This window comes from Mirounga leonina, unplaced genomic scaffold (assembly GCF_011800145.1).
Source record: "Mirounga leonina isolate KUSES-001 unplaced genomic scaffold, KU_Mleo_1.0 Mir_154, whole genome shotgun sequence".
In the NCBI taxonomy this organism is placed as follows: domain Eukaryota; kingdom Metazoa; phylum Chordata; class Mammalia; order Carnivora; family Phocidae; genus Mirounga; species Mirounga leonina.
In genome coordinates, this window is record NW_023270389.1 from 12598588 (window position 1) to 12670676 (window position 72089).

The following is a 72089-nucleotide window of genomic DNA, read 5'->3' on the forward strand; positions in this document are numbered from 1 at the left end:
GTGAAAGTCATCTGTGTGACATTTTTGGTTTATATTTCTGGACCACTTCCAACCTGACAATGGTGTGCCTTTTATCACAAAACAATTAAAAAATGGGCTGATGATTAAGAATTTAATGGGCTTTTCACATTCCCTGCAATTCACTGGGATCTGGTATTATGGAGCTTTGGGGCATTCTCCTCCAGAACTGACTCAAAAATGTCTGGCTCTACTTCTGTCACTTTCTTCCAGTCCGTACACCCTAGTAAGGCAGTTTGGTTGATGAATGCAATCGTCTTCAGAAAGGGATCATCTCTTCTCAGCTGTTTTCTGAATTAGAGTCAGAATGAAAGTGTTGGGAGATTGTACAGAATGGTTTTGAAAATTCAGGATTCCTCCTGATCATTTTTTTTTTTAAAGATTTTTTTATTTATTTGCTAGAGAGAGAGAGAGCATAGGCGAGAGAGAGTGAGAGAGAGAGTACAAGCAGGGGGAGCTGCAGGCAGAGGGAGAAGCAGGCTCCCTGCTGAGCAAGGAGCCCAATGCGGGACTTGATCCCAGGACCCTGGGATCATGACCTGAGGTGAAGGCAGCCACTTAACCGACTGAGCCACCCAGATGTCCCCTTCCTGATCATTCCTGAGTATGATTCTTCTTTTTCCTAATGACAATGACAGGCTGGCTTGGTTGGTACACCTTCTGGGAGGCTGCTTAGCCAAAAGGAGGCAAGGGATTCAAATTTATTTTGGTTCACAGATAGGAATTTATTTTTTCATTGATATGGCCTTAGATCAAAAAGATAATCACTAACTCTTTGAGTACAAGCACTTGCCAAGCCTTGCTACAGCAGTCCATGTGGGACAAAGTTAGGGGGGAATGGCACAATGGGTCTCCGTAAATTTTATAAAAATGCCCTTGTCTCTCTTGTACCCAACCCTTCCACATGAAAGGCCTGGGTATGAGTAAGGAACAAATGGCAAGTGGTGGAGTTACAGCCACTGGAAAGGGACATAGTTACATGTAAGTGGAGGGAAAACAGCAATTCTGGAAACTGAGAATACCTGACCCCAGATGCTTCTGAGGAAAAAAGAAATGAGCACTGTCTTTCAGAACCACCCCTGGAGCTTTCCTGAAGATGGAGAACACCTTGGTGTGGCTTTCCCAAACTGTTACAGCACCTTAAATTTAACTGACTGCTGGGCCTGCCATGCCTCAACAGAGGACTCAAAATCTGATTGCCATTCTTCTTAACATTACTAAGAAGTCTATGGAAACAGAAAAGGATGGCCCCGGTTCCAAATCCTTCCCTTACAAAAACGAAAAAACACCTATCAACACACCTTTCAGATATATTCCCCACACCCGTTCTCATAGCTGTCACTTGTTCATTCTATGGCATGGACAAATGCCACCAAGCTGATGATGTGCACAAACAACAGAGAGTGGCTGCCCCTGGGCATTCTTTGCAAAAGCAAGAACTAGACTCCATTACTGAACAGAACTTGAAACTGTAAGTCTTATCAGCTAGACAGGAATTCACATTGGATACACTGTCACCTGTGTCCTTGACTGATATAGGTCCCATTTTAGGAGGGCTAACAATTGTAAAGCAGGTGCTGACTTATCTCTCTGGAAAACACGGTGACTTTCATCTATCGTAAGACATTTTCAAGTGTTTTTGGGAATAACACAAGTAGCTCATAGAGATCTCACATGTCTGTAAAGATCGCTCCAAAATGAAGTTACCCTTCTTATTCATGAAAGCTTTCTAGAGAGGATAACTGATTTGTTATTTATGTATAGCCTAAGGGCTCCGATCTCTACAATGGGAATCATCCAATAAAAAAGGTTGGTAAGAAATTTGTGCCTGTCTTTAGCTAAAATGATCAAAGATCACTCCTCTTGTTTCTGGAAACATTCAGGCCAATTCAAATCATGGCTATGGTGTTGTGGAGGACACACTGTCCTAGATGATATCCTTGTAGACCAAGATGGAGTCTGTGTAATTCCTCATATATCCTGTGATACCTGGATTAATGCTAATGACCAAGTGGGAAGGGCAATATAGAAACTTGAGAAGGACAGCTGACCCCCTAAGGTGAATCTTTAATGGTGCATGGGATTTGTTCAGTTGGATGGGACCAGAACCTTGGGGACACAACTGAGGTCAGTGCTCCAGGGTGGCCTCATGCAGGTTTGTAGAGTCCTGTTCATAGCAGTCTTCATTCAATGTTGTATGGAACAAATTTGGTTGCAGCTAAATGGCAGAATTTAACAAATATGATAGAGATATCACACACATCTTACCCTCACTGTAGGAATATGCTAAGGCTACTTCAGAAGAGTTTACATGTGTACACCCACAGAAACATATTTTTAAAGGGCAAACTGGGAAGTAAAATTAAAATACATACAACAGCATATTTCTCTGTAAATACAATTCTAACTTTTCATGTGTTAAAATTACTCCAAGTCAAAGTCTTATGAACCGACTTTATGTATCATATAATCTGAATTTTCTTGAAATATCTGCATGCTTTTGGTATTGAAATGTTTGCATGGCTTTGGTAATTCTGTCTTCTTATAAATCAAGAAATCCCTTTTATATGATAAAGACTTTTTGCTTAAATACATCCTGGCTAAATGATATACAGACATTCTCTTTTACATATCAAAGTACCACACATTATCAATAGCCAAATTGTCATTCTGCTTTATATTTTGTTCTCAGCTCATTTTGTTATACATCAATTAAAATACTCAACTTCCTATAAAGAATACATTTAAGCTCCTTACTACTGATGATGATCTTTCTTATTCAGATTTCAGCTGAGAAAAAATACTAGCAATCAACATTTTGCTTCACTTACAGATCATGAAAGTAATAAAGCACACCATAAAAATTCAAACAAAAGAGTAAAAAGTGCAAGTCTCCCTTCATTTGTATCCTAGATTTATCTTTCCTCCCTTGCAAAATTCCGGTCTCCCTAACATAAACATATAATAATTTATTGTGATACTGATGTACATTTTCTTCTTCTTGCCACTTTTTTTCTCCCATGTAAGAAAGTACCACAGCTATTTCAATTCCCTTGCCTTCAGAAATGTTTCTGTGGGTAAAGCAACAGAGAGATTTGGGATGGGACATGAAAGGAATGACTGAATGGTTTCTTTAGGAGGATACCTTAAGCCCTGGTGTTTCCAGCCTTGGCATATATTTTCCAAAAACCTGGCTTTAAGAGACCACATGCATATACCTCAAGATTAGTGAGTGAGAACTGGAGCCTGGAGGATCTCCTCTGAACATGCTGCTCACGATAACACAGCGGATATCGTACTAGCCCAATGGGGAGGCATGAGAATTGGATTGAACGTTATAGCCACATAAAATTTTAGATATATCCTCCATGCATGGATGTATTTGTGGAGATGGATTTAGAACCATACTAACAAATACTAGTAACACCTTAAATTTGTTTAACATATTTTATTACAGTCTTTTACACGTTATATAGCTTGATCTTCAAACAACAATTTCACAGAAGAGTATACCGTGGCAGGGGCTGGGCTTATGCCAGAATACATGATTACTCAGTGACAGGACAAGTGTTTAAAAAAAAAAAAAATCTGGATTCCTTTCCTTACACTATATTTGGGATGTATACACTTGAAATGTATAGACCTGATACCCTCCTTTATGCCATACATATGTGGTACTCTTAGGGTAAATTGCAGCCATAAGGGTTTTATACATGAGTGATACTGTGTATATTCAAGCCAAGGCATTTAAAAGTTTAAGGAGTTGAAGGTCAATAAAAGCTTGGGATAATTAAAACCCTGCCCAGTCTTCTGCAAAGGGATTTTGGATTTTATTAAATTTTATCAGTCTTTCTCTCTCCTACCCTTCCTCTTCACATTTAGATTTGATAACTTTAAATACAAGACAAATAAAGGGACTTCTGCTTATGACCAAGATGACCGAGATGGAGATACAAGGACCAGACTTACTCTTCAACCTGAAACAGCTCAACAGCTGAAACGTGTGCGCTTTCAGATACTGACACCAGCAGTACAGGGCAGTTCCTTAAGAATAACAAATGCTCAGCTTCTGTGTGAAAAGTTTCCGGGCTGCAGTGTGAGGAGGGAGACCCAGAGGGAGCCAGGAGAGCCAGGAGCTTAGAGTTCACGGAGCAGAGTATGAGAGAGCCACAGATCTGCAGAGATCCTCCCCCCCCCCCCAACTCCAGCACTAACCATCAGAGAGAGGTGTCTGAGGGGAGGCTGACCCACGAGGAACAGAGGAAACAATCACTGGGGCTCACAGAGGGCTGGGACGATTGTGTTACACTAGCCAGACTGTGAACCTCACAGTCCAGCAAGTGTCTGCTGGAGTACCCACAAGGCGCTGCTTGAGGAGTGGGGCAAAATCAGTCCTGGAGAAACAGGGCTCTGGAACCTCCTAAGAAAGCTTAAAAGGAAGGCTGAAAGGCTCAAACTGTTTCTAAGTACCTTCCAGGTAATTTAATTGTGTTCAGTGACAAAGCTCCTATTTATAGAAATGCAAATAGCCCAGTGCTTAATGAGGTAGAACTCAGAGTGCTTGGGATCTAACAAAAAATCATGAGGCCTACGAAGGAGGCAAGAAAGTATCATCCTTAGTAGAAAGAGAAATGAATCAATAGAAACTAACAAATGACAGAGATGACGGACCGAATAAAGAAGAATATTATAGTTGCTATTTAACTATATCCCATATATTCAAGGAGGAGAATAAGCATATTAAATATAAAAGGCAACAAATAAAAATAGAACTTCTAGAGATGTGCAGTATCTGAGATAAAAAATAAAGTGGGTAGGATTAATGACAAATAATGCAGAAGATCAATGAACTTGATAAGCAATAGAAACTATCCAAAATGAAATGCAGAGCGGAAGAATGAAAAAAAAAAAAGGAAAAAAAAAGGAATAAGCACCAGTAAGCCTAAAGTCCCCCCAAAAAGAGAAGAGGAAGAGGCAAACAAATATTTGAAAATGCAGTGGCCAAAATGTCTCTAAATTTGATAAAAACTATAAACCCACAATCTAAAAAGCAGAAACTCAACAAACACCTGGCACAAGAAAACAACACCAAAGCATATCATAATATCAAACTGCTTAAAACTAAAGATAGAGAAAATTGTAAACGCAGTCAGAGGAAGAAAAAAAAATATTAGAAAAGCAGCAGAAAGAAATGCAAACTAGAATAGTGTAAGATCTTAAAAGTAATGAAAGGAAAAAAAATACCCTGTCAACCTAGAATTCTATGTATCTTTAAAAAATGAAGACAAAATAACACTTTTTCAGACATACGGAAGTTGAAAGAATTTAATAGCGGCAGACCTGCACTATCATAAATGTTAAAGTATTTCAGGCAGAAGGAAAATGATATCATATGGAAATCTGAAACTACATTAAGGAATGAAGAGCACTGGAAAAACTGGATATAAAAGAATTAAAAAAATTAAACTTCACAGGATAATTTAGTGTAGCTTCCAGCCATTGAGGTAATATAGAAAATGAATTTATTCTTTCATCTGAAACAACAAAAAAGGCAAAATCCTGGAAACTAAGTTTTTCAAAGTACTGGACATCAGGCAATAAAGGTCAGTGGTCTCTGACAGAAGGGGAAGGAAACAAGGTGAGCCTTATGACTGCCCCAGCTTATTGCCATTTCGAGAACTCCCAGGCCACAGAGCTGAGAGGAGCACTTCATGCAGAGCTTGGAGAACTCCTGTGTTGGGAAGCAGAGCTAAGAATCTGAGTAGATTGGGATGGCTAGAGTTTGTAGGATGGCGTACCAGAGAAGAGCGAGCTGCACAGAAAGAGAACTCCAGACACCTAGACACAGTTTACCTGGATTATTCAGCAGAGTACTTATGACACACATGTGCAAGCAGACTATCCGAAACCAGAGAAAGAACCACCCAAAAAGATGAGAAGGAACCACAAAGATAAGAAACATGAACCCCCAGACCAATATCTATCACAATCAAATTACTCAAAATCAGTGATAAACTCTTAAAAACATCAAGAGTAAAACAAAAACAAAAACAAAAACACAACGAAACATTAGATAACAGAAAAACAAAGATAATAACAACAGATATACTGTGTGAAATAAAGTTAGCAAGAAGAGAGTGGAACACCATGTTTAAAATACTGAAGAAAAAAATGTTAATCCAGAATTTCATACTCCGTGAAAAGTACCTTTTCAAAACAAATGTAAAACACAGGCTTCCTAAGACATACAAGCTGAAAGAATTCATTAACAGCACATTTACAGTGGAATTATTTAGTTAGACGATGTCCCTCAGGCAGAATGAAAAGGATACCAGAAACACGTATCAGCACAAAAATAACTGAAGAGCACAGGAGGTGGTAACTACACAGGTAGATATATAAGATGTTTTCCTCATTATTTAAGTTGATTTAAAGGAAAACGGACTTTAAATAAGATAGTTGTAATATGTTGTCAGATTTATGGTACATGCTATTTATAGCATATTTACAAGTGGGAAAAAAAGCATTAAGACCAGGAAGGGAAAAACGGAAGGTCCTTATACTAAGTGTGAGGTGGTATAATGAACTTGAAGGTAGAATGTGATGAGCTAAAAGGGTACAGTATACAGAAATCTCCAGGCCCACATGGTTTCACTAGAGAATTCCAACAGACATTTAAAGAAAAAATTAATACCAATTTTATACAATTTCTCCCAGGAAACAGAAGAGGAGAAAACACTTCCCAATTCATTTTATGGGGTCAAAAAAACTACAGACCAATATCCTTCATGAACATAGACAAAATAGTAACACAGAGTATGCTCTCTGACCACAATGGATTTAAATTAGAAATCAGGAACAAATGTATCTAAAATATTCCCAAATATTTGGGAACAAAATAGGACACTTTTAAATAAAATGCCATATTAAGCCTCTTCATGTCTTCTCACTGCCCTTACTTAAACCCACTTTACATTATTTTTTAAATTTAAATATTTAATTACTCAAAAGATCTCCATTTACAAATGTATCTGAAAAACAATCCACAGATGTTTGTCTCAATATTTACCATTAATAAGACGATGCTACGTCTGTGGTGTTAAGCATCTCAATAACTACTAAATAAATCAGTACACTTCATATTTATTAATATTTTAATTATCATTTATCAAATTGTAATTTGGCAGTAAAAACCACTTTTCGCAGAGGCATGACATGTAGATTAACAAATCAACCTTGATTCATTCACTTTGCCTTTCCAGTTCTCCTGGAAGCTTTGTAAGAATCCATGACTTCAGTTTTTCTAGCTCAGCTTTGCTTAGCTCATGGTAAACACCCGGGAAACTATGAAACTTCGCGCTCACTCCTAGGGATTTTAACATCGAGTTTGTCTCTTCACCCCAAGAATGAAGGACTAACTCGTCTGCAGCACCATGGCACTGAAATAATTCAGGGAGCACACCATCACTTTCCCGAAGAGCCTAGAGAACAGGAGATAGAAATGGGAATGTTTAAGAAACTCATTTAAGAACGTCATTCTGGGAAATCACACAGGGCAGAAAAATTGCAATTTTACCCAAGCTTCAATATTCCAAGGGAGAAAAGCAGCAGTCGTGGTGCAGTCTAAGGTGTACCCTGGTGGTCCTAGCTGGGGGCTCAGCTGGTTGCAGCACCACGTGAGCTGCAGTTAGTTTATGCGACCAGCAGTGACTCCATAGAGGACCGTCTCAAACATGGTCAGAGGGCTTCCTGAAGAGACTGTGAGACTCGGTCAGACAGACCTCTTCACGCAGGGTGGAAGGACGGAGGAAGGCAGGGACAATCAAGGGAAAAATTACAGTCTAGTTTTCATTTCTGTATCTGCTGCTTCTACTTCAGGCAGGAAGTTACAATGCTCTCAGGTACTGTATTCATATATTAGCATGTTGCTATGTAACAGGTATCGGGAAGGTGAGTCTTTGTTTTGATTACATTCGGGACATAATAAACAAACCTTGCTATAATCACCCGTAGTTTTATTATGTGTAAGGGATACATATGTATCTTACATAGATTCTTTTTATCCTTTCCCCTTTGACACCGTGCTTAACAATACTCTTTCTATGGCATTTCCTGAACATTAATGACCAGCTGGAATATTTAATATTAACTAATTGGGGATGGATTTCCAGCACTGCTCTGTGCAGCAATCGTTATTGCTTAATTATCAATTTTTAGTTTCAATGTGTGAATATTTCATGCCTGCTTTTGTTTTGTTTTTAAAAATTTACCTGGTAAACAGCAGATGTTTTATTCAGAAAACTAGAAAGAGCAAATACTCCTGCCACATCTTGATGATTTCGATATGCTAAATGCATTGCCATGCACCCTCCCATAGAAAATCCTCCTAAAAGAAGCAAAAATTCACTTATCAGAAAAAGCAGAATATATGGGACAATAATTTAGAACAAGATCCATCTGTGTCAGGCTTCCACGCATGTTTTAAAATATTTGGAGACCTTTAGAGAGACACAGTGCTAAAAAGCAACTTAGTCTACTTTCTAGCTCATTAAAAAAATACTTGCAATGAGTAAGTAACACTGGTTCATCTATGTCATCACTGGTAAAGAGACTTGTTATAAAAAGAGCTGGGAATTAAACAAAGAAATCATACTTATTGACTAAAATACTTATCATAATTCCAAGATATGAGTCATAGCACAAGTGTTATTCAAACTTCTAATGTCTACTTACATTTTGCTTATACTTGTATTATAGGAGTCCTCACTCTGCCACCAGAATTAATAACATGCATCTTTTTGTCTTACTTGCCGAGCTCTGAGACCCATGAGGAGTTCTATTTCTAGGGCCTGCCATATAATAGAGGTTTAGTGATCTTTTAGGGAAGATGATCAAAAATTTGGTGAGCTAGTTAAAATATCTCTGAATTACAATATCGTTTTGGAAACCGACTTACGATGGTGTAATTAAAACATAATTAAAACATACGTACCTATACAAACTTTTTCAGAGGAGCTAAAAAATAATTTACTCACTTAACAAATTTTTATTGTCTTTTATGTGCCCGAGCACCGTGCTAGCCACTGGAGATATGCAGACTAAAATGCACGGTCCCCGTGCTCCCTTCAGCAGGACATGTACTACATACATGGGCCCTTGTCCTCGAGGGGAGCACCAGAGACGTCACAGAATATGGAGATAGGTATAGGATGCGGTGGCCCAACTGCAGGCTAGAGACCTGGAATGCTATGCCCCCGCTGGAGTGAGAGTTAAAAGGTGTCCGATTTACATTTTGTGAGAAATAAGTATAGAAAGTAAATCACACAGCCACACACTTGTGGAAATATAAAAATATACATTGGTGTAGAATCCAGATCTCATTTCCAGATGCCTGCTTTATTTCACTTAACAAAGTGTAAAGCTAAGTCCTTAGAGACTATAAATTTGAATTTACTACAATCTCCTTTTACGGATGAAGTGAACCAGGCCCAAGATTAGGTGCTTCCTTAAGGATGCGCCCCTAATTATAGCTGTGAAGCTAGGACTTTTGGAATCCAGATTGCTTGCAACAGACCTTAATGTACTCTCTACTATCCTCCAGTATTTATTAAAATAGAACTGCTTTTAAATTTTTTTTATTTTTATATTTTATTTATTTATTTAATAATGTCTAATAATATTACTGGGCAGGCCGATATCATTTTGGACACAGGATACAATGTATGAGTGAAGATTACTAGGCTTGCGAAGTTCAGATTTTTAAGAAGTACGTAAGATGTAAATAATGACAGTGCATGATAAATATTACATCTGTGGTTTTCAACATACCAGAAAGAAACAATAGGGTCTCATTAGTAGCAGAAGTTCACCATGGATGAGGACCACTTGAAAGTCTCTTTCAAAATAACACCCCCACCAGCCACAGACACAGATACGTTTGATGAGAGATCATGAACGGGCTTGGCAGGGGAGGAGGCAGCATACACATCTTAAAATTGAGTGTGAAAGTCGCATATGTGCATCAGATTCCCAAAAAGTTTAAAAACCACTGGACTACATTACCTGTGAATGCGTACACTGATCAAGAGGACATGCCCCAGACAAGATGAGTGTTTCTGGTAAACTCTCATTGTAAGTAAACAGAATGAGAAACTTACTGGGTTTTGTTACAGTTCCAGTTACAGACTGCTCTTTTTCTTCTCAAGTTTTTCTATGGGATACAGTATGTGGGTTATAAAGCAAACACTCTGAAATAGAATTCTTATCAAGTTTTAATTTAGCAACTCTAAGTTAGTTCTCTAGATTTTGAAATCCTTGAGGGTAAGAAACAGTTCTTTCTTCCATCAGCACACTGTGGTTGCAGGCTTATGAGGAGCTCAGCAAAGTGTCCCCACTCTATGGTGCGCATGTGCCGAGGAGTTGGCTTCCTCATCTTCCGTGCCCAGTAGTGAGTACACGGTGGCAATTCAATAAAAGTCTGTTTAGCTGAATTCTTAGAAACCATATATTATAGGATGAAAGTAATAAAAAGTTTATGAACATCTCTTAAATTTATCATATTTAAAGGCACACGAAACATTTTCTAATTTAAAGTCTGGTGGAAAGAGAACCACAGTGAAATAAAGGGAAACTGAGTTTTAATCCTACCGGTGACACTCTAGCAGTTGCCTTGGGGTAAATTATTTAAAACCCAGGATCTCATTTCCAGTAAGATTAGATAGTTGGACTAGATGATCTTTAGGGTTTCCACCAAGTTGCCGTTGTTGTTTTAAGATTTTGAGAGAGAGAGAGAGAGGAAGAGGGAGAGGGAGCAGAAGCAGGGGGAGCGGCAGAGGGAGAGGGAGAAGAAGACTCCCCACTGAGCAGGGAGGTGGTGTGGGGCTTGATCCCAGGACCCTGGGATCGTGACCTGAGCCGAAGGCAGACACTTAACCAAATGAGCCACCCAGATGCCCCAGGGTTTCCACCAAGTTTTTAAATCTATTATATACAAATGCTTCAATAATAACTTGTAAAAGTCAAAGAGCAAGGACTTTCAAAGTTTACAGAGTTACTGTGAACACAGAAGCCTACTTTCCGTTTAAGAATAAGAATCCCTATCTCCCAGAATACAATTGCAGCCTTCCTTCAAGTTCAAAGAACCAATCTTAGCAAATGCTTACTTCCTTCATCGCTTTAGATCTCCCCTTTTTCCAATTTACTTACAAAATGAATTCTAGGTTGCTTATAACCAAACACACTGTTCACAATAAAACTACATCTCTAAAATGAGGGGAAAATGTGAGGGAAGGAGAGATGGGGTTGCTGGAAGAATGAGAGATCAGGAACGAAAGAGAGAGAGACACAGACCATAATATGGGGAGGCAGCAGAAATTAGGGGTGCGGCTGGTCTTCTAACTGCTTCCCTGTAGCAAGACAACATTCTTTAACAGAAGGAATCATGCCAAATCCTACTAGAAGCTTCTACTAGCACTGAATTCCTGGGTGGAATTTATCAAGGAGATCTTTATTAAACATAAAATTCAAAACCAGACATTTTACATGCAGCATCTTCTGTTCTTGACTCTTTTATGTAAGTCTGGGACAGAAAGGCTTAACGTTCAGTAGTCTATAAGGTTCATGCAAACAGCAATTTTTGTCTGTTTTATTCACCGATGTACCGTCCCCTACACTTAGAACGGTGCCTGGCACATAGCAGGCGCTTAGTAAGTATTTTACTGAATAAACGAATAAACATTGGTTGTGGTTCGGTAAGAATATTTCTGCAAGGGGACAAATTTATATCATCAGGGAACGTGGCTCTTTGGTGATCTGACTGGATATAAAAGTAAAGTTTAGAAAAAGCAGGAGTGAATGGTTAGTGTGCCCCAGGCCAATGATTCCTAAATCTGGCTCCTTAAAAATAAAGATTCCTAAAGTCAGCCCCAGACCCTTTAACACAATCTCAAAGTATATGTCTAATTTTTAAAAGCTCTTCTACCTATAAATCAAATGTATGAGATTCATAGTCTTAGAAAAGTATCAATAGCTGCAAGGCAGACAATTCAGGATTAGGTAAAATGGGTAAGAACAGAAAGTGAAAATATGGTCATGATTTAAAAGAAATCCATACGCTATAGATACCAATGCTGTAGGAACAAAGTTTTTACTTTTTGGAGAAATTCAAGAGCTTGAACTGTATTTTTGCCAAATGTACCTAAGGAATATATTAAATATGACCAGTGTGACTAAGGAACTAAATGTTTAATTTTATTTAATTTTAGCTAGTTTAAATTTAAGTTTAAATAGTCACATGTGCTAAGGACTATCACATTGGACAATGAAGTTCTAGGTAATCTAAGCTGCACCAATAATTGAAAAAAGCTTCACAATTCATAAATGGAGCAAAATGAAAACATTTCATAAAGAGATGTTGAGGCTAGGATCATTAAATGTGATCTTTTAATATGATAGAGATTTAAAGATCATAAGATAAAAGGTGAATGAAACAGATTAGCAAGCAAAAATAACTTAAAAAATTATTTTAAAACCATCCATATTGAGAAAATTTTACAGATTAAATCTCCCCCTCCAACATTTCATTTTTATTGACCAGGGTAACCTAATCACTTAGTGTGGTTTCAGAGCTCCCTGAATGAAACCAGCCTATAACAAGAACAAAACCAAAAGTAAGAAAGAAAACATTTTTCCACATCTGAGATGTCATTACAAACAAACATAAATGCATCCTGCAGACATTGACCCTCATGTTCAATACTTATAATTTACAGTGAAAATAAATGTACTCATTGAAATCTTATTATTTGAAGATTTAATCTAAGTCCGTTACCCAATTATAATCTTGTGAGGTAATGCAACTTCTCACCAGTCATCTTTGATAATACAATCACCTTTAGCATCACAACTTACTATGAAAAGGGACTTTGTATATTTTTTTCTAATAGAAGGAAATTTAACACAAAAGACTAGTTATTTGAATTCAATTTCCATCTAAATGTCTAAAATGCAATATAAAATATACTGTTCAATAAGTAAATACCAAATAGTAAACTCATTGTAGGTAATGGTTATAATGTATATTTATAGATGCTGGCAAAGTATTAAAACGTCAAGAGTTAACATTTCAACATATATTTAAGATTAACAAGCTGAATAAAACATGTTAAAAAAATAATAAACCTAGCTTTTATGAACTCTTTAAATAAAATAAAACAGAAACAATGTATAAAAAAACTATACTGGGAAAACTAATCTATCTGAAAACAAAACCCAGAGGAAAAAAAATACTTACAAATTCAAGTCTACCATCAGGATTTTTAAAATGTAATAAAATCTACCCTCCCTTCAAATTTCAGCAATTCTTCCATTTAACTTATGTTTTATAGTTATTCAGACTGAACTGTGATAAAGTCTCAAAAGGTTTGGGAATGTATCTTTGTCTATTTTCTCTGATATTTACAGGGTAAACAAAATACTTATCATCTTCCAGAAAAAGCTGTTGGAACAGGAGTTCCAAGCCTTTAAAGTTCTCATTGTTGTTGAAGAAACACAAGTTGTTTAACGAAGGCATACATATGTGAAAAGAAAGTAGGAATCTGCTATCATTCTCAAGTTTTAGGCCAAGAAAGAGCTTCAGAAGAAACTTGTATAAGGTCAGGACAAAGGGAGCCTGGAAATTTTGGTGCTAATCTTCATCTTGGTCATTCCAATTATCCCTTCATTTTTATTTTAAATATTATAAAATTAATACACTGATATATATCCAGTGTATAAAGTGTTTTCACCACACAGAAAGAAATAAAACGAGTCATCCAAAATTTCACTACTCATACATAATTCTGACAGGTTTTTAAAAGTTCATTTTAATAGTTAAACACTCAACATGTATAATTTTTGTACCTTACTTTTTCTTCGATATCATACTGACTTAAGTCTTTGAACAGAATTACAAAATCCATAATTTTATTCATTGAACACACACTCATAAAGTTCCTTATATGTGTACATACAGTATTTGATCGTTACATAACATTCAATTGTATTAATAGACCATAATTCCCTTAACTATCTCTCTCACGATGGGTATTTAGAACATCCATGTAAATTACTCAGGTGTAATTCCAGGAGTACTTGATTCTCCCTGCTTCAAAATTCTGACAGAATGCTCATATTATCAAAATTCTTATAATCTGGTTATATCACTTGTCAGGTTCTATACGTCCTAGATCAAAGTTAAACCCTAAATTTTATCAGTTTTGTCTTAACAAATTGTCACCACCTAGTGGCCGAAAAAGGAATCCCATCCTGGTAGAAGGTGACTAAGTCAAAGGATCTGGGTTCCAGTCCCAACTCGATTTTATGTTAGCTAGAATCTCTTTGAATTTTAGTTTTGCTTTTTTTTTTAATATCTGGAATGAGAATAATAATTTCTTGTTTTACCTATCACAAGGCTCAAAAGAGATACTGTGCATGAAAACAACCTTATAATTTAAACACTATCTGAAAATAAAACATTATGATGTATTAATAATGGCAATTTAAAAACTGTCAAGTGTAATATAAATGCCAACTATTTAGTAGTATTACTACTATATGTATTTTTAAAGCACAACAGTACAAATGGGAAAAATTATATACCTTTCTCCATTTTGATTTCTCACATTATACAGAAACATACCAGAAGGAAATGAGTTTCAAGACTGACATTAACAGAGAGACAGAATGTAGTACTATGAATTTGCTTACATTCTGCACAATGGACACTCCCCACATGTTAATAAAACAAGAAGACAGGATAATCTAGCATTATTAATAATTTCTTCAGGATACAAGGTTTGAACCAACGGTTTATTACAGTAACTATATTGTCAACAATCAGAAACTGATTTAAAGTTACTATTTTACTGCCCATGTTTCCCCTAACTCTTATCATACACTCTGTAGAATCATGTGTGGTATAAATACATAAAATTAAATAGATAAGCTCTCTTATGCCTGACAGTCTTAATGGACAGAGTGAGGATTCACAAATATCTCCAAGGAACACACTGGTGTTCCTTGACCATCTCCTCTGTATCTGACCCCGACATTAGGATAGGTAGTGAACTTTTTGTCTAGTTCTTCCTATCTAAGCAAAGTTAATTTACTTTTTCCATTAAGAAGGCAATCTATTTCCACTGATGACTAGAAAACCAAGAATTTGTTTTCACAGCTAACGCTTGCAGTTGATTATCAGGTCCTTCAGTATAAACCTTATTCATCTTTGTGTTCCCTAAATCTGGAAACAGTGTGTGTGTTAATCGCCATCATTCTCTTGGATCTATTTTGCCACCTTGTTATTCTCCTGGCCTTCAGACTGGCCTGCCCTCCACTGCGTTATCAGCATAAGCTTTCTGAAATGCACATTCGATCATGTTATTCTCTGTATCTAATTCGATAATCCTCGGGAATTGGAGTGCATACTAAACTAGTATATCCTGAGAGATTCTGATGTGCCCTTCCTTTCTTCCATGAATGTGTTTATCAGTGATATTTTTACTCATTCTTTAAAACTCGGTTGGAGAGGGGTGCCTGGGTAGCTCAGTCGTTAAGCGTCTGCCTTAGGCTCAGGTCATGATCTCAGGGTCCTGGGATCGAGCCCCACATCTTATAGAAGTTAATCAGCTCAACTCCCAAATTCCCTGCTCCATGGGAAGCCTGCTTCTCCCTCTCCCTCTGCCCCTGCTTGTGTTCCTCTCTTGCTGTCTCTTTCTCTGTCAAAAAAATAAAAAATCTTTAAAAAAAAAAACAAACCAAAAACTCAGTTGGAGAGTCCTCTCTTCTAAGAAGCAGTCCCTAACTCCCCCAAAGATTTACTTGTCTTTCCTCACTGCTCACACTGTACCTTGTACACACTTCTGCAATACATTGTATTACAGCACCTTACTTCTGTATCTCCCTCATTAGGCTGTAAAATTTTTGATAGTTTTCTTGATACTCCAAGATTTAACATTTTTATTAACAATTTGGAGATCAGATTTGGTATGAGAAGTACCATCTTTGACTTGATCAAGCTAGGTACACTATCCAAAAACAGTTTGGAAAACATATATTATTAAAACAATTGTTTTTAAAACTAAATTTAATATAATAAAATACCACTCATCAAAATAAAACCAGACAATGAATAGCCTCCCACTTACCCAAATATAGAGAGTAGTGTTGTTTTACAAAGCTACACTGGTTGCATATAACCTCAGAGATAAGGGTTCCATGAGCATATATTGTATGATATTAAATCAGAAATTTTATCACATATTAAACAAAATCAATAAGGATTAACAATTTTTGTACCTATTATCTCCATGTTTTTCCTTTCTGATCCTAAAATTACCCAGTTTTTCCTTTTACAATCATTTTTTAAAAAATAACCCAACCTCACTGTGGTGCATATGTGTGTATGTAATAAAAATTGTTCAGAATCTTAAATGCATTTTTCTTTGACTTCCCACTGAAACCCTCCTTCATTAAAATGTTATGAATAGCACTTAAATCTTACTTCACTTAAAATGTACCATATATATATAGAGAGAGAGAGAGAGAGAGACACACACACACACACACACACATGCACAAAAGTACAAAAACCAGTAGAAAAACATTAAGCAGTAAGTTCTTTTTAAATAATTTATGAAAAAGAAAGAGGGAAACACAGCATGTCCACCATGGAGCAAAAAATGAAGACAGCTGGGTAGGGAAGAAGTAGTGAGCTACCTGAGTCGCCCAGGAGGGCCTTTCTGCTGTTTGGAGTGACCGTGGCGTAAGGGGTATAAAGACTATTTAGTAACAGCAAGAAACCTGTCTCATGCCAGACACACTTCTAAGTATCTCATATGAATTGACTAATTCAATCATCACGACTCTGTAAGACAGGTACTTATCATCAGGCACAGAGTCCAAGGGGATTTTGTACCTACAAAGTAGTGAGTCTAGGGTCGGAAATCTGCAGGCCGAGTCCAGGGCCCTGGTTCTTGCCTGTGTTCTACTGTCATCAGCTGCATCCGCGCATTTGCAACTATGATATGCATAATGCAGGGAATGCACGCACACGTACTTGAACACAGCCATGACACTGCTTCTTGTGCCACAATTTTCAAATAAATGGGGGGTTCAGTTAGGTGAGTAAGATGAGCAAATAACAACCACAACAAAAAAATCCCCACAGGACTAGAATGGTACTTCCTCTCTGCATTAAGAGTTAATCCATGTAAAGAATCCCATACACAAAAAAGGAGGTAATATAACTAATGTTCTGTCATAGTATAAGAGGTCAAGGATTATGTGTAGTTTGGGGTACATGTTTAATGCTACAGAACTGTTCCTGAAGATTTATGTTCACTGACTCGTTAAATAACTAACAATACAGGTAACAAGAACAAACTACCTTGCATCTGCACTTCTGCGGTCTCTTTCACATCTCAAACGAGGAAAGAGGCTTTCTTATAGAAGTTAATCAGCTCTGGGCGCCTGGGTGGCTCAGTTGGTTAAGCGACTGCCTTCGGCTCAGGTCATGATCCTGGAGTCCCGGGATCGAGTCCCGCATCGGGCTCCCTGCTCAGCAGGGAGTCTGCTTCTCCCTCTGACCCTCCCCCCTCTCATGCTCTCTCTCTCTCAAATAAATAAATAAAATCTTAAAAAAAAAAAAAAAAGAAGTTAATCAGCTCAACTCCCAAATTCTAAAAAAATAGCTTTTTTTCTTTCCTAGCTTTTTATATTCATAAAATAACATAATATGTAAATATTTTAATATTTTAACATGGCTTTGTCATAAATTTCAAGTTCTATCATTTTATAATGTAATCATCTACAAAGTTACCAAAAAGAAATTTTGTTGTTATAAATTCAATGGAGTTTTGATAAAATACTGAGTATATTACTGAATGCTTTATAAATAAGACTATGTTTTAACAAGGTTCTCTTGGTACTTCAGAAAATAATTAATACTTCCATAACATGGTAAAAAGAAAGCAAAATAAATTCCAGATGAATCAAAGAATTACATGTAAAAAAAAAATAAATCACATTATAGAAAACCAGTAGAAAATCTATTTGAATATTTACCCAAGTTTTAGAGACTTTCTTAAACTGAGACCTTATTTGGAAAAGAAAAATCGTAAGAGGAAAGACCAACAGACAACTAAGAAAAGCTTTCCTGTGTTAAAATATAACAAAATTAGAAGGAAAATAACAAATTAAGTACAAATTATTTACCTTATTTTTAGCAAATTTTTTTTCAAGACAATATTATTCAGTGAGGATGTAATAAGATGGACAGTGTAATGGGGTGGTAGAAGTATCAATAGGTACAATTTTTTCATGAAAAGAATTTGACAATATGTATTTGAAGTCTTAAAATTGTTTGGTTAACTGAATGGGACAATCATGGGCTTTGAAACCCAGAATGAGCCAAGTATTTCACAAACATCCGCCTCCCAGTAAAACATGACTTTGTACTGTTATTCCTACTTTTTTTGTTGTTGTTGTTCTCTATTTAGATGTTAAAACAGAGGACCAGGAAGGGGATGTTGCTGGGCTGGAGCGCACACTGCTTTTAACAAAAGTGGAAGTTGAAGGCAAGGCAGAAGAGAATGGATTTTATTCATCATATTATTATACTGACTCTCAACTGAATGACTAGTTCAGTACTTCAATAAACACAAAGGAAGTTTATTAATTTACCCAAATCTTGTCTATACAAGATCTCAATGTGCATTTTAATGTTATTTAGAATATGATAGAGATAGCTAATTTGCTTTATAATTTCATCATTAAATACAACTCATTATAAATTGAATACTTATATTTGAAAATAAAACTCCTTCACCAAAATATGTCCGGTACCATCCACACCCTACCCAGCCAATCTCATTTTCCCATGTATTATAGAAATAGAGATTTTAATAGTTTATGTATTTAATGATTAGAGAAAGAAAAGGGCATTAAGTAGAATAAACAGCTTATCTAAAGGTACTTTATATTCTCTTGGAAAAAGAAACTGCTGAAGGTATGTTTAACAGGAGTTTATAAATGCCCTGCTCCTGTGATACTAAGTCTGAAGAGTTTACTTTTCATGGATTTTATATTACATTTTGACTGCATATGCTACCTTAATCATGGCAATAGTTTAAACATATTTATAAAACTTAAGCTAACTAAAATATTTTAAAAACTGAAGTGAATGATCTCTTAATTGAAATTTGAGCATGGAATTCTCAAATTATGTTACTATCAGAAAGAAAATAAAGGTTTCATAAGCTGTTGTTTATTATTTTTGAAACCCTTAATATGTAAACTCTATTTGACACTATGAAAAGGTCAAGTGATATACAAGTGTTTCTAAATAATATTCCAAGTAAAGTTCAATGTATTGAAATAGACGAAATTGAAAGAAACTTAAATTACCAACATTTAAAAGTCTTACCTACTAATATTCTATTCTTCTTGATCCCACTTTTTATTTCATCATCAATCAAATCGGTAAGCACTTGACACATTATATTGATTGATTCAAGGTGTTCTGGGCAGTCATTAGATATTTTAAGTCTGTCAAACCATACACTGGAGATTCCTCCTTTCATAGGAGTATATGGCCTGTTTGTAAAACCAAAACAAACAAAACCAAAAAGAAAACAAAGGAAAAGGGAATGTTATTAAAATGGATGTTTCAATTTCTAAAACAACTACTGTGTTGAATAATTTCAATTTCCTCCAAGTTTTATAAATTAAAGAGTTCATACTGAAAACAGCCTCATGCATATTGCATTAACTTACTTGCTTATACTTACACTGATCCCATTAACATTTCTTAATGCCAACTCATCATCTTTTCCTATTCTCTCCATCTTTTCAGATTCATAAATTCTTCAGAGAATTCCCATGAAAAATGAATTATATATATATAACATATAATTATATAATTAATATAGTGTACGCATGTTTATTTTTTTCTGCTCAATTTAAATGACTGATCAAGTCTACCACTTTTTTTTTCAATTTGTTTTGATTTACTTTAGTCCCTTCCCCCCCCTTAATGTAGGATCAATATTTTAGTATTCATAACCAACTGAATAATGTTTGTCCCTGCAAAAAGTTTAATATCTCAAGAGTGGAAAAAAATGATTCACCAAAATGATTTTAAAAGGTGGTTAATTTGTAGCACTTAAGTATGAAAAGATGAGTTAATATTTTAAGAGCTTTCTTAATCACATCCAGATGATCCTTAGAATGAGTGCTCAATTTTTTTTTTTAATCAAGAGTTAGAACTTCTATATATTTTTTTCTTTTGGTCTTCTCAGGGACCTTGAAATGAGAATTTAATGGAGTACAAATACTCTTTGGAAGCACTCATCAAGCAGCTATCCATACTGTTTGCATCATTTGGGTCTCAAACTGGGTGCCTTGTTGGACTTCTGTTTTATGTGATAAGATGCTCTGAACTGGGTGCTCTGTTGAACAAAACTGATCTTACAAGATGCTTTATATTTACATATGAGGTCAGATGGTTATAGTATTAGTGAATCTTCACCCATTCATTGTATACTCCTACTCTGGAATGCTCTGTTAAAGTGAGTAAGTGTGTGTATATGGCAAGGTATTCCAAATGTTCTGTTTTAACCAATTACAGTGGGGTCAATAGGTACATGTCCTATGTTGGTAAAGGTTAATGAAGGGGAATGAAAACAATCTTAGACATTCCTGTAAGCAAACATAGAGGTATAGCAGGATACAGAAGATAAACACGGAGAATGAAGGTTTTCCAAAGATGAGGGATAAGAGGGTTCAATCAAAAAAACTGTTTTCCACGTGGCAAAGTATGCTTTCCCTTTACACGACAGTGAAAACAGGATTTATGTCCTATGCAAGAAAGCCTTGGAAAACACAACCAGTACTAAAAGTACCCATCATTATTTCAAAGAAATCTAAACCAGTGCTGACCACAGATGCAGAATTCCTCCTATATTTACCCTTTGACCATCTCAGAGTTAGCTGTATACTCTCACCCTCCAAAGTCAGTGAAATAAAAATATGAAATGTACAGGTAGAAGGGGAAAAAAAGAGGGCTGAAAGACACCAACTGAGACCTGACAGTGCCTTCCTGTATGTGCTCTAGTGAAAAACAAATGTTCTCCAAGTGGAACAACCAACTGGAACTTCAGCAAACCCAAAGAGCTAGAAATATACAATTCTTATTCTCTCATCCACTGTTATCAAAAGACTCCACAATCTGTGCAGATCTGCCCTTGAGTAGCATCCACTCTATGGGACCAAATGAGTGATACTGGAGAGAGCAGAACTAATTTTTCTGCATTGATCATACCACTCCAACATAAATGGACATCCACTTTTGGTGCCTGGAAATCAAGAGGATTATATTTGGAAAGTTTCTCAGAGAAACTGAAAGCAGTCTGAAAATAAGAGCTCATCTACAGAGGATCTTCTTTATTTACTAAAATAGAAGAATGTTATAAACATTACTTTGCAACATCTTTCTAAAATATGAATGTATATTTTGAATATCCCCTGTAAGACAGGACATAAAAACCTAAATGTTCTTCTGGTTTATGAAGATATATGATATTTTGCAAAGATGGGAAATTATATGTGTTTTTTTGATGTTTTTCAGATAAATCTTATTCTGTGCACCACCACTCCTCTCCATTGCTCCTCTCTTCTCCCCCCCCCCCTCCCCCCGCCATCCTGCCTTTCACACTAGGTAAGCTGTGTTTAGGATCTGGAATATATCCTTGAATTTTTTTTTTTTGCACATACATTAAAACATGCATCTTTATAGGATATTTTTTTAGAGCACTATTTCCTTTTAAAAAACGAAATAGCCTATTTGCTTTCCTTATATGCATCATGCTTTTCTCCCTTAACAGTAACTTACGGATATCCTTCCTGATATAGTTTGAACCCATCCTTTTAAATGGCTATAAAATACCATATGATAAATATGTCCCACAGTTTCATCAGCCATTCCCCTACTAATGGACATTTATTTGGCACACAGGTTTTAGCCACTAACAATGGTGCTGCATTAAACATATTTGCATACATGTTTTTATGTACTGGGACTTTTATTCCTATGGAACAGTCTAAGAGACAGGACTACTGGACAGAAAGATATTAATTTTTATCTTATTAGATGTTTCAAAGTTGCTACCATTAAGGCTATAAAGATTCACTTTTGTGCAAGAAAAGAGAACATCCTTTTGTCCACAGCCCTAACAGCAATAGGTGCTAACATCCTTTTAAAGTATTAGCACTTAAGGGTATCAACTATAGTTTAAAATCAACTTTCTTGAAGCATAATTTACATACATAAAAGTACACATTTAAATATATAGGTCCAAGACCTGCCAATATAATCATCTCCACAATGACACAGAACATTCCCTTTACTTCGGAGAATTCCACCCTGCCCCTTTGCAGGCAATTCCCATTCACTATCCTAGGCAACCATGGAGTGATTTTTATCACTATAGAGAGTGTTTCCTGTTCTAGAACTCTACATAAACAGAATTACCTATTTGTATCATTTGATATTTTTTTCTATTGGGGTTTTGATTTTTTTCCCATTAGTTTAGAAGAGCACTTGGTCTATAATTGACACTTAAATAGTTGTCATTTGTATTTCAAGTATTTTTTAACATCTATTTTTACATATTGACATTACATATTTATGGTGTCTTTTAAAAAAATCAGAGAAAAGACATTGCATTTGATATAATTTGTCCCTAAAAGAAAAAGAAACTAAAATTTCTATGTCTCCTGATTTAAGAGGCTCTTCCTAATCCATACATTTTTACACGTGGAACTCAAAAATTTCTAAGATTTTTGCTTTCATTTTTAGATTTAAGTCATGAAATTTCCTGGAATTTATTTCATACATGAAGTGCCATAAGGGTTCAAGTTCATTTTCTCCCATATGGATAGTCAATTGTGTTCATACTATTATTACTAAAAGAAAAAAAAAAATCTTTCACAAAGGTGAAATTCCATCTTCACCATATATTTAATTTTATAGTTCTGAGTTATCTAGTCTCTCTCAACCTAGATTCTGTGAAAGAATGAAGCCCTAATGCCTAATACAATAAATGGACTTCTCTCCAATGCATCTAGAATGGTACTAGTTCTATATTATCCTTGGGGAAATCAAGAAAACAACAAATCATTTCTTGAGCTCCCTGAGCTCTGTGATTCAGGTGAAGAACTCTGGTTGAGAAAGGTTCTATTTTGTTCTACTTACGTATTTATCTATCCTTATGTTAGGATGATACTGATGATACTGAAGTGGCTTTAAAGTGTGTTCTAAAGTTGAGTAATGTTAGTTACTCTCTAACATTATCAAAACCAATCTGTTTTTCAGACTCGTCCTCCCTATTCTCAGGCATCCATTCGTTTTTATCTAAGAAATTAATCGCATATTTAGTAATTTAAAAATAATTTCAAAGAATTCTCCTTAAAAGTCCTTGTGGAATTTTAACTAATATTGCATTATTGTCTGGGAATTAACATTTTATGACATAAAACTGAGAGGAGGGAAGATTTTTGCAGACTGAGCTCTTCCTAGGATCTGCCACATTCATATGGGGCCTCTCTTGCATTGTTTTCCAGGCTTTCAAAGGGTGCAGAGAAGATAAAATTCTGCATCAGATTTCTACTAGGACTCCAAAGAACCTAATTTCTCCCTCATTCCTGCAGGCCTTCTGACCTCAGAAGCTGCTTGGCTCAAGAGAGGTAAATAAATTGGAATCAGAAGGGGAGAGAACACAGAAAGCATTCAAGCCTCCCATCTCCCAGAATCCCTTTCTCAGGATTAACTTTCTTAAAGTACTCTGAAAATGAAAGCAGGTGCTTTCTACTAGTATTAATGTCAGTGTCAGGCAAAATGAAATCCCAAACTGCATTTAATTTGTCATCGAAATCTCAATGTTCTGAATGAAAACTGAATATACAGCATTCACTTTAAAGCCTGAATTAGACTGTTACTCTTTTGAATTATTTCTACTTCCCTCTTGATTTTATTCTATTTCTCTAAGTATTTATTTGTCTGTCTAAACACTTAAATAAGGATGATATCATAGGCTAAAATCTGAATCATTCTGGGAACTCAGCCATTAATAGAAAAAAATGACACTCACTTAATTTTTTGTCTTTGACAGTGCCTTACTTAATCAGACATAGATGCTCCACGAAGGTGGATTCCTGATGTAAATTTCACAAAATAGGAGTTTTTTTGTTCTCTCAATTCTCGTAAGAGAATTACAATTTGTTCAAAAGAGATAACTGGGAAAATTTAATGAGAAAGAATAATTTAGAACTTTTTTGTTAAGAAAACATAATCAAGAATGCATAATTCTCTTAATATGTTAGAATAACCTTTAAAGAAAGCATAAAAATAAGACTTTTTTAAAACAGCTAAACAAACTGGCACATATGTTATACTCATTCACCTTTTCCCTCAAATAAATCACTTTATTAGCTAGTATAAAACAGCTCAGACGTTACCACAATAAATAAATATGCTTGGTAAAGAACATCTGTGTGGCTCCTAAGTCAATCAATCAATCAAACACACTGGTAAAATATTAAACTGGAATAAATGTCCAAGGCTAAAAAACAAAAGAGTTGACATTCAGCTTGATACCAAGTTCTGTTTTGATCTGTGCTCTCTAAAATCATAAAATCAAAAGGTCATTCATAACCTTTAAGATAACATCACGTGGCTCCAGTATTCTCTGTCATTTCATAGAACCTCCCCAGCAATCACCAGGTCCAGGCACATTTCCCTCGTTTTTCTTCAAACAGGACGGCCTCATTATTGATGTAGGGGCTTTGCATCTGATATTCTACCTGGAATGCCCTGTGTCACACTTCTGCATGGTGGGGCTCCCATCGATCATTTAGGTCTCAGCTCAAATATTCCCCTCCTTAAGGAAGTCTTCCTTGACCCTACAATTTAAAGTGTATCTCCCCTCCACCCTAAAACACACACATACACACACACACACTCTCTCTTTTTCTATTCTATTATTCTATTTACCTGTCTTAACAGAATGTATCACTATTTGAAATGAATATATTTAGTTGCTCTTATATTTTCCATTGATTCTTTTCCACAGCAATACCCTGGGTGCCAAGAACAAGTATTTGTTGAATGATGAATGTCAATAATCATTTGTGTCACTGGGAATAATTTGGGTCAGCTGGAAATAAGAGAATTATCTAATATTGGTCTATTTTGCTCTGAATATCTTTTGACTTTGTATAAAATCCATATTGCGATTTCTAGGAAAAGGTCAAATTTTTCTTTTGTTGCTTAAAAAAAAAACATGTTTCTAAGAAAAGTTTTTACATACAAATAGGTATTTAAGTGTGCTATTTAAAATAATTACCAAGGAAGTAAAACTATTTCTTCAAAATAGCTGTTTTTAGTACGCTCCTTACCAGTGAAGTGTACTTGAAGTACAGATCTATTGGTATCAGGAGAGCGATCTCCAAATATTGTGCTTCAGATAGGAATTGAATTTCAAGTAACAGAGTAAAAATGAATCCATTATTATCTACACCTAAATCTAAAGTACCTAACCCTGTTCTGGAATACATTTAATAAAAAATATAAACATACACTTCCCTGGAAAAATAGTAATCAAAAAGTAGAGGCACTATGCAAATCTTATTACTGCTAGAATTTTTCAAAACAATGAGAGCAATTTATATCATCATATAAGTTATTAATTGGCTTGTTAAAAAATTGCTATTATTTTTAAAATGGAAATTCTAATAGTAAGCCCAAACCAAGAAAACCTCTAATTACAAATACAACTAAAGTTGCTTTAGAAACAAAAATCTTTATTGAGCACTTCAATTAAATAGAGTTCAAATTAATAATGAAAAAAATGAAGCAATATTTTCCATTTAAATCAACACGGCAAGTTAACTGCCGACTTTTACTTAATATACCCCTAACTTAGCTGATTAAAAACATCTATTAAATAGGGTTGAGGAAAAGGATACCTTATAGTCAAAATGGCAATTTACAATTTAATCAAAACATACTGACATGCTGTAATAGACCACAACTTGGTAAATATAACAGACTATTGTTCTCTTCTTAAGCTCTTCAAAATATGTATGACTAGTGAAAACAAAAATTTTAACTGTGTTTTGATAGGGTTTTCAATATATGTAAATGAAATACATACAACAAGCATAACGGGGGGAGGAGATAAAGGTAACTATATGGTTGTGTGCTTCCTACATTTCATGTCAAGTAAAAATCTAACTAGGTGAAAGGTTTGATATATATCTTGTGATCCCTAGAATTGGGAAAAAATAAAAATACATAGTCGAAACGGAATATTAACAAAATTCAAATTATCCATAAAGAAGATAGCACAGGGAGAAAGAGGAAGAAAAAGCTGTAGACTTAAAGTCAAACATTATCACTGATTACATTAAATATAAATGGTCTAAACAAATCATTTAAAAGAAACCATCACATTGGTTAAAGAGAAAAAACAAAGCTCAAATACATGATGTCTTTAAGAAACCCACTTTAAATATAATGATATAGATTGGCTAAAAGCAAAAAGATGAAAAAAAAGACATACTATACTATTATTTGTTTTAAGTACATAAAAATGCGTTTTAGTGTCTTATTCTTGCATCCTGCTGTCTTCCTAAATTCACTCATTTCTAGTAGTTACTTAGTAGATTCCTTATGATCTTTGTGTAAACAGTCATATCATCTGGGAATAAAGGCACTGTTACTTTCTCCTCTTCAACCTTTATTATTTCATCAACTTGCCTTATTGCGCTTGTTTGAACTTCCATACATTGTTGAACAGAGTCAAGGACCTCCTTCTGGCCCAGCATCAGGGCTCCCTGCTCAGCAGATCCTATTAGATCCTGAAGAATGAGTATTAAAATCTTCAACTATGATTGTAGATCAGTCTACTTCTCCCTTTAGTTCTGTCAGTTTCCTCTGCATGTGCTTATAAGCAGTATTATTAAGTCTTCCTCTTTAATATCTACTTTTAGCTTATAAATATTCATTTTTATCTCTGGTAATACCTTGACGTATACTTTATTTAATAATAATATACTATGTCAGCTTTCCTATGTTTACTGTTTATATAGTGTATCTTTTCCCCTCCTTTTGCTTTTTGATTAGTGTCTTTTTCCAAACTTAAAATTAATATCTCTAATAATCTCAAGCATGTAAATAATAAAGACATTTAAAAAGTTATCTCCCATAATACATTACGTTAACTGAATTTAAAAAATTAAAAAAAAAATAGAAAGTTATCTCCTGCAAAAATGTTTTTAAAACTCCATTTCAAATTAACCTATATTTTCCAAAGTAAGAGCTCTCAAATTTTGATGCAGAAAATGCAGGGAGCCAGATTACATCCAAAATCTGCTTCCATTTTCAGAGGTGGGAAGGAAGATTCTGTAATTTTTTATATAAATATGCTGGTATACTTGAGTACAAATGGTTGATAGATACTTTAATCTACCTACATGAGAAGTGGTGCTCCTTAAATTGCAAATTATGACCTCTATCTCATACTTACTCAATCAGAATCTAAGAGACTGTAACCTAAAAATCCACATTTTAATAATATCCCAGATGATTCTTATTGGGAACAGTATATTTTAAAAACAATGATCTTCCAGTTTAAAATTCCAATTTTCCAATTAACTATAAAGCTAAAAAAAAAAAAAAAAAATCCTTCCAATTGGGTGCTGACTCATGAACATTGGGCCAGTATATTAAATTTAAAATGCCCCAAACAAAACACATTGCATGTTCAATCACTGCATGTATAATATTGTCATAGATTCCCTACCTTAACATCACCACCTTCTCCTTTCCCCTAATTTTCAATTTTTCCCAGTCTCTGCTGTGTGAATCTCTCTTGAATTGAATGCTTGTATTACATTTCCACCACAGTGACCTACTTCAGACTTTTATGATTGCTAGACCAGTGGATCTCACCTCTGGCTGCCTACGAGAATCAGAAATGAAGCTTTTAAAAATCTTTCTGCCTTGGCCACATCCCAAGCCAATTAAATCAAACTCTCTGGGGGTAACAACCAGATGGAGTTGCAGATAAAATACAGGACACCAGTTAAATTTTAATTTCAGATAAACAATAAATACTTTTTTTTTAGTATAAGTATGTTCCAGATATAGTTTCTTTACTTGCTAAATAAAGCTGGCAACCCTATACTCTAGCATTGGTAATACTTTAATCACTGAAACGTATGTACAGGATCAGCAAGTAAAATATATAGCCCATTGCGAGCTGGAATTTAAAAATTCTGAAAGCTACTGCATTAGACCAGGGGTCAGCAAACCTTTTCTGTAAAAGCCATAGAGTAAATATTTTAGGCTCTGTGGACCATATATAGTCTCTTTGGCAACTACTGAACTCTGTTTTGTAGCACAAAAGCAACCATAGATAATATGTAAATGACAGTGTGGTTGTATTCCAATAAAACTTTATTTATAAGAATAGGTGGTAGGCCATATTTAACCCACAGGCTGTAGTTTGCTGATCCTACTCTAGATGATCAGATCATTTCAGACTTCCATTTTGTTATTCAATATATTCATTATTTTTCTCAGCTTTACATCATCTGGAAATTTGAACAGTGTGAAAATAAAACTCATGTATATGAAAATAAAACTGCTAGCCCAAATACTCCTTGAAAATACAACCCACACACATAGGTCTGGAAAATTTCTTCAAGGATTATCAGCAATTAATTCTTTGGATAATATTTCTACATCCTGCCCACAAGGATATCACAGATTACTATTAATAACTAACATTTATTCAGTGCTTATTTTATGTCAGACATCATGCTGAGGAATTTACATATATATTCAATAACACCATATATTCTCATGACAACTCTCTGAGGTAGATATAATTATTACTTCCAGTTTGCACTTCAGGAAATTGGGACACCAATAGAGAGGTGAAATACCTTGCTCAAGATCTTACAGCACTTAAATAGAGAAATCTAGATTCAAATCCAGGCCTGCCGAATCCAAAGATCGTATTCTTAACCACAATAATTCTATCTTCAATAGCCTACTGAACAATATGATATCTTGGATATTTCCCTGACCTATTGGTCCAACACTGTGGCAAAAAAAGAGTATTACATTACTGGTTCTTATTTATACTCCATAAAATCTGAAGGGACCTAAAATTCAAAAAGTTAGTGACTAAAGGATTTTGGAAATCTAGTCCCATCAGTTCATTTTAGATATGTGAAAATTAAGACCCAGAACTGATAAGTTCTTCATTAACAGCCTTCCCAATTTTATTTTAAATAAGAATTAGTTGAATCACAGACCTGTACCTCTGAAACAAATACATTATATGTTAAAAAAAAAAAAAAAGGAAGAAGATAGGAGGGGAAGAGTGAAGAGGGGGAAATCGGAGGGGGAGATGAACCATGAGAGAGGATGGACTCTGAAAAACAAACTGGGGGTTCTAGAGGGGAGGGGGGTGGGGGGATGGGTTAACCTGGTGATGGGTATTAAAGAGGGCACGTTCTGCATGGAGCACTGGGTGTTATATGCAAACAATGAATCATGGAACACTACATCAAAAACTAATGATGTAATGTATGGTGATTAACATAACATAAAAAAAAAGTATTAGATGACATATTTCTAAAAGTCTTCACTTTTCCTCCTTAACTGAAGTACTGGTTTCTCAAAGATTGCACATCGTATAGCACATATCAGATTGCTGATTCAAAGTAATCAGAATGAATAACAAGTGAATTTATTGCTTATATATTACTATATTTGTCACTCTGGATATGTATCACATAACTTTTATTAACATATAATACACTTAAATATAAATGGCACGAAAATGAATAAAACATAAATGTAACTATACATATTTCCAAAGCTTAAATCCATTAACTAAGCTTAGAAATAATCAACAAATTAGTACTCTGTTCCTGTTTTGATACTTCTATGTATTTTTCTTCTCAGTCTGTTATTTTTTAGAGGCTGTTAAATTATAAAGTAGATCTCATTGTAAAGGCAACAATTTTGTGACCAAGAAAAAAATATTTAAAGAATTTTGAGTGTAAAAGGAAAAAAATCATCTATCTATCTATCTTTACCTAAACACATTAAATTAGTAAACTGCTAGGCTGATTTAGTGATACTGAAAGCATTGATTATTTGATAACTGATAGATAACCCTTAGAGAGCCTCAGGAATAAAAGTAGAAACTGTTTTTAAAATAAATTAATGCTAGTAAGTGTTCGGTGAAATGGGTATCCTAATACACTGCTGGTAATAATGCAAACTGTCCATTCTTGGAAAACAATTTAGAAGAGCTAATCCCTTAAACAAAAAGGAACTGACTATAAGGCCTCTGAGTACTTTCTAGGAATTTTTCCTGAAGGAAAATCAGAAATAGGATAAATAGATACATATAGTGATAAACTGAGGATAAAAACTAAAACAGTCTACAAAAGAATAAATTTTAGAAGAATATTCTATAGCTATTAAAACAGTTTTCTATATTTCAGTGAGAAATTGTTATAGGAAGAAATCATCAAATACAGTATTAAGTGAAAAAAAGGCAGAATTTATAATTGTTTAGTATGAACTCACATTTGCAAAACTAAATAAACAAATAAGACATTAAAGATATTAAAGATAGGATGATAGTCTTAACAGTGGCTGTCTACTTTTTATGATATTTGTGGTTTACTCAAGTTTTTACTTTTAGTTAGAAAAATGCAAAAGGTTTCCAAAATGTTGTTCCTCTAGGACAAATTTTTATTAACTATATTTATATAAAATCACCACTAATAGTTCTAAAATCTGAGGGCATTAGGGCTGGACTGATTGAATAGTCTGGAAAAGGCATACTGAAGAGGCCAGATGGTAAACAGGAGTCATAATACATAACTACCAAACATAATTTAATGGGAAAAAACTAAGAAATGATCATTTGTGGGACAGAAAATTAGGTCTAAAAATATGAAAACCCTTAAAATGTATTACATTTAATTCACCACGAAATTAAGGAAGCATCATCACCAATTTCAATAGAACAAGAGAATAAAATATTATTGAATTGTAAACACTATCTAGTGTCTTCAATTCAATGCCTTTAATGCTCATGTACTTAAGTAAAAATAATCGGGAAATACATTAGAACAGAAAGGAAAGAGCATATACCAAAACTACAATGAGATGTAAGATGAACTAAGACTGAAAAAATCCTCAGTCAATAGAGATATGGTTCATATTTGAATGAAAATAGTTCAGATCTTGTAATTTTAAACTGCATATTAAATACAGTTTCTAATTGTTCTGAAGAGTCCGAGACATCTGGAAGTAAGACTTGCTGATTTCTGCACTGTTCATGGAACAAAAGAAAAATGATTTCACAGTAATGTTGAAACAGATTTTCTAATATAATAAAACACTGAACCAGTTCTTGCTTGTTATACTTGCCTGTTATAAGATCCCTTCTGACATTTAGAAGATCGTAAAATCCAAAGGTCTGGAGCCATTGGTAATCCTTGGTCAGTGACATTTGATTTCCAATGTGCGAAAGGACCAATGAAATACAGCAGAGCTACAGAATGTACAACTTGCTGAATATGTGACACAAAATAACTTTGCTAGGTCAGTTGAGGGTTCTGGTACTTATGTTTGAAAGCAATAAACATTTTACAAACTTACTTGAATTGTATGTTGACAGCAAATTAACTGGCATTATTATCCTTAATTACATGCATTTCATTTCACTCTCTTATTTGATGCCTCCAATCAAAGATAGAGGTCTGAGATGTAATACCCCATGACGCAGATCTGTAGATCTTATAGTAAAAACACATATATACACTATCTCTGAAAATTTTTGAAAAGCCCTTGAGTTCTTAAACGGGAAACTGCAAAGTTTATTCAATTGTGAGGTTTTTATTTCTTCATTTTAGGAATCTTAGAACCAGTGAAAACAGGGAAGCAAAGCTTCACAATCCCATGCTCTCAAGAGTAAATTCTAAAGGAAAGTGGACTTTTGTATTTAATGTTTCTGACCTAGAGTAATTAAATCTAAAAATAAAGAAAGCCTAGTACATAAAGACCTGTTCTTAGGTGCAATCTCAACTTCTTTTTGTATTGATTCAAAGACAATGATGCCATTCATACTTTAATTACCTCAGATATTTGTTTTTCTAAAATATAAACAGCTGACCACACTGCAACATTTTTTTTTTTTTTTCCTAACAGAGAACCAAGATACTAATCATCTGGTATGTGTGGGAACAGAGGTGTAATTTTAAAGCAGGGTTTCTCAGCCTAGGCACCACTGTGATTTGGGGCGGGATAACAGTCTATTGTGGGGGCTGTTCCGAGCAGTGCAGGATGCTGAGCAGCATCCCAGGCTTCTACCCACTAGCTGCCCGGAGCCTCTTATGCTGCTTCCCCAGCCCGCTGTGACAAACAAAAATGGGTCCCAACACTGCAAATATTCTCGGAGGAAGAATCATCCTTGCTTGAGAACTAACCATTTAAATCGTCTCATCATTTAAAAAAAAAAATCTTACAAGTTCAAGCACTAAAACCCATGAGAAATCTAAGTAAAAATGATTTGATCTAGGATAGTTGTCCCTAACATACTATAAATGTATGGGACCTCCTTTTAAAAGTCTAAAATTGCACTGCCCAAAATGGTAACTCCCAGCCACGCGGAGCTATAGAGCATCTAAAAATGTACCTAGTTTAACCAGGTACTTAACTTTCACTTTTATTTAATGTAATTTTTTTATTGAAGTGTAAGTAACATAGAGTGTTATATTAGTTTCAGGTATACAACATGCTTAACAATTCTATACATTACTCAGTGCTCACCACTGATAAATGTAGTCACCACCCGTCAAATGTTAACATTTTGACTATATTCCTTATGCTGTACTCTTCATCTCTGTGACTTATTTATTACTGTAAATTTGTACCTCTTAATCCCATTTATCTGCTTCACCTATCCCCCACCCACCTCCCCTCTGGCAACCATCAGTTTGTTCTTTGTATTTAAGACTCTGTTTTTTAGTTTCTTTCTTTGTTCGTTGGTTTTTTTACATTCCACACAGAAGTGAGATCACGTGGTATCTGTCTTTCTCTGACTTACTTCACTTGGCATAATACGTCTAGGTCCATCCATCTTGCTGCAAATGGCAAGATCTTCATTTTTTTATGGCTGAGTGATACTCCTGTGTGTGTGTGTGTTTGTGTGTGTACACACACACGCACCACATCTTTATCCGTTCATTTACTGATGGCACTTCGGTTGCTTCCATATCTTGGTTACCATAAATAACGCTGCAATAATAAACACAGGAGTGCATCTATCTTTTCAAATTAGTGTTTTTGTTTTCTTTGAGGAAATAATTATTTATTTAATATAAATTTAATTGATCGATCAGCATCCAAATGGAGATATGCTGCACATATGAAATATATACCAGATTTCAAAGATTTAGAAAGAATAAAAGAATGTAAATTATCACTTTAATAATTTTATATTGATTTATATTGATTTTATACTGACTTAACATTACATGTTGAAATGATAATATTTGGGATATAATGGGTTAAATAAAATATATTATTAAAATTAATTTACTTATTTGTTTTTCCTTTTTTTAATGTGGTGTCAAGAACACTTAACTTTACATATGTGGCTCATATTTTATTTCATTGGTTAGCATGGTCTAAAATGTTTGATGATCTGTTCAAATAGGTATTGACGATGAAAATATATAATACCAAAAAGTTACCTGAATTCAGTGAAATATTTCAGTGATTTTATATTTTACTTAAACACAACAGCACCCACAAATAATACTGAGTGCACATGGAGATTTTTGGATTCTCAGGGCCTAAAGTTTGAGATCCACTGGTCTGGAACACCTATCAAAACTGACGACGTACTGAATGGAGCATTGGGTGTTATATGCAAACAATCATGGAACACTACATCAAAAACTAATGATGTAATGTATGGTGATTAACATAACATAATGAAAAAAAACTGGCAATGATATAAAATTCATAAGCTGAAAGCATTAATTCTAGAATCTGTTTCCAATGATCTTCCATTCAATTTAGTCAGACAATTACGATTATATTTAGGCTGAAATGAACTTATCTTTCCCATCTCCATAGGAATACCACTGTCTTTCTCCTTCCAAACTTCACTTACCCTAAAAACCAATAGCAAATGACAAGCTCTTTTGACATTTCAAAGACATTCAACTTACAACACAAAATTAACCCCTTGATCAGTAGGTCTTTTATTTGCACTACCAAACTACTAAATTCCTCTAAAATTATATAAAAATAACTTTTTTTGAATCTTAAATTTTACAACAAAATTATCATTTTATTGTTCTAACTCTTTCAGTTCTATCAATTGCAGTAAGTAAAATCTTAATTGTACATAAAAAGGTCCTTGAAGTTCTGGTTCTGATTCTCCTTAACACTAAGTTAATAGAAAAATAAAAACAAAATGCCTCTGCATAAGCACACAGTATATTTAATAAGAATAAATCAAGAACAGATTAATGGGAAATCAGAGTGGGATGCATAGCTCAGCACATAATCTTGGTTACCCAAAAAAGTATTTGCAAACCCCAGTTTAAAGCATGTGCTCAGGATAAAAGCCTATGCAGATGCTAACTAAATAATTATAAAAAGCAGTATGACTTCTATACCAATCTCATGATTGTGCATTTTGTTAAACACATCTACCGGTTGTATAATCTAAATATTTATTAAGTAGTCAATTCCATATTCCTATTATGGTTTACTGATTCAAAAAGCTTAACATTGTTTCTAAAACTTTTTAAGTGTAGAAAGCATGCCACAAAACCCTTTGCCAGAGATTATGAACTCTGACATAACTAAATTAGAAAGCTTATACTTGTTGGGAGCTGTTAGTTTCTTTTTGGGGTAAATGAAGGGAAAAGAGAGTTTGAAAGATGAGCAATCTGCAGGGCCAGAGGAAGCAGAGTTCTGTAGGTGTGCTTAGGACAAAGTTTAAGTTAAGACCTTCAGGGAATGCTTTACAAAGAGGGGAGAAATTACCTGCCTCGCAGAACCTGGCCCAATTGTGGAATTGGGGGGAAAAAAAAGTTCTAGAAGAAAAGGTACCCCAATTCAAAATACTTTAAATACAGAGTTAAGTTTAAAGAACATTTAGCTAGTACATCTATTTATATACATTTTATGCCACAGTTATACTGAGCAGTGAGATAAATTACTGCATACCTGGGAGGAGCTGTTGGATAAATAATTTTTATGTGTTGGAATGTTAACTCTTGATTTAAAACCTGCTTGATCCATGTTCTCAATCCTTGTCCAGAATCACCTGATGGATCACAAAATGTAGATTAAGATAAAACATTTTGACAACACAGTGTATTTAAAAGCAAGTCTGTAGCTTTCATATCATACAGAGGCTGGAACAAGGAATACAAAAAAATCTCCATATATTAAAAAAAACTGCATAGAAACCAATTTATCAACATGAATTAATTGATCAGGCATCAATAACTAAAAACAATTTAGATAGTTTTACTCCTAACTTCACCACTGATCACTTTAAAGACCTTGTTTGAGTTTTAAGTTTCCTTGTTTGTTTAAAGGGTGTAACAGGCACAAATACATGAAGTAAATTATTTTTTCGAAAAAAAAAAATTCTTTCCGTATCTGATTTTAAACACTGTCATTTCTTATCTTACTCTTAAAAATATTAAATTTCTGGGGCGCCTGGGTGGCTCAGTCGTTAAGTGTCTGCCTTCGGCTCAGGTCATGATCCAAGAGTCCTGGGATCCAGCCCCACATCGGGCTCCCTGCTCCGCGGGAAGCCTGCTTTTCCCTCTCCCACTCCCCCTGCTTGTGTTCCCTCTCTCGCGGTGTCTCTCTCTGATAAATAAATAAAATCTTAAAAAAAAAAAAAAATTAAATTTCTGAAGTGAATATAAACTTTTATAGTTGGACCAACCTAAAACAATTTTTTTGGTTAAAATAACAAGATCTTTCAAAAGGGGTATTTAGCAAACCTTATTTTTAACTTGAAGAAATCTAAATTTAATTTTGGTAACAGGTTTACATGATGTAAAGTAATGATTATACATCCCAAGGCTGAAAAATAATCAAAATCCATGCAAGAATTAATGTATGGATATTTCCATTAAAAAAAAAGGGAAGGAAATATAGGTCCATGTTATGTAGTCATGAAGAGGAAATTTTAAAGGTAACAACTTTTAATTGTTTAAATCAGCTCATTAAGACATCAACTCAAAGTATATCTACTGAATACCTGTTACTGCGTCAGGCACTGTGCTCGGCAAGATGAGGAAGAAAGGGTCCCTACTCTCACTGAGGGTACAGTTTATTGTGAGAAACACACATAAGTCAAACAATCATACATAAAGATGAAAGACAAATGTAACCACTGCAAAGGTGAGACACTTGGTGCTGCCAGGGTTTATTATATTCAGAAGCGACCCAGCTAAGGAGGTCAGGGGTAACATTACTAGAATATAAGCTCTGCAAAGTGAAGTTCATTTTGTATTTTATCCAGTGTTATTTTTTTAATTTAATGCCTAGATTACAAATGACACAAACTGACAGTTTTCAGATCTACAGGATGGTGAAAAGTGAAGCGCACAAGGAAAGAGCAACTCGGAGAGAATATGGCAAATGCTGACATCCTTTACAGGAAGGAGGAGGAGGACATTTAGGAATGAGGGAAAGAGCAGTGAGTGCAAGATGAGGCCAGAGAAACTATAGGGATGTGACAAATCCTAAGAGCATGGAGCTACTTTTTGGCAGAAAGGTGGCCATCTTCTAAGGGTCACTCTGGCAGCTGTGTGAAGACAGGAGGGGAGAACAAAAGTAGGTGTGGGAGATCAATTAGGAGGCTACTGTCCAGGTGACAGATGCTTAAATTAGGGGTCTAGCAATGGCATATACGGGAATAGGTACAAGGATACTTAGGAGATAACAAAGATAGGGATTGGTAATAGATTAGTTATGGGGGGGGTCAATGGTGAAGGTTTCAAAGATGACGGTGAGGTTTCTGGCCAGGATAACTGAGTGAACAATGGAACTACACACTGAGACAGGAAACACCTGAATCAGTGGGTCTATACTCGCTATACTGCCTACAAGGTCCTCTACCTCTACAATCAGCTGCAAGACAAACGCTGTAAGCTATGAATGGTTTTTACATTTTTTAAGAGTTGCTAAAAAAAAAATAAAGGAGAAAAGGGAAGAGAGGCAGAAAAGAAAAATGTCCAAGAAACCATTCTGGCCCACAAAACCTGAAATGGTTGCTGAATGCAGGGGAACCCATGAATGTCGGGGAACCTACCTCAGGGCCTCTGTCCCAGGTTCTCCCTTGTCCGCAACATTCTAACCCAACATCCACATGATTCACTCAGTCAAGTCCAGCTGCCTAAGTACCACATTCATAGTGAGGCCTACTCTGACCACCTTATCTAAAACTATCACCCCCGACACCTTCCATCCTCCTTGTCTTGCTTTCTCTTTTTTCCATAGAACTTACTACTATCCACTATATAATATTTCCTCCACTGGAATGTAAGTTCCACAAGAAAAGGGATTTTTGGGGTGCCTGGGTGGCTTAGTCGTTAAGCATCTGCCTTCGGCTCAGGTCATGATCCCACGGTAGTGGGATCGAGCCCCGCGTCGGGCTCCCTGCTCCGTGGGAAGCCTGCTTCTCCCTCTCCTACTCCCCCTGCTTGTGTTCCCTCTCTCGCTCTCTCTCTGTCATATAAATAAATAAATACAAGAACAGGGATTTTTGTTTGTTTCGTTCATTAATATATGCCTGGAGCCTAGAATAGTGCCTTGCACAGTGGCCATATAATAGATATTTCTTGAATGAATGGATTAATAAATGAACGATTATTAGGCAGTGGGATAAACTTGTCCAGAACTTGAAGGAAAATTAAAATAGAGACACAAATTTATGTCACCATATAGAGGAAAAGACAGAATACTCAGGCATATATGCACATTAGCCTGGAGAGAAAAATGCAAAATGAAAAAAGAGGTCATAGGACCAAATTCTGAGGAGCCCCAACATTAACGGAGAGAGAGAACAGGATGAGTGCGCAAAATCAATTAAAAGGAATAAACAGGTAGAAAAAAACAAGAAAGCGTTTCGAGAACACTGAATGTTGAGGATAGTTCAAATAAGATGACTGAAAAATGTTCCCCACATTTAGCAACACAGAAATTACTAGTAACTTTAATAAGAACCAACTCAGTTTGCTGAGACTTACTGCATGAGGAGAAAGCAAGATATGCACGATTTGGATCTGTGTGAACCTTACAGCACAGTGTGGACTATAGACATTAAATTTGGTAATTACAAATATGAATACCATTAAAAGAAGTACCACAGTGTTCTAAAGGAGCATACAACAGAGTGAATTAATCTAAGCTGGGAAGCTGAACAAAGCTAATTAAACTATTGTTTGTTTTTATTATCCTGAAAAAAGGTACTTTTTTGGTATTTTAGTAGTAGGAAAGGCTCAAATTAAGTTGGCTATATCTTACTCACATTCCCGTATGTTCTTCTATGGCTGCCATATTCTAGAAGAGAACTTCAGCCCTTTAAGATTAAAAAAAAAAAAAAAAAAAAAAAAATCTGCCTCTAAATACACTTTTCCAACCTTGAAAAGCAAAACTTAATGCTACAAAGTAACATCCATTCATCCATTCACAAGGCCCACTTTTTAAAAAGCCAGCACTTTGTTCTAAGAGCGTGGTAAAACTATTAAAATTGGTTTGGCCGTATTTGGATTAACCAGAACCCAAACACCTATAACATAACCACATATAGTAAAGTCTAATGTAAAATCATACTTCCAGTAAGGGTTTTAATTTACTACAATGGAGCTCTAACTATACGGGAATTGCATTTCATTTGCATAATTAGCAGAATTCTTTGGATAAATTCTTTGTTCCGAAGTTCAAAGGGAGAAATATATAAGTTGGGTTTACAATTTATAAAAATATCAGTAATCTGGAATTGAAAAGAGTAAGGACGGTACTTTAAGCAAAGTGGTCCAAGGAAAAAAGAGAAGTCTAGGAGTATTTCCTAAAGATATTACGAAACAATTAAATTATTTATTACAAAGACTACGGTATCCGGGAATTTCTGGATGCTTATAAATGAACATCCTTGGAGCCTCAAATAGTACCAGGAATAGTCTCTTAATTGTAAAGCTTTGGTGTCCTCCTCGACACCTCACTTCACCATTCTAAATATATTTCATTAGCCAAGTCTTTCCCTTTAAACATCTTTGGCCCATTTCTTCTCTATTTCCAAAATGATACAGCCTAGTTCAGAGTTTTTCCACCTTACCCCTTCTGGAGTCGGAGAGATCTGGGTGCGAATGCTAATTCCACTACCACTCATGGCAACAGCCAAGTGACCTTGGGCAAGCTGTTCAGCTTATCAGGGCTCATTTTTAAAATGAGAATACTTCCCACAAGTGCCCATTTCCAGGCCTCCACCTCTTACCTTTCCAATCCCCTCCATTATCCAACCACCATCCTCCTTAAGCCTACAAAAGTCTCAGCTCAAAGCCCACGCTCTCAGTCAAATTGGTAAAATCTGACAAGCTCTTCATCTTACAAATGCCTTACTTAGTATGCCTAACCACAGTTTTTTCCTTACAATTCTCTTGGCAGTAAATCATTTACCATCTTGTGATCTCCCATCCACTGCTGACTCAAACTAATTGAACTGTTTTTGTTTTTTAACTTTAGGTAGGCGCCCTGAGGACACTGGCTGCATCTCATTTCTTTAAAAAATACTTCCCAAGAACTTACCCTAGGCCAAGCACTAGGGATGCAAAGAATAAAACAAGGGTCCTTACTCTCGAGGAAGGGGGAGTGAAGTGGGAAAGACAGGCTTAAGTAATTACAGATGAGTGTAAGGAATGCTATACGGAATTAAGCACACGCGCCACTAAGGGCGAGCAGGAGAGTATCTGCCCTTGGGACTGAGAGTGGACTCTGTGCTGTATCTTGGGGGCTTAAGGACAAGAAGGGGAAAGAGGACAAAGAAGGAAGCAGCAGGAAAGGAAAGGGAGAAAGTACTCCAGCCCTGGCACAGTGCCTCCTTTTACAAATATTAACTGTCTCAATTGTCTACAGCAGGACGAGAGACTGGAAAAAGAGAATGGCAAATAATCCAAGGCGGCTGAAAGCCCCAATCACTAACAGCTGACCCTGGAAAGTACTAAATAATTTGTCTCTAGCAGAAAACTTACCTTACTAACTTGCTCTGTTTAAACTTGAGGGAGAACAATGAGGGGGTCGGGGTGGTAGCAAGGGTTGCAATGGATGGAGAGAATGGTGTGGATGGAGGAATGGCCCAGTGGTGGGACACAAGGGCCATCACCGAGGACGATGGGCCAATGATCGAAAAAGGGAATACACGGTGGGGAAGGCCGTGTGTCCACAGCCGCGGGGTTAGCGAGGGGAGGGTCGTCCTCTCCGAGGCCACTGAGCCCTATCGAGGCCCAGCGACTCCTCCACTAGGGCAACACTAGGGGACCCCAGGGGAGGACGATTCCCAAGCAGAAAACTAGGACGTAAAACTGTAATCCACCTGAGCCGTGCAGGAAGATGAGAGAGGCGCTGTGCCTCCCAGCCGGCGACACTATACAACGCTGCAACCGAATCGAACCCGACGTAGCCGCCATCGCTGCCGCCCGAAGAGCTCCGTGGGCCCCGCCCCTCCACCGCGCGGGCCCGCGCACGTAGGCACGCAGGGGAGGGGGCGCGCGCCTGGAGACGCGCATGCGCGGTGGCGCCGGTGCGGTCCTGACTCGGTCAAGTCTGAGTCAGTTCTTGTTGCCTTGAGAGTTTGGTTTTGCAGAGGGTGGTTTTGTGCAGGTGACAGCTTCGGTAAGCCTCATGGGTATATTTATTTGCTGTATGATTTTTAACTGCAACCCAGAAATTCAGGATTGCCTTTTTATTTCGAGAAATATTGTTGTTATTATGTTCAAAATTTAACAAATATAATCATATTTTACCTTCCACTTTGGGCCTTGAACCGGGTGTTTGTAGCTTTTTATATACAAAATAAGACAACTATATAATAACTGTAGTTTTAAAAAATAGTTTACACAGCAGATCTAAGGAGGTGCCATTTCACACCCATTAAGATGGTTATCATTAGAAAAACAAAATAAATGTTGGTGATGATGTGGAGAAATTGGAACCCTTGTACATTGCCGATGGGAATGTAGAATGGTGCAGCAGCTGTGGAAGCAGTTTAGTTGTTCCTCAAAAAGTTAAATGATTACCATATGATCTAGCAATTCTACTTTTAGTTATATATGAAGAAATGAAAGCAGGAACTCGAACAGGTATTTGTACACCAGTGTTCATTACTCACAATAGCCAAAAGGTAGAAGCAGCCCAACTGGCCATCAGTGGATGAATGGAAAACAAAATGTGTGTGCGTACAATGGAGCGTTATTCAGCCTTAAAAAGGAATGAAATTCTGATACATGCTACAACATACATGAACCTTGAAAACAGTATGCCAAGTGGAATAAGGATAGGAAGGATAAATATTGTATGATTCCACTTAGATGAGGTACCTAGGATAGGCAAATTCCTAAAGACAGAAGGTAAAGTAGCAATTACCAAAAGCAAAGGGGAAGGGGGAATGAGGAGATGGTGTTTAATGGGCATAGGGTTTCTGTTTGGGATGATGAAATACTTCTGGAAATAGTGATGATGATGGTCATACAGCATTGCAAATGTACTTATTGTTACTGAACCCTACACTTAAAACTGGTTAAAATGGTACATTTTATGTTATGTACATTTTATCACAATTTTTAAATTACTAAAAGCAAATGGAATTACCTTCTATATAAAGACCTGGCCATAGACATCTTTTAATGCTGAGGGCTGGAGACCCAAAAAATGGCTCTTTCCTCATGTAAAATTCATCAAATAACTGAGTAGAACTTTAAGTGCCATTAAACACCAGTCTTCCATTCATTGTAGTTTGCATCATGTTTAAGCAATTCCAACTTATCTTTTATTTGTTCATGGTACTCACCCTACTCCCAAGTGACTAAGTTGCTTAACATCATGGGTCAGTTGCCAAGATAAGCTCTATGCTATCACAGTGTTGGACCAATGCTGTCCATGGGAATGGGCCTACATGCCTTTAGTTCACCAGATCCAAAAGGAACTCTGAGTCATTTCACTAAAGCCTCTAGATCTTCAGCTGAGAGTACTGAGAATGAAGTCATTTGAGAGGACAGACTGGGGTGGACTGACCTCTGATAACCAATTCTTAAAAAATACTTCTATCTTTAGGCCCGCCTTCCACACATGAATTCTTGATAACTTTCCAGAGCCAGGTGAAAAGAGGCCAGTGTTATACTAGGCGAAACCACTTGGAGATATGCCAGGTAAGTCTTCAAGTTCTGCTCTTAGAACTCCATTACTGCCAGAGAACCTGGCTGCACATCATCCCATGCTTTGAAACAGCAGAACATCAGAAACATAATTATTTGCTAATGTATTATAGCTAATATATATTACTAATGGGGATACTACACAGCTGAAATTCATTGGGACTTAGTAAGTGCCAAGTGTTGTCATAAGTAAATTCCCATAAAACTCTGTACTATTGCTTTCTGTTTTTGCCAGTGAAGCTCAAAGAGGTAAGGAACTTGGCCGAAGAGCATCCTGCCAGTCGTTTGTAGAGCCCGGGCTCACATATTGGGCCTGACTCTAAAGTCCAGGTCCTTAACTGTTACACATTTACACACGAGCTCACAAAAATAAGACAGGACATGCCCCAACTATTTCATTTCAAAAGCAAAACAAAACAAAAACCCCCAAACCCCCAAATACTTCTGGGATTTGGACTGTAGCCCTTTAGAGTCTCTACTGATTAGGAGTTCTTACTAATCAGTTACTTCAGATTTCCCCAAGTCTCCTGGTTATTAGCTCCTCGTTTGTTTCTCTACCTGAATGAAAACCATTTTGAGCAGATAGAAGAGCAGTCCCAGGAGGTTGGGATTCTGAGTTTCACCTAGAACTTGAGTCTTCCCAGATTCAGGATCCTTATTAGAATAAACCAGATTTTCCCGAACCTAATCAAAGTGCTCTTTTATTTCCAGTGATTTAAATGCTTAGCAATTATTGCTATTCCTTTCATCTTATTTATAGAACACACAGAAGGTTTTAGATTACTATATTTAGAAGTGCCATCTGGTAGGCAAACTATTGAACAAAAATGTTTTGTTCCTTTCATGTAACTACATTACTTTGAAATGTAATTAAGTCTCAGAATGGTTATTTGCTTCTTTTATGGTGGATCTTTTGCCCTATTGAACTGGGGGAAAAATTCTTCCTGGTAGATTTTTATTCATGCATTCTTTTACTCTTTGTGTATCTCTTAATTTTTTTGTTGTTACTCATTTGCTCTTAGACAGTCTGTTTGCCCATTATTGATGTACTCCACTTTTGGTAACTTCAGTGTCTAAACTAAGAAAAGCTAGTAGACAAAATAAAAGTAAAAAAAAAAAAATCTCCATTTTTGTAGGGTTTTGATATCTACTGAAATCTAAAGATATAAGGCAAGGTCATTATCTAGTTTGCTGTTCCACGGTGTGTTTAGAAACTCTTGTTGGCTTAAAAAAAATGATTGAAAGACTAGTCATTGACAGTAGTATGTTTGGTACTTTCAGATGATTTCAGTTAAGTGAAGTTTCATTCATCATACAGGCAATGCGCAGTTATGCATCTTGTTTTCCTGGTTCTTGAGCATCAAATTGTATCCTCTCCATTGGTTCGTTTTTATCTGTTGAATTACTTAAAAGAACAGAGAACTTTTCAGACACAATGTCTTAGCATTAGGTAATTTTAAAAATTTTATAAATTAACAAAGTAAGGTCCTTTATATCTTCCCCTTATCCATTTATGAAAGAAAAACTAGAAAACACTTTAAGGTCCTGAATTCTTAGGAAACAATAAAACTGAACTCTTTAGAAAGGAACAGTCGTTTGAGTTTATAAACTTTAATACAGCCATTGCTTCAGTTCTAGGGAGCTTAAACTTGTGTTTGTTATCCTAGACACAGTCTTTCTAGGTACAGATGAGAGGAGTGCCCCTACTTCTACTAGATCTGCAAGGCATAGTTGGGGCCTTTTTAGAGCAGATAGGTTGGTTACCTGGGGCATTGTGAGCTGGGCTAAGGCAGCACTGGGGAGGTGGGCACATGAGACTTTCAGATAATGATTAAATACAGTTTTGGAACATGGGTACTTATCACTTCTGCTGCGCTGTTAACAAAGTGATTCCCACCAATACAGTGTGCAGGCCCTGAATGAAGACTGCAGAAGTTCCTCCTTTGAACGTAGGCTGGGTGGTCAGCATCCATACCTGGATGCTTACCTGTGTTCTCTGCATTGTCATGTGACTCTTCTTTAGGAAAGGGATTGTCTTACTTTTGAGCACCTCCCATGACCAGTTCTCATATTACCAAGCTACTCTCTTATTCCATTTTCTCTAAGTCCTCGTAGTAGTCTTGGGGTCCCTCCATTGATCTTCATATTGCCTACGTACTTTAGAATCCATTCTTTGCTCTCCTACCACAGACCTTGACAGGTCTTCAAATTCAGAGCAATAACTATTGGCAACTCCTAACGAGATCTTGTTTCCTTGAGGGAAGTGAAGGTTAAATCTTCAAACCCTCCCATTTGCTGAGGGGACTCTGTTGCATTCCATACATCTATTACAAAGAAAAGGAAAAGGAAAAAGAGTATTTCCCTATCACTATGGTCTGAACATCTATATCCTGCTACATTCAGTTAGGAGGAGATGAAATATATATGTAATTGTAGTAGTATGCAGTAAGAAGAATTTTGAAATGATAATAGGGAGTTCGTGTTCCAGCTTCAGGAATTACAAGATGACATTAGACGGGCCACTTGTCTCTTGAACGTGTTTCTCCAACTGTGAAATAAGGGAGTAGGGCTTGATAAGCTTACAAGTTCTATGATTCTAGGATCATGAAAGTCTAAATATGGAACACTTGGTATTTTTATAAATGCACCTCTGATATTTAATTCTCCTCATAAAATTATGGCTTAACACTCTTAATTATTCTGCACAAACTCTTATTTGGTAGTATCAGAAAGATCAGTCATTATGATTGTCCTCCATTCTTGTGTGACTGACTTTAGCGCCCTCACTCTCTCTTCTTACTCTTACCCTGTTGGTTAGTAAAAGCCAGTGGGCACAAAAGAGTTGAAAAGGATATTTAAAAAAAATGACTAGATAATACAAATCAATCTTTGCAATTTAAAAAGTAACTGTAATTTATTCCAAAGTGGGTTCTTTTAGAATATATATGTGTAAACGCAAGTGTGTATATCTGCCTCTTTATCTATATCATTGACCAATAGAAAATATTTTATATAAAGTATGACAGCAGATTTCCTATTGTCATATCTGTATTTTATTAAGAAAATAAAAGTTTTGTAAAATTCTCCTTAATTTACATTCTAAAAGCAAATAGCATTCCTTTGTATTATACTTTCAGAAAATTTACTTTCTTATAAAATGCTGGCAAAATGTCAGTCTTTAAGAGCAAATTTTCTTTATATAGGTTAAAATGGATGCAAGTGTATATATACAAAATAATTGAAAGCAGAGTCTTGAAGAGATATTTGCACATCCATGTTTATAGTAGTGTTACTTTTAATAGCCAAGTGATAGAAGCAACCCAAATTCCATCAAAAATTGAGTGGACAGGTAGACAAAGTGTGGTATATACATACAATGGAATATATCCAGCTTTAAAAAGCAAGGAAATTTTGCCATGTGCTAAAACATGAAGGAACCTTGAGAACATTATGCTAAGTAAAATAAGCTACTCATAAAACGACAGATATTGTATGATTCTGCTTGTATGACATACCTAGAGTAGTCAAGTTTATAGAAAGAGAAAGTAGAAGGGTGGTTACCAGGGGAAAGGGAAGGAGTTATTTAATGGGTACAGAGTTTCAGATAGAGTTTCATATTTAAGAGATGAAAATGTTCTGTTTTACATCAATGTGACTGTACTTAACACTGCTGAATGGTACACTCACAAATGGTTAAGATGGGAAATTTTGTTGTTAAATGCTTTCTATCCCAATAGGTAAATGGATGCAAGTGACAAAATAGGAGTTTCAAAGAGTGGAATATTCAGAATGTTAATTTAGCATTTTTTATACATTTTCATTTGTATACATTAGTTTCATTTGCCTTTACAGAGGTTAACAGAGTTAAAGAATGTAAGTGAAGATAAAGATCTTTATTAAACCGTGTTGAAAATCGGAAATCCCACAAACAATACCAATCTAATTATAGACAAAATTGTCAGTCTTCTGGGGTGACGGGTGCAGTGGATAGGAGGTAGGGAACCTAAGTGTGAATACTTATTCTGCTGGCCCTGTGATCTCATAAGCTACACTTTCTTAAGGGCAAGAACTATTTTATTTATCTTTGTATTCTCTTGAAATACCTACCAGAATTATAAATACTACTTGTTGGAATTAAAGTATGCTTTTAATTGAGTTATATTTTGAAGAAAAGGAGTGAATGAAGAGTGAAACTCTACACTCCTTCAGGCACCTGCTTGTCATTGGCTGTGTTGGCAGTAGCTAGAGGTGGACAGGCCAAGACTTGGAGTAAACCAGACAGGGCCAGGGTCAGGATCACAATATTAGGACTGGTTTCTACCTTCACTTGCGAGGTAGAATTCTTTGAAAAACACAAAGCCCATTGTCAAGAAATCTTGTGGTGGGAATCAGACAAAACTAGGACATGATACTGAGTGAAAAGAAGAAGTAGGTAATAAAGGACAAGGAAAAGAAAGAGCCTTAATCCAGGAAGGCCAGTTGCTTAAAATGTGGCATGTGTGATTGGAGGACTGAAATCAGCCAGCCCATGAAGAGAGGATGTTGTCCTATGGCAAGTCTATTGATTTGATGGTAGTGAGGGTGGTGAGGGCATGTTCATGGTGTCCTTTAAGATTCAGCTTAAAGTTATGGACCATCTTAAAAGAAAGGGACAGGCATCAACACACACACACACACACACACATTTTGAATGCACTTTAGAGGTATTGTGAACCCACCAAAGGACTCCCTAGAAATGTGTGGATCTCAGGCATGACCCTGCTTCAGGCTTCTATATTTTTGAAAGCAACAACACATACAGTTACTAGCCACAGGTTCACTCCAGTTCCCAACAAGCAAGGCTTTTAGAGGACCCTTTGCCTTAAACCCTCAGCCAAACCAAAGCAATGCTATTTACCTGGTCTATCTACCATGTCATCCAGTTCAATTGGTAGGAGAAAAATAATTAACTTCTATAGTGATTGTCTCCAAAATTTTTCCGCTATATGGCCCATCAGTAAAATGTTTTTTTTATCAAATTTCTTATATTATATATATATAATGCATATAAATATGCATATTTATTTATTTCTAAGTTTTATGAATGCACTATTTAGTGGTATATTCTGTACATACAAAACAAACAAATTTAAAGTAGAAATTTAAAAGCATGGGATAAAAATAAGGTATCAAGAAGTTTCAGTATTTTCTTTCCACATTCCAAAGGATTGTCTTGTCTTATACGCTCTTGAGGTAAAATTAACCTGTTTAGAAAATACTATTCTTTAGGATGATTCTTGCAAATCCACACATGGAAACAACACGCAAATGGGGTTATTTTTATAGTATGTCTCATTTTAAGAAAGTATGATATTCATGTCAAAGTCTAAATTTACAAGATAAATTAAATATCATATAATTTATATTTCAGTGAGTGTCTATTTCTTTGACCTTCTTGAAGGCAAATTGGATTTTTTCATCTTTATATTCCCCGTACCTAGACTATATAAAAGGATTCTTCACAGAGTTATTTTTTTAAAGATTTTTTTTTAATATCTAATAATAAGGTTTGATTTTACAAAACCAGCTTTCAAAAAACTCTTCAGTTCCCTGTTTATTTCCAGAGACAGCTAGTCTCCTATTCTATTCTTTTTTTTGGGGGGGGGGTGCTTTTTAAAAATGTTTTTCTTTTTTTATTGAAGTATAATAAACATACAGTGTTAGTTTCAGGTATACAATATAATGATTCAACAATTCTATACATTTTTCAGTGCTCATCAAGACAAGTGCATTCTCAATCTATTTCCCCCATCGCCCCTGGCAACCACCAGCCTGTTCTCTTTATTTAAGAGTCTGTTTTCTTGTTGGTCTCTGTGTTTGTTTGTTCATAAGTCCTATTCTATTCTTTCATCATGTTGAACTCAAAGAATTATTCATATGTGCTGTGCTGCCTCTGTGCCTTTGGCCATTCTGATCTCTTGGCCAGGAGTAGCTCTCCGCTGCGCCATCCTTTACTTGCCTACTTGCCCTTCAAAACTGAAGTCTATCTTCTCTTCCTCTGATTGTCTTCATTGAGCCCAAATGCCTTTTACACCTGCTTCTACAGTAAGCTCAGCCACCACTAACCTAGCATTTGCACATCTGACCCTTTACTTTTCTATCTTTCCCACTTCCCATTCCTAAACTGTGGCCCTAAAAAATAGTATTAACAAAAATAAAGAGCTTCCATTTAATGTTGCCACTAGGCTACGTTCTTTGCAATTATTCTCTCACTTGAAGGCAGGCTGTAGGGGGGTGTGTGTGTGTGTTTGTAGAAAGAATTTTCACTTAATTTTTTCCCCATATTCTCCACTAGTTTATATTTACATGGTCATTATAGAATGCATAATAGACAAAGGAGGTTCAAAAATCTCATTAACTACAGCTGTGTCAATAGGGAACGTAGGAGATGAATAAGCAATCTACTTGATACTTTACATTTAAAAAAACACATTAAATATCAGCGTTTGAAACTTTTTAACTGACAATCTCAACTTCTTGCTTCAATTTGCACCAATGATGGTCTTTGAAAAACTGTTTATCAGGGTAGTTTACTTCTCTCTTCTAACAATTTGTGTATTCTTCTTACTAACATTGAAGTCTAAATGGAAAAATATTAATAATATTTTGTTTATGAAGACAAGCAGGTTGACTCTAATAAAAATATTGATTCATGTCTTGCTTCTCAGTGAGAAATGCCACCCATGAAGCCTGCTGGTACTTGCTTCTAATAATAATATAATTTCAAGAAAGCCAGAAAAAGTACATACTTAAGTTGCAGAGGTGCAAATTATTTATTTTTCTTCACACAAAAGAAATGTGAAGTGCATCAGTGTTCAACGTTAGCTGAAAACAATTTAACAGCAAATTTTTACTTAGACGGTGTAAAACATTAAAAGAGCTTTCCGTATGTTAACAGACTGTAAGAATGTATATCCCTCTCTATAAAGCATGAAGAGCTAAAAAAAAAAAAGTAAAGCATTAAAAAATAAATAATAATCAGCTTTCATTTAGTCAGCTAGTTCTTCTTTTAAAAAAAATGAGTAGATTCACGTATGCTATACACATTTAAATCTTCCTCTTCCCCACAAAAAAAGTATCCTATTTATGTAGGTTTTTTACTTCATGCAGGTGGAGCTTATAGACAAAAAAGTGTGTTTCATTGTTAGTAAAATCATTGCATAGACTAAGTTTCCCTCTCTTGCCAGTCTCATCAGAGAGGAGCTCTGTTTAGTCACATGGTTAACATCCGGAAGCCACTCGGGGTAATAGCTACCACCAATTTGTTGCCTATTCAGAGAAGGCATACCAGGAATGGAGGTCGAGAAGGCAAATCCTATGTTTCCTTTGACACACACACATAGACTCCAATCTCATTATTGTCTGAGCCATTCAGTAGACAAATGTGAAGACTCAAGTACCAATAAATACGTTGTCTGAAAACAAACTTCCAGAAAACGTAAAAATGCACAGCAAATGAAATCTCTTGATTATTTCAGTTCACACAGGACACGATTTTGATTTTGACCTGGGACCCAGCCATAAACACAAGGTGCATGCGTTTTTTTCCAAGTTGTGCTTTTTGGAAAGCACCAAGTTTCTCTCATTAAGGGGATTTGTTCAGGGACACCTGGGTGGCTCAGTCAGTTAGGCGTCTGCCTTCAGCTCACTCTCTCTCTTCCTTTTGTTCGCTCTCTCTCAAATAAATAAATAAAATATTTAAAAAGGGGAGACTTGTACATTTTTGAGTAACGAGAAAAGAAGGAGAAGGAAAATACAGAGTGTAATATTAAAAGTTCAGCCGTACTCTTTGTACTCAACAACAACCATTTCTTAACTGTGTTCTGCAGATCTCTGAGATATTTCCCATAAGGTCAACCTAAGAAACTTCTCTAAGGGCTTTATTTAAAAGATTCATATGAGCTCCAAAACAAACAAACAAACAAAAAAACCCAAGAACAAAACCCCCAAAACAGCACAGAAATACTGTAAAGAATCAAATACTTTTTTTCTTTTAATTATATCACAAGTTAGAAAAAAAGAGCATTCTTTACATTCAAAGGTTTTGCTAATCATAGCAATTATTTTGGGATCTGAAGCTTAAAATGAAGCCCTTTGAAGAGAGAACTTTAATTTGTGGCTCTGGCAGTTGTTCTCAGAGGTTGTCATTGTTTATAATTATTGTCTTGTTTGACCTGTGGTTGACTAAATCCTTTCCTCGAAAGATGTCCCCACATTCCACATTACTACATTCCAAGTTGTTCTGCTGAAGTTTCTTTCCCACCTCCCATGTTGTTTGAAGAAGTGCTTTCTTGCCTCTCTGAGAGTTTCTGTCAGACCCTGCTGTTTGTGGTTGACTCACTTTAAGCTCACGTAAGCCTTTTGGGTATTTTGTGCCTAGCCCGGTGACATTGTATCATGATGACCATCATTTGAATTCAAGTGGATGAAAAAAAATCTCATTGTAAGTGACACAAAATTGGCGATTTCTCACATATCCAGACGTCTCGTGTTAATGTAACATTGTCCAAAGTTCACCACTTTCCAAATTTGAACGGTCGAATCTTAACAAAATAAAACAAAACAAAACTATAATAATCCTCTCTTCCAGAGTGAAATCAGGAATCAGTGCCCTTCCTAGATATGTGATGTGGAGATATGGTGAACTGCCTTCACATTTTTAGTCATCCTGAGAGTTCGACCGGATACCAAAACTTTACTATTACCCGAGTATTGGTAGTAGAAACTTTCCTTAAATTTAACCAAATTAGGTAAAATGTTAATGGCACCGATAGATTGACAAATCTGTATTCTTAAAGGAAAACCTTATGTTTTCCTTTTTGTAGCTCAGAGTATATAGCAGCAAGATGATGAGAAAAAAGATACATATTATGGCCATCTGCTTAATTGTTAGAAGCTATTACAATTAACTAAAATCCTTCTTGTTCTTACCATTTTGATGTATGTAATTGTAAACTGAGTAGTAACTCAGTAGCAATAGTGACAGGGGAATAGATTCATTCTTGAAAACCATCTGCCGTTTGCAGAATTTGCCTTTGTTTGCAAGGAAAATACTTCAGTGATGCCTTTTATTAAATTATGGAACATAAAAATGGCAAAATGACTTGGCTCATGTAATTGTAGCCTTCAATTTATCCTATAAAATATACTCAAATACTTTCAGGAATTTGAAGGTCACTTTTCAGTGGCTTCTTCATGTAATTACACATTTTAAAAGCTATAATCAGAATTCTCTCATTTCATCCTATTATTTGTTAATCAGCATATGATTTAGACTACTCAAATGGTACTTTTCCCAAATGTTAGGCATGCTTTTAAGTTTTCTCAGTTAGTACTTTTTGTCTTTACTTACGACTACAGTAAGTATCATTTGATGCTATAGTATTTAATTATATAGAATATAATGACAGATACATAAGACGTTACGACAGATACATAAGACATCCTACCCTTAAGAGGTTTACATTTAGTAGAGAGACAGAAGGTGTACATATTTATAAGGTAAATACTAATAACTGCAATAAAAAGTTGTAGGTAAAATTTTAGCAAGCTCAGAGGAGAAAGAATATGTTTCTGGGTGTGGAAAATCAGGAAAGCATAGGTAGAATAGAAAACCACAGTTCTCTAAATATAATCAGAAATTCCCAGCCACTGGACTCTTAACAACACGTAGAAGCCTGAGGATAGGGCCTTGAGGGGCCCTCTCCTCCGTTTTTCACTGAAGTTCAATATATGTCTCCACAAGGAAGGAATGTTCCTGACAGGGTACCCTCTTGCTTCTCTTTTTTTGCTTACCTTGTTGTTCTGGCTCTACCAGGTTGATTTCTAGTCCTTGAATAAAGGGATTTCTTCTCAGGATGAGAAGGATGTCTGTTGTAATGGCAGAGTTCTCGTGATTTAGTAGGCCTATATGACTTGGAAATGGTAAATCTACAATAGATGTTTGCTGACCGAGTGCCGAATGAATGGCTAGTGAGGGACGAGTGAGTAAGTGAATGGCCATCAGCTAGGAAACAAACCACCCAAGAAAAACAGCTCGATCCTGATTATATTATTTAATGTAAATTACACAAGTGCACTTAGCCTCACTCTCTGAACTTTATTATAGTTACTCAATAAATATTTGTTGAATGCGATGTTCCTCAGAATGCTCATTTTGTGCATTCGTATTACGGTATTTATACTGTTGGGGAAAGCTCCTTGTAGGAGGGATAATCCTGTTTCACTAATGGATAAATAGATCATTATGCAGTGTTTCCAACAGCTTTCCTAGAAATGACCCCTTTGAGGTTCAAAAAGGAACAAAAAGTGATTAGATTTTATAAATGTTATGCCACTTCTTATTACATATAGTATTCAATAAAAAGAAAATCCCACAAGACAACTCTGTTTGCCCCATGGGTCTAATACCATAAAGTCTCATTCTTATAGCATCTACATTTTGGCATTTGTTTGTCGAAAATGGGGTGGAGGGAAAAGCAATCTTTTTGCCAGTTTATGTGATGCCATAAAGCAGCATTTTTCATTTTTCAACACTTATTAGCTCAGCTCCCCAGCTGTGTAGCACCACGCCCTGGTGTGAAATTGAGAGGGAGAACTCTGACAAGTTTATATTGGCCTAAATTTATAGCTTTTCTTTAGCATGGGGGAAGGGTGTCTTTTTTTTTTTTTTTTAAGAGGACATCACAGTTGTATGATTTTGTATCCCAAAACTTCTATAACATGGAATAATGGCTTATGAAAATGATTATCAGTATATCATGTTTGGCTCTCTTAAATGTTGACAGCTGTGTCATTAGAGGACAAGTGAAGCAGAAAGCTAATTAAAAGTTAATTAATCAATTAGTTAACGAATTGATAGAGCGTTTTTATATCCTGCAAAATATAGCTAGTTCAGGGCCTTGCATGACAAATATGCTCAAAATTGAGTCAATAGAGAAAAATACAAGCTCAAACTCTACTTAAATAGTGAGATTTTGATGTAATTATTCATACGATCACTTCAAATCTTTACTTCCCTTTTTTTCTGGGGAGCAGTTTCAAAAAGACAAAGTAAGTTGATTTCACAGAAAGTTTGGTATGACTGGCACAAATGGGTTAAAACAATTCCTGGGGTATGATGTAGCACATTAAAACAAAATGATTGACTGCAAGCTAAAAATTTTAAGATAAACAACCTTAATCCTTGGCTGCTTCTTTCCTGCTCTCACACACACTCTAACACATGAGAAACCAGAGGGAGGTCCTTAAGGCATTTTTTAAGATCCATCTTGAGTAAGACAGTGCAAGTAAACTCAGATAAAGCTCTTGGTATTTATGTTGTGTGAAAGGCTTAAAAGTCAACGCAAAATCAGGCTTTCAGTCTTCTGCTAAGTAGGGCTTTATATTGGAAGGTTGAGTGGAAGGACAGCCTTTACACATCTTAAACAAGGTTTGAAAAAAATCCTCAAATTCTCCCAGCCATGGTGGGAGGGGAGATCCATGTGTTAAGACTTGCATGATGCCCAGGCTGGCACGGACAGTGAATAAGCACCTTCGTGTGCTGTCAGAGTAAACTGAAAGCAGGTTTAATTGGCTTGCTGATTTTGTTTGCACGTGTAAAATGCAAAGTAACAATTGTAAATCTTCGAAAATAAGCCTGAAAATCCAGGACCGTCTTCAGTTAGGTGAGTTCCTTTAATCCTGATCATCTTATTCCAGTTGGAAAGCCAGGACACTAGACATTGCAGCAGGCATTTTAAAAGTGACATTAATTTTATGGCCAAGTGAAAATACTTTTCCTGTAGAGATAAATATAACATCTTTAAGAGAGCTCACTGAAGCCCAAATGCCAACTTTTAACCATGGCCGTGAGATACAACTGTACTGCCTCAGCAGGCAAATGAGGCAGGTATGTAACCGCTGATGAGGAGAGACCCTTTTTGGAGTAGAGGGAATTGCATCTGGAAAGAGGAAGAAAGGTTTCACAGATGGCACCTGCTACTTGGAACAACAGAAGAAAATAGGAACCATCTCTTAAATAAAAACCACGTGGGCAAACGTTATACACTTGTCTTCTCAACCAGCCTTGAGAAGACTGAAGAGAAGTATTTTACCTTGGGAAGATAAAAGGCTAGCTTTTAGAAACATAATTCAAAGTTGATTTTCTTAAATAAAAAAGTGACATGATCATGTATGTAACAAGGTAGCTCTAGCAGCACAAAAACTTTAGGGCTGGCATATTGAGTAGATTGAAAGAGGGAGGCACTCTTTTGAAGGAGGGACTCATTAGATGTCTTTTTCAATAGACTAGAGAGATTCAGGAATTACCTGAATTTAGGTTTTCAGGATGGGGGTGAGGGTGGATTGGAAAGGTAGAATGGGTTAAGACTTGGTTTCCCACTGGACTTGGAGGTATGGAATAGGAAATAGTCTCAAATGACTATCTCCAAGTATTCTGGTGAAGCTATTAACAAAGATAAAGAATACAGAGAAAGGAGCAAGTGTCAAGTGCAAACAATGAGTTCAACTTTCTGTAGGCTATTTGAGATGTCAGGAGAAATTTGGTGACTGCTAGAAATATGGGTCTAAAGTTTAGATTGGGGATGGGAGTAAATCTTGAGAGTAGTCAGCACGTAAGAATCAGATAAAACCATAGGAATCAAAGAAATCATTTTGAGAGAAAATTAGTCATAGGAAGAAAGAACCTAGGAATAATTTTTTCAAAGACCTACATTTAAAGGCTAGGCCAAGGAAGAGAAATCAGTGAAAAACTCTCAGGAGGAATCATGAAGATAGAAGGAAATATGGAAGTATGTCATGAAAGCAAAGATGTAGGCAAACAACTGTGGAGTGCTATATGAAGATGGAATGAGGCCATTGGATTTGGCAGGTTAGGAGGGGGGTGCCTAGGAACGTTTTAAGTGTTTTTTTCTTTTAGTGTTATTGAGATATAATTGACATACAAATCTGTGTAAGTTTAAGGTGTATAGCGTAATGACTTGACTTAACATATATTGTGAAATGATTGCCCCAGTAAGTTTAGTTCATCCATCATCTCATATAGGTACAACCCCCCCGCCTTTTTTTGTGATGAGAACTTTAAGGATTTACTCTCTTAGCAGCTTTTAAATATACCATATAGTCATCATGTTGTACATTCGATCCCCAGTCTTAACTTATCTTACAACTGGAAGTTTGTACCTTTTGATCACTTCATCGAATTCCCCCATCCTCCTCCTCTGGTAATCACAAATCTAATCTCCTTTTCTATGAGTTTGTTGTTTTTAGATTCCACATGTAAGTGAGATCATGCAGTATTTGTCTTTCTCTGGCTGACTTCTTTCACTTAGCATAATGCCCTCAGGGTCAATCCATGTTGTTGCAAATAGCAGGATTTCTTTCCTTTTTTATGGCCTAATAGCATTCCGTTGTGTATATATGTATGTTTTTGAGAGTTGTTTCAGTGGAACAGTGGGGTAGGAGTCAGATTGCAGTGGCTGAGGTTGGGAATCAAGAGTAAAAAAGTGAACATGGCCATTCCTTTAACAAGTTTACTTGTGAAACCAAGAAGGAGATGGGGACATTTTAAAACATGAGGATGCTGGGGTACCTGGGTGGCTCAGTTGGTTAAGTGTCCGATTCTTGATTTCAGCTCAGGTCATGATCTAATGGGTCATGAGACTGAGCTCCACGTGAGACGCCATGCTCAGCGCAGAATCTGCTTGCGTTCCTCTTTCTCCCTCTGCCCCTCCCCCATTCATGCTCTCTGTCTCTCTAAAATAAATAAATGAATGAATGAATAAATAAATCTATCTTTAAAATACATAAAATATGGGGATGCTTCGAGCATGTTATAAATTGACAAAAGAAGCCAAGGGAGAGGGTGGACCCAAAGAAGATGGAAAGGGAAGGGAGTGGCAGCCGTGGAGAGTAGGGGCACTCTTCCTTGAAGACTAGGAAGAAATCTAGGCAAACCTGAATGTGACAATAGTGACACTGAACAAGATTATACCTTCTGATGGCCATTTGCTAAGAATGAAAGGAAAAAGGAATAGGTTAGGCACTTAAGAAACCCTATAAAGGCTTAAAAGAAAAGGAAGCTGAATAAGAGTGGGAAAGATTTGTTAAATAGACAGAAATGCATACAGAAAATTTAAAGGAACTAATCTATATTGTCCTCAAATTTGTAATAGTAGCTACTGAAAAGAAACAGAAGAGATAAACAATTTATTAATCAGTATTGGAGATAGCAAGGCTGAAGGTCAAGGTGAGGTGGGACTATGGATCAGATTGATGAGAATTGGATACCGTATAGGCTGAACAAGGAAAGAATTAAGCCAAGAAAGGGCAGATAAACTGGAAAAATAATGAGAGGATAAAGCCTACAGGTCTCCAACCAGGTGTCTGAGCTAATTTAGTTGAGCATGAGGGAATGTGAGAGATGGAAGGACAGGAAGACACATATAAAAAAAAGACAGGGGTTAATTATTTCAGAGGTGGAAAATTATTATTTAGAGTAGTGTGAGAAGACTCCCTGAGGAAGTAGGACTGAGCAGGGTCTTAAAGAGTTGGTAGTTTTGATAGTGGGTAAGAGGAAGGACATTCTCTGCCCAAAGTCAAAGAGGAACCTGGGACAAGATGAAAGATTAATCATGAGACCTGGAGAAGGAGGAGGTGCAGCTGGAAAGGAAGCAGTGTGGACACTGACCTGTCTGGAACAGAAGCTATGTTAGAGTTTACAAGAAAAAGAAAGATGGACACATAAATTGAGCAACATTGTAGAGGGATCTGAAAACCCATTGTGGGATTAGTGCTTTTATCTGGTGGACAATTGGGAACCAGAACAAAATATTAAGCAGGGGAATGCCATGAAGAAGGTAATGTTTTAGGCATACTTGCCTAGAGGAGATTGTGGGAGGAATTCCAGCAGGGAGGAGTCTGCCTGCCCAAGGGTGTCATGGAGAAGACTCAGGTGACAGGGAATAGGAGATCTGAGAGCTGGAGCCATGACACACATGGGCACAGCTTCAGTTAAGGGATGTTTTGATGACAAATTAGATGCAGGGGACACACAGAAGGAAGCACATAAGTAGTTCTGAAGTTTTCAGGCCAGGCCACCAGAGCACAGTCCTACTACTGAGGGACATGGGGAAATGGGAAAGGAGGGACAGAATGGGGATGGGAGAGAGAGGTGTGTACAGAGGAGAGATCTACCCCAGGGCTTCCTGTTTGTGCTGTGAAAATGAAATTTCTTATGGAGCCACAGGATGTCAAAAGCTTATAAACAGAGTTATTTTTATGTTATTTCTTTTATTAAAACTGACACGGGTACACTGTTGAGAGATGCCAGTAGCAGGCATCAGCCTGGCAAGAAGAAGTCAGAAGTTGGGTGGCTCCTTTCGTCAATTGGAGCAAAGACTTCTGGTGAACAGGCTCTGTTAATGATGGCTGTGTTCCAATTAAAAAACCTTTAAGGGAGGATAATATGAAAAAGACTCTTTAATCACACCTTTATTTTTTTCATTCACAGCTGCATGGGTAGCAGGCACCATGCTGGGAGCACTACCTTTGATTGCAAAGCATAAAATTTTTACAGGCTTTTTTCCCCCTAATAAGTGAAAATTTGGGGTCTCGTCTATGTTTCATTTGGGTAATAATCCAGGACAAAATAGTCCAAAATGCATAAATGGACCCAGTTAAAATGTTTAAAAAAATCATCTTTGATGGTTCTTAGTTACTTAGGTTGTGGAAAAATGTGGATTAGTGAATATTTTAAATGAACTTTACTGTGTAATAGATTTAAAACTGGGCTAAATAGATCAGTTGTAACCAAAAGTAATGAAAATATGTCTTGAAATGGTTGTTTGATTGCAGAAATATGACAATATTTTATTGTATTCTTGGAATTAAGTTTTTTCTAAATTATTTCCTTTAAGTTTATTTTTCTAGGACATGTTTTTTAAGAGCATGCTATGTGATAATTATGTAAAAGTATGCTACACAAGGGAAAAAAGTCTCTCGACTGTAAATAGATTTTGTTCTCATTATTGGACCATCAAAAGTGAAAATAAATGTTGCCAGTAATGGCTTGTGTTTTCTGTATGAGAAATATGATTAACATAATTTTTTCTCCAGGCATAATATGATTTACAGAATTTTCAACTGAGTCCTGTATTTAGAATCTCTGATTCTTTGGTGAACTCTAAAGTCATTGAAATACCTTGTGTAATTCTTTATAGAATAAGTAGTAGGAGTGGTGCATTAATTCCTTAGGGCTGCTGTAACAAATTACCACAAACTGGGTTGCTTAAAAAGACAGTTTATTCTTCAAAGATTTGAAGGCCAGAAGTCTGAAACCAAAGTGGGAGCCATCCTCCCTCCCAAGGCCCTAGGGAAGAATTCTTCCAAGATTCTTCCAGCTTCTGGTGGCTCCTGGTGACTCCTGGCAATCCTCAGTGTTTCTTGGTTTGTTCTGCTTCACTCCAATCTCTGCCTCCATCTTCCCATGGCATTCTTTCCTATATCTCTGTCTCCTCTATACCTGGGTGTCTCTGTGCCCAAATCTCCCTGTCCTTTCTTTGATAAGGACCTGCATCATTGGATTTCATGCCCACCCTAAATCTAGGATAGTTTTAATCTCAAAATTTTTAATAAATTACATCTGTACAGATCCTATTTCCAAATAAAGTAACATACTGAGAGGACAACATTTGACCCACTACAAGTGGTCATGATAATGTCTCAAGCTTGCATTATTTCATGCCTTAAAAGTTGTCAGCCAGACCAGTTGTAGAGGGGAGGGCCTACTGGGGTGATTGGCTAAAAATGTGGAGACATCAGGATATGGCACAGGAAGTGATCTGGCATTGGAGCCATTCCTTGGACCTTACATGACATGGCAGAATCATTGGATGGACCCACAGCAATCTTATGGCCTTGCATGTCTTACAGCATCTCCTGACTCTTATACGCATGGGAACAGAATCAGCACGTTTTATCTTGATATCAAAACCAAATCACCACCTGCTAGACTAGACCACAGAAGGGGTAAAGCAAGAGTGGAACAAACCAGTCTAGTTGTTAATTCGAGGCATTTGTTTCTTAACAGATACTGCTAATAGCCCATTATACCTGTACAAAATGTATTTTTTCACTGAGCTTCACACACATCATTGAGGTAGGTGGGCCAAGTGGGTTTCAGAAACATGTGAAAGAACATGCTGCCCATCAGTGAGTTTGGCAAGTGTTTCATGAACACATGTTTGGTTCTAGGTTCTGGCTAGGAGGTCCCTGAAACCAGAAACAGAGTGAAGGTTTGCTGACTACTGGTCTGGTTCTAGTAATTATATCATACGCTTTATGTAATAGTAACCATGCAGTGGGGCCTTTAGGCCTAGAATCTCACTTCCTCTATTGGCCTCTCTGAGCCTCAGACATTTGTATGTAGAATGGGAATAATAATAGCAACTCTTTCATTGGCTTGTGATAAAGATTAAATCAGGTTACACAAGTTTAAAACAGTGCCTGATGCATAGCAGGCATTTAATAATGTTGAGTTATTATTAGTACTATAACAAGATATTTCAGTTGAACAAGTGTGTATATAATCCTTAACCTCAGGAAGATGATTATTATTATTAATACTAACATACTTGCATGGTGCTTGTAATTTTTGAGAATCTTCATACAGCCCTTTCAAAACCTCTTCAATTTAGTCAGTATAGTTAGGCTAGAAAAAAAAAATGGATTTAAGAGAACTTAGGGGACTTATTTGGGTACACAGAATTAATGGCAGAGTTGTGCACTCAAATCTGGGTTACTTGACCTATAGGCTACACCTTATACATTAAAGGAGGGTGGGGGAGGTTGGTCGATAGGAGCTCTATACCAAGCTTCAGTGATTGGAAAACTGAACTGAGAAGCGTCCTGTGTAATAGAAAATAGACTGATTTAAAAGTCAGAAGACCTGTGTTTTAGCCTCTTCTCTGCCATTTGAGCTGGAAAATGATGTCCATGCTTTTGCAAAGTGTACTGACTCTTAATGAGATGGATCCTAACTCCTCAAATCCATGTGATGTATTTCAAGTGGTAGAGCGCTGAGTTGTAACATGCAAATCCCTTCTTCATTTGCTGAGTTTGTATTTTCTGGAAAACTACAGTCTGGCTTGTGGAGCAAACGTGTTTGTATAATGTGTTGGTTGCCATGTGTTCAGGAGATGTTCCCATGTGCTGTTGTTGATGCAGCGGGAATGGGGCTTTTAAATGTTGACACTATGAAAATGGGATTGGACTTGGACAGGTGCCTGAACCAGACCACCCATCATATTTATTTTGCTGCCAGACAGGTCAAACAAATTCAGTTGGAGGGCTTCGAACTTTCTTGATAGTGAATAATCCACATTTCATTTTGAATGCATGCTGAGTTATATTGAAATATTCATGCGGAAAGCATATTTTTTCAAAGACCTTTCCCCTTTGTCAAGTTTATGTTTAGTATTTGCTTTTAAAAAATCATCCTCCCTTGTTGAGGGAAAGAGAACACAACTTTTCTTCTCTCTCTTTTTTTAAACCTTACCATGGGACCTTTAATCTGGTTAAGGGCATCCCTCAGAAGAATGATCTACTTTATGTGTTTTCCTGTTTGTTCACCAGATCTAGTGACCAGAATCTGGCTTAGTCCCATTACTTCTTGCCCTATTAGATACTTTTCTATGTGATTTGCAGGAAATTCTCCCACTGGAGACCAGCATTATGCCTGGCATATAGCAGGCATTCAGAAAACTTGATGACTAGAAATGTGTGTCCATCTCAATGCCACAGGTAATTCTGGTTCTTAGTTCTCGTCTAAACCTGTTCCCCTTGACTACTAAGATCAAAGTTCCTCATATCTTATTGAAAGTAAGCAAAGCATCAGGAAGCTGCCTCAGAAGGACATATTTGACATTATATCCCTCTTATTGATGATAATTTGGTATCACAACTAGACAGTAAAGAAAGTGAATGGATCTCAGCGCTTCCTATTCAGAGAGGACTGAAGTGTGAAGTGCCTATCAGCACCTTCTCTGGCCTAACTACCCTAAACCCAAGTCAGTGACTTTTCCCAACCCCCGGGAAACTGCATTCAGTTCAGGCTGGTGAGAATGACTTAGTCTGGAGTCACTATTTCCATATTCCTTTCATTTTGATAAATCTCATATAACATGGGCCAGCATCAAGGCACTCTTAAGAAGTTCCTTGCTCCCACTTTGTAATGTGTCTACAGTGAAGAATATATTATGTTTTTCTAAGATTACATTTTTATTTATGCTCTATATGGTATCTTTAATTCCACTTAGGTATCTTGTCTTTTGTCTAAACTTCCCTGTAACTCTTAAACTTTCCCCCTCACTAAGAACCCAGATCTCCTGGGTGACAGCTCATACTAAGATCAGTCAGAGCCATCAACTCCAAGAATGACATTTGTGATTGGGGCGTAGTGGGTGTATGGGCAGCTGGGCAACTGCTGTTCAGGCAAAGGCTATCAAATCATATCTTCACAATGGCTTTTAATAGCTCAGTCACCAAAGCACATCATTAGTTTTTTCTCAGTGAGAAGGCTTCTTTTTATGGCAGCATGGTGATCTCTTTCTCCCTTGAACTCCTGAGAACTTTGTTCTTTCCCACCTTCTCCTGTCACGCAGTTTAACCTAGTGGTTAAGTGTGTGTACTTTAGAACCACATTGCCTGGGTTTGAATCTGGGCTCTACCATTTACTAATTATGTGACCCTGGGCAAATTACTTACCCTTTTTTGTGCCTGTGTTTTCTTGAAATGGACCTACTAACAGTACTTTATAAATAGAGGTCAGTATGAAGATTAAATAAATAAATCTATATGAAACATGCTTAAAACAAAGCCTGGCATGTCATAAATAATCATTGTAGCCATTATTACAGTCTACTTTCTTTTTTTTTTTTTTTTTAAAGATTTTATTTATTTATTTGAGAGAGAGAGAATGAGAGAGAGCACATGAGAGGGGGGAGGGCCAGAGGGAGAAGCAGGCTCCCTGCCGATGCGGGACTCGATCCCGGGACTCCAGGATCATGACCTGAGCCGAAGGCAGTCGCTTAACCAACTGAGCAACCCAGGCGCCCTACAGTCTACTTTCAATTGGCCCCATACCCCTGCACCATTACAATAAGATGCCTACTGTCAATTTACCTCATTGACATTGCTCGTGGTCAGTGGTTCAAATGTTACATGCCCAGAATCTCTGGGTGAGCTTATTACTGAGGGACTCAATAGGTTTGAAGTGGAGCCCAATCAAGCACATTTACACGAGGTCTCAAAAGAGAGAATGATTCAAATGGTCCACAGATTCTATTTTGGGAAAGTTCTAGATTTTGGAAAGATACTGCTCTCCTCTTGCACATTCATTCACTCATTCAGTATATGTGTTGAGTGCCTGCTCTGTGAAAAATATCATGCTTGGTGCTTTGGAGGATCCAAAGTGAATTAAACACTGACTTTTCTTTTCAAGAAATCAAAGATATAATAAGGGAAATATTTCACATATATATCTTTGAATTTTAAAAGGAAATGAGTGAAATGTACTTCATGTGATTCATAGTTGATCAGTGTGATTTAGAGAGTAGACCTTGATCAGCTGAGTGAACATAAGAACTGACTTTCTGTGCTCACAAAGGATACATCGAGGAATCTCAGTTTAAGAACATGAATTGTAAGAATTTAAGAAAATGGCCTTGAATAAACCATAAAGTCCAAAAAGTTCTCTACAATAGAAATAGGAGGATGCAAATAATGAAGGTCTAGAAGAATACTTACCAAAGCTGACTCCAAATTTTGTTATCTCTTTTCTTTCTTCATCTTTATCAGGTGAGCCTTCATTTTTTCCCAATTTATGACAATTAAGAGTTTTCCCTATGCTGTGTGCATAAGCTATGTCCATAAACTCACTACCAGGAAACTCCTGAGACAGATACTATGTTGTATCCAACATAGTACAGTAGAATGGAGCTGTTCTGGTGGTCTCATTATAAAGGCTAGAATAGAAGAAGATTTTTAGTTTTTTTCTACTGTTATACTCCCAGCTCTTTGGTGACTGTTTTGTTCACCTCTACAATCTGTTCAGTTGCAAGTCACTCTGAGTTTCAAGTTACTGGTTTTAACAAGCATGTGTACAACACATGACTAGCATTTTGCCAATAGGGACCTTAGGCAGTATCTAATTTAATATTGGAATTTCACATGGAGATTTGGAGAGACCTAAGTGAGTTGTCCAGGGGAAAGCAGCTAAGTGGTAACAGGTCTGGACCTGTGCTTCAGGTCCAGAATGACCAGTCCAAGATTTGTTTTTATGTCAGTCAGCTCCAGACATAGTTTTGATTATGCCTCCCTGTTAGTCGAACAAAACAAAACAAAGAGCATTTTGATCCTGTTCTTTCAATATCTGTGTATTTATCTGTAAAATGTATGTATGTACTACACAACTAGTGCATTCTTCACATTATACAATATATTTTAAAAGAAAGTTTTAGAAGGTGGAGTTAAAAGTAAAATATGTATTATATATACATGTATACATATATATGTATAATATAAATATACATATTATATATTAATATATAAAAATATATTAAAACTATATATATGTGTGTGTATATATATATAGTTCCAGACTAACTGGGATCTGACAGCTCTTGGAAGAATATATAATATATATAATTTATTATATATATATATATACATATATATATATAATATGTAATAGTACATATTTATATATATGTACTAGGAATTTCTTCCTCTTCCCAACTGGAAAGTGAGGCCATTCAGACTTTGTCTTCGTAGGGCAGAATGATCTGTGCAAATAGGGGAATAAAAAGTCCTTAATGATTATAGGTGATGGGCAACACACTTCCATCTAATGCCTTGTTTTCTACAATACCTTGGGCCAGAAATGTTTCTAAATGAGTGGCTCAGGACCCATTTCTCCACAGTTTTCTTTCACTGTATTTTTTTTCCTGATAAGTTAAACCACTCTAGTTTGATAAACGATCAGGACCTTTGCTTATGAAATTTAGAAGGTAAATTTTATGCTCTGTGTTGAAAAGCACTCTTTTTTTCTGCAAATACCACATGTATCTGTTTCATCTATCTCTAATTCCAAAGTGAGCTGATGACAGGGAGCTGTTTTTCTCCTTAGGCATTTCCTTCGGATTATTCTGATTTCAGTATGCTAATCCTCTGTTTTTAAGTTTCTTCTACAGAAATTACATATATCTCATAGCCAGAGGATTTTTTTTCTAATTTGCAATGAGTAGCATAAGGAAAGGAATGCCTATAGACCTAAGATCTTGTTTCCCAAAGAGTCCTTAGAAGTAATAGGGAAGGTGTGGGGTTGGGTAATGGAGTAGTGGGAGTGGGTGGAGGGAAAGTAGACATCGGTATAAGCAGATTATCTCTAATGTTTTACAGAGTGTTAAGCTCTTTATAAATACAAACCACAGGGTAACTGGGATCTGACAGCTCTTGGAGGAATGCCCGTGAAGAAGGAGGAGGAATAGGAGGTGTGGTTGCTAATTTTCAAAAAACAAGATGTCAGCCATTTTAATGAGAAAAATAAACCCCCATGGGGTGATAGACTAATGGCAGAGAGCAACTAGCCAGAATGTTGGGACTAACCATTTTTCATTAAATACTCATAGACCTTTTGTGTATGCTTTCCCAAGCTGGGAGAGAAAGGAAATTGTTGTGTCCCTATGCTTTATCAAAGATGCTGGGGTTAGTCTAGAAAACCAAGGAATAATTAGCTTGATAACAGTAGTCATTAAATAGATGATTTTATACTTGTTCCCTCACATCCTGGGGAGAGTCAGGTAAAAATGTCTCTTTCTTTCCCTACATTAATAAACGAATTGTAGTGGGTGGATCCTGAGAGATTACAGAATTACACCGCTTGCTACTCTTAATTTTCTGAGAGAGAGAAAAAGCCTTTCTTTCTTCGGACTCCCTTGATCAGCAGGGCACTTACAGCACTTACCTAGGCCTGCATAAACAGACCCAGCTGATGGGGTGTCATCTAGCCCCGAACTCAAACACATTTTGCACCATCAAAGGCTTATATTCTCTAAAATAAAAGTGACAAGAAATAGAGTTAACTATCAAAATAATTCCTCCCAGCTGCAAGATTTGGAGCAAGGCGCTGTCAAAGGCCAAGGGTGCCTGATCCAGTTAAGAACTCCCTCATTCTTTATGGAATTTGAGTATTACATGAAGCCCCAAGATTTCTGGGTTCAGATTCCAGTTGTTTACTAACTAAAATAAAAGAGCCCACAAAAACTGTTCGTGGGGCTTTGTCCTTCAAATCATTTTTACCAAACATGTTGATGAGTTAAGTATAAATGAATCAGAAACATACGGTTCACATTTCTGTGGAAATCCGCAGGGTATGTTAAGGGAATTAAAGGGAAATGTGTTAGGCCAAGCATATTTAAGAATTTAACAAAACCGAAATCCACCAAAAAAGTTTAACATTTTCTAGTGCGTCTGTTCCAGTTTATTCTCCTTTAATAGTGTATTTTCTGTGTTGCTTTAAACTTACCTTTTTATGGGATGTGATAGATCCATAAATAAATATATTGCAATGAATTTACCAATCTCGCTTGTTATATTAATACCAAGTAATGAAATTTATCTCAGCTAATGATACCGTAGTTAGACATAATTCAAATGTATTAAAAACTATAGGGAATTTGGACCAATTACAAAGAAGCTTAAATTGTGACATGGTGAAGTTGAAGTTGTATTGAATTTAAATCCTTTCAAGTACATGAACTCTTTTAGTTTATTCATCAGTATTTAGTATTGTTTAAAGTAGTGTCCCTAGGTGTTTGGGGGCAGGCAAATGTAAAAAAAATAAATAAAATGGACATGGATCATGCTCTCATGGAGTATACAAGACTTCAACTTAGCTTATGTTAAATTATCATAAACTCAGAGATTTGGTATTCCTTACTACACAGCTTAAAGCAATTTTATAGGATTTCTTCATAAAGCGACTCTTCTAAAGTGGAGAAGAGTCTATTACTCCCCCTCCCCAAAAAAGCATGTGCAGAAGTGACATAATTTCCTAACTCTCTCCCCCTCCCAACCCGCACTTAGATATGCCTTCCTTTGCCCTCAAACCATGCTTTTCAGGCAGTTTGGTCAATCTCAAAACCAGTTGTCCAGTTCTGTTTATTTGGGACATCAGTTATGCACTAGACCATTAAACATTAACTCCTTTTTTAAAGAGGAAATTCTAAGGCATTTCAGGAAACCTAGTTCATTGAAAATATGATTCATTTTCTAAGAAGTAAGGAAAAAGGACCCCAGTGATTTTAAGTATGGGAGGGCTAATAGAAAAATTTTAAAAGTTAACAGCCTAATCCATTTTAATAATACTGAATGACTTCATTATATTGTGGTCTGTATTTGTATTCATACTTATTTCATTAAAGATTCTGTTAGAAAATAGACCATAATATGGTATTTTTTAAATGCTCAAATAACTTAAAAACAGAAATTATAAGAGCAGACATGATAATGGAAACAGAAAACTGTGCTCATTAGGAAGATAGAATATTCCTAAGGCTGGCTTACACAGAGAGAATATAGAAGAAACCTGAATTTTTGAATTCTCTGTGCAGTTTAGACTGGTCAAACATTTTATCTTTTTGCTTTTTGGTAAAGTCAAAATATTTGGAATTTGAAGTGATTAGCCATCCTGAAGAAGTTTAATCTACCTCCAGCACACTAATCAGTTATAATCACTTAGAGTTAATATGTAAGTCTGCCTCACTTGAAGGGAATACATTTTTGGCTTCAGGTTAAAGAGAATACATTTTGCATATGAAAATTCACTTTGGAAAACATTTGAAAAAAAATAGTGAATATACATGCTTCTGTTTGTGTACTAGTGACATTTAAGTATTTGTAATGTCCCTTTCCCCAAAATACATGCTCTCTCAGACCATGTTTGCAAGAAATGTCATTCTCCAACTTACTACCTAAGTGATTTCCTACTTACCTTTCAACGACTTTCCTAACCCTGCCTTCCTCCTACCACGCAGTAAGCTATGCCTTCCTTTGCCCTCATACCATGGTTTTCATACTTTCAACAGACAGATTTCCCTATTTATTTGATGGCTGCATAACAGTGGGTAGGGGACCATGGACACGAGACAACCTAGATTCAAATCAAAGCTACAGGCTCTGTGATTTGGGGCAATTCAGTCTAATCTTGGAACCTTTGTGTTCTCACTTATAAGATGGGGATGATAATAGAATTTACTTTAGAGGATTTTCGTAAGGAATAAATACGTTAATACACATGGAAAGGGTTTAGATTTATAAGTATTTCCCTTATTGTATCCACAGAACTTAATATTTAATATTTGTATAATATGTATTTATTTCATAATTTATTGTTGCAAATAATGCTGAAAAATCCTGTTATATTCATAAAGCACAAGGAAACTTGGCAATACATAGTTAATATTATAGAAAGATAATTTTTAATAGTACAGGTTAAAAAAAAAAAAGATTTAGAAGCTATCCACATTAAACAAATTAACAAATTAACCAGAAAACTGCCAGATCTTCAGTACATATTGCCTGGGCTCCTCCTTTGATTTTGGATTCCCAATCTTTAGAAAAATAATGTTTACTTCTGTTTTGAATTTTTACTAATCTAACCCGGTAAAAGAGACCTAAACAGGCTTAAATCTTAACTAATTTTTTCTTCATTTCCTCTAAAACATATGGAATATGTTTGCTTTATTGTTTTAAAGAGTTGTTTTATTGATCCTTTTATATGATCCCTTTACAACAAAAGGTTTTGATATAATAGAAGAATATACTATCAATCATAATAATAATGATATATTATTAAGACCTGGTGTATATTTTGCCTTATCAGTTTCCTGCCTTTTCACTGCGGTTTTTATTTCTACTGTCTCGCTTTAAAACATTTTCCCAGTAATTCCAGGAAATGGGTTCCCAGTGCTGGCCAGCTCCCCTTCTCTTGGTATTCCTTCTCAAGGAAGTAACAATCACTGGGATTACTACTATTCATGTCATTTCTTCTCCCCCTGTCTTCAATTCCTCATTATATTTTGTCAGGAGAACAGCTTTTACCTTTGCTCCTTTATTCTGAAAATATATTTCAAGAGCCCATTATTTTCCACTGAAATATTTTCCCGTGGTTTGGCATATTATCTTTTCAGTCATTGCTAAAGCTAAAATCTCTGGCCTGGCTTCTACTTATTTTTACATATGGCACCTCCAAGCCCCTTGTACTAGATTTCTATATATATTTTTGAAGGCTTTCTGCATATAAAAGTTTTATATCCCTTTCCCCACTTTACTATAGTGGCCTATATTATTCTTACTCTGGTTGGTTTTAACTTGAAACATTTTCAATTGCTGGATCTTTAGCAGTTTCTTAAATATATTTCATCTCTTATAGCAAGCTTCCCAGGAGCCCCAGAAAGCCAGGTCAGGATGCTTTAGTCTTTCTAGCTCTCTAATTATTCCTATTGTATTCTGAGCTGGCTATTGAACTCATATTTACTCATCTTATGTATATTTTCCTAGAAATGGATAAAATATATTTATGTTTCTTTCCCTTTATCTTTGTGGTTTATTGGTCTCAAATACTTTCTACTTAATATAAAAGTGGGTCTTTGAAACCAGGAATCTTGCATTTTCTCAATCTATTTGTCACCATGGCATTCTGAACTGCTTTTTTATTAAAAAGAGATATGTGGGCTCATCTCTTGTCCCAGAGGTATTTTAAAATGAAGAGAAAAAAGCACCACATGCTAAAATAAAGCATTGTATTCCTGTGAGGGAATTGGGAGAATAGGGACTACTGAAAATTTCCCAAATAATATGGGGGATCAGATTAAGGCTTAGAACAGAAAGCCAAGAAAGAGTATAATTAAAGCACTTAAAAATATACAAAAGATTCTTGTACTTTGACAAAGAGATCTCCGAAGTTAAAAACAAAGAACAACAACAACAAAAAACCAAACCACCCAAAAACCCTCTGTTTCTTTATGAAAGTCATCATCCTGATACTTCACTGGTTCTATATTTACTCCTGCAAAAATCACATGGCATAAATTCTCCTCTCCTTTTCCTTTCCTCTTTCTCCACTGCCATTTTTTTTTAAAGATTGTATTTACTTATTTGAGAGAGAGAGAGAGAATGGGGGCAGGGGCAGAAGGAGAGGGAGATGCAGATTCCCCACTGAGCAGGGAGCCCTACTCCAAAGGTCTCAATCCCAGGACCCTGAGCCAAAGGCAGACACTTAACCAACTGAGCCACCCAGGCGCACCTCTCCAATGCCATTTTAGTATCGATTATATAGGCATCTTATGCACATTATTTCATTATAATCTTCACTATAATCTTCAAATTAGACATTCTTATCCAATGTTACAAATGAGGAAATTGAGACTTCAAAGATTAATTTCTCGAACTGATTCAGTTACAGACTGGTTTGGGACAATTACTGAGACATAGATATCAACAGATAGCCTTTATCCTCTCTTCTGCTTCAACAACAACCAACATTTTTAAATGGAGAATTTTTTAAAAGTCAGAGAAATGAAAGCCCTAAACTTGTTAATTTTAGCCATTCTGACTTGCAGGTATTGGCTGTAGTTTAGTATTAAAAGGGCTTCTTAATGGTCAAGGGTTTGGTACTCAAGGAGTTACTTTTTTGAGCCTGTATGAACAAAGACACACACACTACCACCAAAAAGGATATCAAGTATGGTATGAGTCACCAAGCAATGACTCCTCAGCTGTTATGAGGAACTGCAGTCCAGAGATTACATTTCAACTTTGTCTTCCCCACCTTAGCATATTATCTGATGCTACCCAATAGGTCCTTGATAAAAGCCACATGAATTAATGAGTGAATAAAACAAGGGGAGCAAAACAAAGAAGGGCTAATGATTGTCATGGAATGAAACAGACAAGGGTACTGAGAACACCCAACAGCTGGCCTAGTGCCTGGCACATAAGTGCAGTTGAGTGACTCTACAGCTCTGTGGGCTTCCTTTTAGCTAGACCGTGGGATCACCATCCATGCATTAACCTGTGACTTTTTTGGCCACTGGAATGGGAATTCAGCAGTTTACAATGGCTCATTAGTTCCTCCAGTGCTTCCACAGCCTTTCAGAAGAGTGGGAACGGGAATTTAGAGGAAGCAGGGACTCCAGCAGCATCAGCACTCGTCCTGATTCTACCCTCATGATGCCATGGGGTGCACTTGTGAGCTCCAGGTGCTGGGAAGAGAGGAAATCTCCAAGTTCCCTGCATGCATTAGAGGAATGCTTATTGTACTCCTAGAGAAAAACCAGCAGAGAAAACCACTCAGTTGTTTGCCAGGCCAGGAGATGTGCACATAGCTGTAGTAGGATCTGCTGAGATGTAGTTGAGGAAGAGTAGTTACAAGCACGGACTTTGGGGTGCCTGGGTGGCTCAGTCGGTTGAGTGTCTGCCTTTGGCTCGGGTTGTGGTCTGGGGGTTCTGGGATTGAGCCCCCCATTTGGAGAGCTCCCTGCTCCGTGGGGAGTCTACTTCTCCCTCTCCCTCTGCCCTTCCCCCTGCCTGTGCTCGCTCGCTCTCTCTCTCAAGAAAAAAAAGCAAAAAAAAAAAAAAAAAAAGCATGGACTTTGCAGCCAGATCATGGGACCTTGTGTTCCTACTTGTGAGCAGCATGACCTTGGGCAAGTTACTTAATGGTACTTCTGTTCTCTCCTCTATAAAAGGTGGCCAATAATAGTGTCTATTGCACAGTGCTTGAATGAGGATCAAATGAGCTAATATATATATAATACGTATATTGTGGCTAAAACAGTACCTGGCTCTTATTAAGCACTGATATGCTGGCTATTATACAAGGCAACTACTTATATAATGGGGAGCAGGAAACAAATGGGATTTAGGGCCTATGACCCATAAGAGATAGAAAAAAGGTATTAGAGAGAGTATAATGTAGTCAGATTTGTACAGGTACCATTGTTCCTGACACTGCTTTGCATTGCCTTGGTGTCTTGCCCTTGTGTCAGTCCCAAAGTAGGGCCAGGTAGAGGAGTGCACAGCTTGTGCAGGGGAGGGGAAGGGGAGAAATTCAAGAGCAGGGAGAAGGGTGGTTACTCACAATTGCTGCTTGGCATTGACTTTCTAAATAGGCCTACTCAGCGGTTGAATAGGAAAAAAGGCTGGTGAGCTTCCAGATGCATGTCAGGAGGAGGAAGAAAAGTAATGACCTAACAACCTGTGTTAGGATCATGACAGGGACATGAACTGTGATAAAAAGCTGAAAGAGCCCACAAAATAATAATAAACACTCCAGCACCATTTGTCCTCCACCCTGGATTGCAAACCAC

At 36.4% G+C, this 72089-nt stretch overlaps 1 protein-coding gene across 3 annotated transcripts; it reads right to left on the minus strand.

Moving 5' to 3' along the window:
* Positions 1–3451: 3451 nt before the first annotated feature.
* Positions 3452–40922, minus strand: LYPLAL1 (lysophospholipase like 1). 3 transcript variants are annotated; one of them, XM_035010110.1, is made up of 6 exons: positions 40785–40922; positions 35396–35495; positions 26870–26970; positions 19478–19647; positions 8289–8404; positions 3452–7499 (listed from the first exon to the last, which is right to left on the minus strand). In XM_035010110.1, the coding sequence occupies exons 2-6, from the start codon at positions 35468–35470 to the stop codon at positions 7260–7262; spliced, it is 702 nt and encodes a 233-aa protein (XP_034866001.1). In that variant the 5' UTR covers positions 35471–35495; positions 40785–40922; the 3' UTR covers positions 3452–7259. The 3 variants fall into 3 exon arrangements, with proteins under 3 accessions (XP_034866001.1, XP_034866002.1, XP_034866000.1); XM_035010111.1 differs by lacking the exon at positions 40785–40922 and adding an exon at positions 40444–40768; XM_035010109.1 differs by lacking the exon at positions 26870–26970.
* Positions 40923–72089: the final 31167 nt, after the last annotated feature.

Coding starts and splice junctions, on each gene's coding strand:
- LYPLAL1 (XM_035010109.1), bottom strand. CDS start 40,878: ATGGCGGCTACGTCGGGTTCGATTCGGTTGCAGCGTTGTATAGTGTCG. Junction 19,648..35,395: donor TATCCAACAGCTCCTCCCAG/GTATGCAGTAAT, acceptor TTTTACAAACAG/GCCATATACTCCTATGAAAG. Junction 8,405..19,477: donor GAAGAATAGAATATTAGTAG/GTAAGACTTTTA, acceptor TGCTTCTTTTAG/GAGGATTTTCTATGGGAGGG.